Consider the following 72,089-nt stretch of genomic DNA (forward strand, 5'->3'; position numbering starts at 1 on the left):
AGGATAACATTTTTTTCAAAAATTCAAAAAACGATGGGCTATAACCCATGTTTTTTGAAATTTTGAATTTTCTTCAAATCCTCAAAAATGATGAAAAACGGCGTGCTATAGTATGCCGTACGGTAGGGGCTATAGCCCATGTTCAAAAATGATGAAAAATGAGGATAACATTTTTTTCAAAAATTCAAAAAACGATGGGCTATAACCCATGTTTTTTGAAATTTTGAATTTTCTTCAAATCCTCAAAAATGATGAAAAACGGCGTGCTATAGTATGCCGTACAGTAGGGGCTATAGCCCATGTTCAAAAATGATGAAAAATGAGGATAACATTTTTTTCAAAAATTCAAAAAACGATGGGCTATAACCCATGTTTATTGAAATTTTGAATTTTCTTCAAATCCTCAAAAATGATGAAAAACGGCGTGCTATAGTATGACGTACGGTAGGGGCTATAGCCCATGTTCAAAAATGATGAAAAATGAGGATAACATTTTTTCAAAAATTCAAAAAACGATGGGCTATAACCCATGTTTTTTGAAATTTTGAATTTTCTTCAAATCCTCAAAATTGATGAAAAACGGCGTGCTATAGTATGCCGTACGGTAGGGGCTATAGCCCATGTTCAAAAATGTGAATATCTAATAATATCAATTTAAAATGTATTATCCAATACAAATTTCCTTACCATTTTTAATGTTTTAGTTTTGTATTGCTATTTTTATTTGCTAATTGTAGATTGACCTACTTTTTGTTTCTGGCATTCCGCTGCTTGTTATTTTTTATTTTATTTTCATGTGAAGTACTTTGAGTTGCATTTTATGTATGACATGTGCTATATAAATAAAGTTTAATATGTGAAGTACTTTAGTTGTCAAGGATGCAGACAGAGTTGAACCCAGGAGCAAAGTCACAACAAACTAGAGTATAATAATAAAGTATTTAATAAAGAATTACGAGATATCTTACACAGGGGAATGCAGGTAGGAATCAGGCATGAATCAGAATGACATCAAAGTCAACACATGAACAGGCAGGACATCTGTGACACAGGTTATGAACTGACAATGAGTGTTTGTACTGAGTCCAGTTTTATAGTGAGCAGGTTGATTGGAGAAGTGTTCACTGCTGGGCTGATTAGGTAGTTGACAGGTGTGTAAATGGAACTGGGTGTGCTGGAATGGGATATGGGAGGCCAGTGTGGAGACTGAGGGAGAGACAGAATGTGACAGAGTTGCATTTTATGTATGAAATGTGCTATATAAATAAAGTTTACACCACTGACTGTCCCTCCATATAAAATAAAGGCGAAAGTCACAAAAGAAAATTGATCAGTTACAATTCCAGACTATGAAGAATCATTTAATAAAGGAATACTTCCAGATTCAGTTAAAGATTAGCTACAATAATTGTGATATTAAAAGTTAAATGCTCGTCATATGACATAACAGAGAGGAATGGGCCGGACCCTGCGCGCAGGGTCCGGCCCAGTCAGTGGTGTAAACTTTATTTATATAGCACATTTCATACATAAAATGCAACTCTGTCACATTCTGTCTCTCCCTCAGTCTCCACACTGGCCTCCCATATCCCATTCAAGCACACCCAGTTCACCCAGTTCCATTTACACACCTGTCAACTACCTCATCAGCCCAGCAGTGAACACTTCTCCAATCAACCTGCTCACTATAAAACTGGACTCAGTACAAACACTCATTGTCAGTTCATAACCTGTGTCACAGATGTCCTGCCTGTTCATGTGTTGACTTTGATGTCATTCTGATTCATGCCTGATTCTTACCTGCATTCCCCTGTGTAAGATATCTTGTAATGCTTTATTAAATACTTTCTGGAAATTGCGGAATTGCGGAAATTGCGGAAATGGTAATTGCGGAAATTGCGGTATTGCGGAAATTGCGGAATTGCGGAAATGAAAATTTCGGAAATTGCGGAAATGGTGGAAATGGAAACTGCGGAAATGGTAATTGCGGAAATTGCTCTTCACTTATAGCTATCTATTTTCAGGTAGATTGTTTTATTTTACTCAGTCAGCCATATCACTACTCATTTTTTTTTCATGAAAAAGGTCATAGCTGGGTAATCTATTTTCAGGCAAATTGTGTTTATTGTATTTTATTTTACTCGGCCATAACAATTTATTTTCTGTTAACCAACTTGCTGGCTGGCAGGCAGGCAAAGAGCTACTCATGTTATGTTATTATGTTATATTATAACAGCTACTCATGTTATGTGCAATAATTTGTGCAGTTATGGAAACAACTCTTTGTGTTTATGCAAGAAAATGTAACACATTTATTTATTTACATATTGTGTGCATGCACATTGTACTTTGATACATTTTGCGAAAATAAAGCAATTGAAAGAGAGAAGTTATCAAGTATCATTAATGTCGTAATTTTATCTACTGGCCCCTGGCCCCTTGCCATTTTTGTAATGTGGCCCACAGGTAAATCTATTTGAGTATCCCTGCTATAACCCATCGTTTTCCGCAATTTTTCTGCAACACTCCGTAATTTGCTAATGTTTCTCATCCTCCGCAACACTCCGTAATTTGCTAATGTTTCTCATCCTCCGCAACACTCAATTTTTCCGGTAAATACAACACATTGAGCAGGGCACTGCAGGGAGTTGAACCCCGTTCCGGTAAACCAGAAGTACGACACCAGTGCCTTAGCTTTTGTGTATTCAACTATTTGGGTAACATGTGAGCTTTATCCTCTAATTCATGGGCCTGGATTTTTTTTCTTCAAAATTTCAAAAACATGGGCTATAACCCATCGTTTTTTTTGTCAAATCATCAAAAATGATGAAAACCTGGAGCCTGGGTACATTGAGGTACATTAGGCCCGTCACAAGTATTAATAAATTGTTTAAATTACAAAAAATACATGAATTGTGAAAGTAGCAGATCTACGAGATCAAAACAGTTTTGAGCTCCTAGATCTGCTACTTCCACTACTTTCTAACATGGGAGCAATTATGACTATTATCCCAAAAGTATTGCGATTATCACAAATACTTATGTTGTAATTGTGATGGGCCTATGGGTGTGTGTGGGTGTGTGTGTGTGTGTGTGTGTGTGTGTGTGTGTGTGTGGGGGGGGGGGGGGGGTTGTCTGTGTCTGTGTGTGCGAGTGTGTTTGCCGTGTGTGTGTGTTGAATCTGTTTTTGATTGGCCCGACGCGACGTGTAATCTACGAGCATGTTGAATTTGGGGCCCGACGTTGACAACATTAAATCTACGAGCTGGACGACGCTGGATCTACGTCAGTTATAGTGTAGTTCTCCCCGGGGTATGGGTTGAATCTGGGATAATCAGGCATAATGGGCAGGCGGGTCGTGCAGGAACTGGGTTGTGCAGGAACCGGGTCGTACCCAGCGGTCCCTCGTGGGACCCCCGTCCATTGTGCTCTGCTACCCGGCCTCCTGTACCAAGGTCTTTAGTCTAGTTTTCTCTCTTCTCTAGTTTCAGGTTTCAGATTTCATCTCTTCACATCTCTTCAAAGTACCAACTGTTGAATATCTTGTTTCCTTCCCAAGGTTGTTTCCTTCCCGCCAGGTTGGCCAAATGTTTTCCCTATCTTGTACTTTCCTTCCCGCCAGGTTGGCCAAATGTTGTCGTTTCTGTTTGATTAACCTCTTTTCGTAGTACTTTTCAGGTGGCAAACGTTGAATTTGTGTCACTCTTCTAGTGACATAAATTAACAGATATTAATTAGTTGTGGTGGTGTGGATGTTAATGCACGCGTGCGTGCGTGTATGCGTGTGTTTCATTCAATGAAACAATTGACAATTATAAAATAAAAAGGATGCCTGAAGCCCACCCCTGTGTTCCTCTTGCCAGTCCTTGCGGGAATAGCGCCAGCCTTCCTCCGATGGGAGGCTGCCACCCTCATCCTGGCCAGGAAAGCTCAAAAGCATGACTGGCACATCCTGCACAACAACTCCAGCGCCTCCAAGCAGACTCAAGCACCACCACCTCTACTACAAGGCAGCACAAGAGATGCTCAACTCCACCTCTGAGGACATATCCAGTGTGGGAGTCAGCCGGGCCCTCCTGCATGCATCGCTACACCTGGGAACCAGGAGATAGCGCTGTAGGAGGAGATGACTTATCTCGCCAGCAATGGACTACACTGCTTACGAACTGAGGTTGGGCACATCAATGCGGAAGTAGGGCATGCCAGTGCGGTGTCCCTGAGCAGACCGCCGACCATATCAACACCTGCCACTTATACAGACCACCCTCGGAAGCCAGCCTCTTTGACCTGGGACCAGAGATGGCTCCACGACAGAGTTGGAGCTCTGACGTTACGTGAAAGAAGTCATTTCCAGAATGCACTCCCAAGAGATGACCAACAATCTACATGAGCATGGAGAAAAGGTTTCTTTACGGACAAGCCAAGAAAATACCAAGACAACACCTTTCACCACTCACCCTAGGCCAACACGACATAGTGTACATTGACAACTTCACCTATCTTGGAAGTACTTGAGATGTTACTTGAAATGTTACCCCTCAGAACATACGCGACTTTATGGTAATTTTTTGTATAAATGGGACCATCATTTTCCAAAAAGAATATTATGACATTAGAAATGAGACTTTAAACGTAGGTAATGTGGTCCCTGACCCCGATGCATTTACTAATGTAGGATTTGTTAAATTGTTGATTTAAATAAATGTCTTTCCACTGGTTGAGAAACTGTGAAGTGAATGACATGTTGACCGTCCATGTTACCATTTACTGACAAGTTGGAAGTCAAGAAATTCAACAGAAAAATGTAGTTAGAATCTCTGCACCGGATTGTCTGGTTGAGTCATTATTAGGACCATTGGTTGAGAAACAGTGGGATGTATACACATGGGATGCATAGCAAGTGTTACACTTACAAGAGCACTAATCTTAGCCCATATCCCCACCCAAAAAACCCAGTTTTAAGGAAAGACGTCATTCTTTAAATCAAATAATTTTATTCAGATTGTGCAAGTTGGTACATGTTGACAGTGTTCAAACTACTTGCTTGGTTATTTACTATGCAAAAAAAAAAAAAAACTTCAAACAATTTTTACTAGCTTTATATTCTCGTAATAATTTATTAACTCTGAAATAGAACACATCCAGTTACAATACTAATCAGGTAAATGGAACATGGCTTCTGAATTGTCTACAAAGAGAAGAGAGATGTTTATACACAAATATTTATCAGATTTATCATCAATAAAGCCCAACATCAAATAGTATGGATTTTAGATCTGAACATCAGAATTCTATTATTTAGCAATCAGAAGCAACACATTTGACAACTCCTACACTTGGTCCATAATCCAGGATCTTTATGTAGCTGTGACTATGGCAACAGACGCAGTGGTCATTTAAAACTACAGGAAATGACAGCCAAGAGTGAATTAAAAAGGGTAGCTTTGCTCGTCTTCCCACTACAGGAACAGTGCATTTCTTACAGCAGAAAACATGGCAGATGTTACCATCTGTGTGGCATTCCAGAGGGTTGGTGGGTATTTGTTAAGGCAAAATACAGGACTGCCCTAGGTGGTTTGCGTGCGTGACGTTGTCAATTCAGGGCACACATTTGAAACCAAGACACTTGGTCATTGCTGGAAAAAATGGCAGTGATTTACCAGGATACAAAAATATTTCAGATCCTTTTAAATAGGACTCATGCTGTTTTAATATTGGCCACTCACAGCTCACAAATATTATAGCAGAGATTGAAAATTACGATGTAGGAAGCATTAGCGCACGAGGGGGGAAAAAACATCAATAGAGCATTCCACACATGAACATTAAAATGGTTTCACAATGGACAAATACATTTGCTAGGACACCAATAGAACGCATGCAATATTTTCCCCATGACCTCAAGTTCAGATACACACCCCCCTGGCTGCACAATATGGATAGGAATATAGAAGAAAACAAAAGCAAGAGCAAATCAGTCCATTTCTCAAAACGGTAACACTCAAGCACAAAATAAGTCATTTAAAAAAAATGCAAGGTGCACTATATTATGTGCCACACAACAGCCAAATGCTCCTGAAGTCCTGGACTGTAGACATCAGGATGTCCATCTAGGAAAACAGGGAGGGAGGTAACAGGTGAGAAGAGGGAGACAGCCATCTCAACCTTTTTAATGAATTATGAGTTTGTACTGTAGTTGTTTCCGAGCTTATGCAAGTACATTTTAATCACATGAAATATCTGTCCACCTTGTAAAGAGTTTACAAAAACAATGCGTAACATTTCTAAATAACATGGAAATATCTGCAGAAGTTTTTGAAAATCTATGCTTCCTCAAGGCAAGCATCCCGTATGCCTGAGGCAGCCCGTTTTGAGGAATATTGTCCATGTGATTATATAATTTCTTGTTGATATTTCCGGTTACTAAAACAGTAAGCTTTCTCGCAAGCCAGAATGGAGTACTTGAGCACCGAAAATGTGAGTGAACTCTGACACCCTCTGGTGGATAGACATTAAGTAACATAAGGTAACATTTAGTAGTCCACTGCAGATGGCAGGTGTGTGTGTTAGGGCATTCAATTCTAGTGATTTTTACTAGTTGACTAGTTGTTTAACTACCTATTATGTAAAAACAAGTACCAAACAAGGTCGACTAGTTAAGCAATCTTCTGCACTGTCAAATAGGCCAACGTCGATGTGATGTTACCAGACAATTAGTTGACTTTTGGTGAAAGATCCTGCATATATCGGTATTGGTTGATCGGAAATTAGGAGTTGGACACTATCGGAATATCGTCAAAAAAGTTAATTATCATTAGATGCAAGGGTTACCAAAAAATCTTAGCCTATATCCCCACCCAACACAACAGTGGTCCCCAGGTTGATTCTTAGTCAGGTCAGGGTGGTGGTCCCTGGTTCACAATCAGTTGAAAACCTCTGGTTTAAACCATCAGAAAAAATTAACAGAACAACAACAGAACAACAAGCCAAAACGTCATACAGACCTTCATCTTCAGTTAGTCTTTAGAGTTCCTTTGTCTCACATTCGTGTCCTTGCTGTTTGTTGCATTGCTCTTCCTGAAAACACATTTTCATGCAAAGTCCATTATAAAATAAACCAAACGTGCCATTTGAATATGAGTCAAGGTAATGTCTGAGCAGAAGGACTGTACTTACAGAGGAGCAGCTCCTGAGTCGTCATCTGAAAAGTAGCATGGGCAGACAGAAAAGAGTCAATAACAGAATAAACAGAGATGTGGTCTGACTTGTGTTTGTCAAAGTTTGGCGAGAGAAACGCTTGCTTGCCATGAACAATGGTAGCAAATGTTATCAATGTATGACCTCTTCTGCAACATTATTACAACAATACAATGAAAACCCTAACATGAACTCAGAAAGAATGCTTGCTCACACATTGCATTCATAGAAATGTAATGCCAATAATGTTGAACTCTGCCATTTTTTTTTTGTAATGTATTTTTTATTATTATTTGTATGAGGTGTGTCTGACCAAAGATGGATAGTTAGCCATTTTTATATAACGAATTTGTAGAATAACTGAAAATACTAAATTCTTCACTTGACCTGTGTTAGCAGTGCCCATCACCACCATATTCATGCAATACAGGCATTCAAATGACGAGAGAGCATGGAACATTGCAGTGTCAGTGGATCAGTTAAAAACAGCGGACGCCAAAAACAAATGCAGCTAACAGAAAAGCATTCATGTTTGCATGGTGAAAATAGCTATATTTTCTGATAGCAATAAGTGCAATAGTGTTTGTTCATGTATTTTATAAGGGCTAGAGTGATAACTCTACACAGCAAAGATTACTATCAGAATATAGAGCTTTAAACCTTTTACATAAAACTTGTTTTAGTACAAAAAAATACACTATATCTTTCTATAGCCATGATAAATTATATCCCTTTCTTTTAATTTAGAATCTTTCATTAAAACTGATATAACTTACAGTATCATGCAAGTACAAGATGCAAAGGCATGCAGAGTTGCGGACAGAATGCTAGCACCTCCCAACTCTTACATTTTCCACTTTCCATCACTTCAAACATAACATTCGTTATCTCATTAACACGCTCTTTCATTGGCTCCAGCAAAAAGCATAAACGTTTGTCATTTTGAAAACCAATAAGCTTGTAGGATTCATTTTAGTTTGTCAGTCAGTTTGCAAGGCCAGTGAAAGAGTGACCAAGTCGTCACCCATTTCTCTGGGAAGTGGTGACTAACTACGAAAGCAGTGCATTCAGAATCCCATAGCTCTCCCCCCCCCCCCAGCGGTCATTTCAGCTCAACCACTGCAGTCTGACATGCAGTTTTGATCACTTACCAAAAACACAAAAGCAGCAGCGAACAGAGAGGTAAAAGTGTAAATAATAAAAAATAATAATTTCTCACAAATGCTTTTCATAGAGCTTCAATCTACTACTATAATAAAGCAATGACTATAAAAAAGTAAATCAACTATCAAATGTTTTAAAATATTCAGTTATAAAATAAATAACAAAAAGCAGCATTGAAAACATGCAGCTACAGTATATTCTATATGGCATCCATTTAAATGCCACGCCTTTACCAATCAACGCTACCACCTGCCACAGGAGGGCACTCAAGAATCACCACTGAAGACATGTTGATGCTGTCTGACACTCTTTAGCAAACATTTGGACATTAAGCATTATAATTTAAATAGAGGATTGATGTGTTACTTGTAGGCTAGCCTCCTCATATTTAACAGTAAAGACTGATTTATACTTTGTCATAAGACATTGTCAAATGGCAAAAATAAAAGATCTACAGGCTCACAATGAGTCACATCACGATGGCTATTTTCAGCACGCAACAGTAACATTGACATTTTGACAGCGATACAATATGTATCACAATACATGGTTGACGATACGATACATGGGCGATATTGGTTCACTATGGCAATACGATACAATGATTTAAAATCGAACAGTAACTATTCAAAGAAATTAAATCTGTGAGAAACATGTGTATAGTGCAGGACTGCAGGTTAAGGGAAAATGTATGAATATGGACATAAATAAGTAAGTGATTCTCTGGCAAATACATGGACATTAGATTTGATTACATATAGACAAACCTGTACCTTGACATGAACCCAGAATGCACACATTTATATATAGACCAAGTGTAGCGATATTGAATGGAAAAGTAATTAAACCCCTGTTTTAATTGTTTCTTCTTAAAATTGCTAAATACAATGCACAGTACTTAGTATTGATACAATAGATTATTTGCATTGCAAAATGATTCGATACCGATTATTTGAATTGCAAAACGATATAAAGTAAATGTTTCGATATACTTTGATTCTTGAAATTAAAATTGATTTGTCGAAGCAGTTACTATATTGTTACACCCCTCAGTGTTGACCGGTCAAGTCACTGACACACACACAATTTTCATAAAGAAGTAAGAAGAAGCTAAATGTAATGAACAGAGTAGGATACTTCTACTTCATACCATTATTTGACTAATTAAAACTCACCACCGTAGACCCACATCCACTATTGTTATTGCCACAACAAAGGTTTTGTTCCGGACCAATGAATAACTGTCAATAATTGTTTTATTGATTCTACTTTTATTAACTCTCATAAGTCAATTAGACAGACAATTCCCATGCTCATTGCTGTGTATAAATATACTGATCGCAAACATTGCCCACCACTGCAGCTACAACTTCATCCTAATGGGGAAACACTGAGCCAATTAGGCATAATGGTGTGACAGACATGCGTTTAAATAAATCCTTTGAGGCTGCTAGCCCTTCCAATATGTGGCTTTTGAAGATTAAGTTGTATGGCAGCCACGTCTATGGAGTTTAATGTTTGTTTAGGGCACTGAATGATGACATAAGATGCCATGTGGCCAATATAAATACATCTTGTGCCCTTCACAATCATAATCACACAAGTGTGATAATTTTTTTACATTAACGGTCATTGTTTATGGGTTTTTCCCCGATATAAATAAATAAATGTTTTATTGCTATAATAAAGAGACGGGCATGTATGCATGGCATCTACCAGAAACTGCGGACAAAAATAATCTTGAAATATCTGAGGGCTGTTATAATCTAGTGGAAGTGACTCTACGTACCATCGTTGACCTCATCAGGCTTTCTCCTCTTCTCATATATGAAGATGATGGTGACCAGGATGATGACCTCAGCCACAATGCCAAGGAAGGGCCAGAGGGCGGCCAGGCGGCTGCGGACGCGCAGATGGATCCTGTCGGTGTTGACGCCAATCTCATTCATTCCTAAACAGATGTAGTCGCCCAAGTCACTTTCGATCTCCAGGTCCATGATCATCAGAGTTGTCCTATTAGGGGTGCTCTTGATCTCATATTTATCTGGAGTGGTGCCATTGGTGATAGCCTAGGGGTTGTGAACACAGTTTAGTGACAAATGACACATTTAAACAGTGTTGCAAAGCTGTGAAATGTGTGATCTTTTCAAGGATCAGAAAAACGATCACATTCAATTAATTATAATTGATATCATTACTTATAAAATAAGTCAAACTTAATATCAATATTGTGGGCTTGAAAACAGCATACCAGCTGGCTCTCATCCGCCTCCAATTTGAACCAGCTCCAGTCAGTTGGCAGTGGGTACCCATGGCTAACACAGACCAACACAGCCCTGTCGTTCTCATTGCCATGCTCAGCATGCTTGTATGCCTGAACATGGGGGGACGCTACAGGAAGAAATTGCTTTTATTAATATTAAAGACAACATATTCATAACCGCATATATACAAGTCCTTCAAATTGGCTTAAACCCCCATTCAGGACAGGAACCCCTTTTGTTGTTTTTACCCTTCAGGGCAGGACCCCTTTTGGGGTTCTTGTTGCTATGTAAGAATACAGTATAGCAACATAACATTTTTGTAATTTTTGTATAAATATTTGAAGTTTTTCAGAAAACTTAAAGATTTAGAAGGCGTCGGCCTCAGTCCTAAATTAGTTAAGGGAGGATCAGATCAGTCAGTTTGGCAGTGTGGCGTAGGTGTTCAATACACACAAAGTATAAATGGTATATAAGATTACTTACTTTTGACTTCGATTGTCCTCGCAACAGGGTTACCACTGGTCTCAAACACACATTCATACTTTCCGCCAGAACTGGTGGTGATCTTCTTTAAGCTGTAGCAATAATTAAAAAAAAACTTTTAAGTGATTCAAAAACCTCCATGCAATACATCTTGCTCCAAAAATATCATGAGCATACCATCCTTTTTCTAAAAAACATTTTGAAATATCTATAAATAAACTCCAAACACATTATTCCCTAGTGATTTCTAAGTACATACCGGTAGTACAGTCACTATCTAAAAATCTTAAAAGATTAGGCAGCATATCAACAGAAGCCTTATGCAAGAGTAGGAAGCTGCCTGTCCATGCAACAAACATTTAAAGTTGCCAGTGGTAATAACAGTCACACTTTTGTTTCCTCCACACAGCCCTGCATGCTCTTTCTGATGGGGAATTAGGGTCAGAGCAAGTGAGCGGACTACTAGAGGCACTTATCCCTGCTGTCAGGGCTACCGGCAAAGCTGCACGTCTGCACAATCCATCTCTTTGCTAATCAACAGCAGTGAATGCCTGAGTGGAGCCTCTAGCACTGCTTTCTAATGGAGGCAGCCAATTGGAGGGGTACAAGGGACAGAGTGAGAGACAGACCGCAAGTGTAGCAGAGCAAGAAAAGAAGAGTGAAAGGGGAAGCAAGAGGGAGTGAAACAGTGAGAAATGGAAATCCAGCAGTCGTCTATATTGATAATATATTGAGCCATGCAAGAAATATCTGATGTATTACTACAAGTGAAACAGCTACAGTGCCAAGGCATACTGTATGGCTTGGCACGGCATGAGGGCTATATCTCACTACTTACGTGAGAGTTGTGTATGGAGAGGCGTCAGTGGATGCGGAATCGTCAACTACTTTGCCGTTGTACAGCCAATGGGAGCCCTTGATGGACTGGGGCTCAGTGACGGTGATATTGCAGCTGAGCACAGCAGAGGTCTGGTTGGCCACTTCAACTGGATCGGCAATGATGGTCGGCTCTAGTGTGGGGAGGGGAAACGCAATTGTTAATTTTTTCTCAACAAATTAACATTTCTCTAAACTGTATCATCTTTGCAGTGTTCACCACACACCGATACATCTAAACTGATAGAGCATCTATGAATAAGAAATCAGCTGTTGCTTACACCCGTCTACTGGACTCGATTCAATTTACAAGGTTCGAAAGGACATGTCACAATTTGTTACATATACATGCTAAAAAAAAAATATATATATATATATATATATATATATATATATATATATATATATATATATATATATATATAAAAAAGAAAAAGATCACACTAATGGATACACCATTTTCTTCCTGGAAATTACCACGTCACAGGAAGAGAATAAGTCTCCTTACAAAGTATCAAACTAAGAGAACACAGATGCTCAGACATATCAATGATGAATGCTGAAATGGGGTTCTAGCTCTACAGACAGCAGAAGATGAGGAGGAATTGGATCGTGCTGGGAAGTAATTTAGATACTATCTACAGTGAAGTCGTGGGGAAAGGATCTTACAATACAAGCACGTGCAGAAGGGAAGCAACCAGATAGGAGTAGAACATGGTAAAGTATAGATAGGCACATATCTGTAAAAAGATTTAAGTGAATCAGAATAATAAAAGGGCTGGTTTTGTTTGGTCCAGAGGATGAGACTAATTGTAAAAATTATAATACTGGACCTCAAGGCACTAAGATGCCCCATGGCTGGTAATCCATTAAAAATTATTTGCCATCTTCTGTACACAATTTAGTAAGATATTAGCCAAAGGAAAAGTCTAACACAGTATTATATTAGTAACATATTATATTTTTACAGAAAAAGAAGCACCTACCAGAATGAATTATAATAAACTAATCACTCTCTCTCTCACACACACACACACACACACACACACACACACACACACACACACACACACAAGCAGCCAATTGCAGGTTTGTCCTGTAGACCTAGTATTATATCCAAATGCATCTTAAATATTAATGACTGTACATAGTCTTTAATGACAAAAAGGCATCGGATAGTTTTTCAGGTAAAACAGGTCTAGGGGCAGGTCCAGACACAAACCATGACCACGTCTGCTCCCTACTTGGAGTTGTTGTGAGAGTTGGGGGACAGGATATACTGGGTGAGGCAGGGTGGAGAGGGCAGAGGACTGGACCAGGGAGTGCAGGGGTAATAGTAGCCTAGCCTGAAACCTAGCCTAGTTCCAGGAACTTCACTATTGGGACAGAGAATCAACAACCAAAGGGGCTTTGACTGGAGTCTCCTACTGCTTCCTCTGCCACTCACGTTCCATCACAATAATGTTTGCTTGTGACCGGATCCACTTGATTTTGGGCATCTTCTTCAGTTCATTGCGGTCAGGGTCGTTGGATGCACGACACTCATATGTGCCAGTGTCGTTGAGAGTGAGGTTAGTGAGGCAGATAGTACTAGTGGCATGTGCAATGTATGTGGCATTAATTCGCACCCTGTCATCTTGTGCCCCATCAAAGAGGTGGGTGAAGGTTTCATTGTGCTCTTCACCCACTATAGCCCACCACTGCACCTCAGGAAGGGGAGTCCCTATCGCTTCACAATGCAGCTCTACGCGGTCATCAACCCACTTAACCTGGGAACGTGGGGACTTTATAAAGCCAGCTGAGCGGTGTGTTCAGGACCAGCATAATAGGGAAGTTTCCAATTGATTGTAAAGAATGGTTTTGAAACATGAATGTATATGAATTTGAGCATGATGTGTTTAGTGCATGTCAGTTGATTTAATGCGGTGGTTATTTCCACCGCAACAATGAGGTGATGGATGGCAAGCAAATAAAAAGACAAAGAAAAGGAAAAAGGAAACAAGTTAATAGAACACAAATGATATAACAAATGAGTATGCATGTAGAACAGGATGGATGGATTAGAGCAACATATTTGACCCAATTATTTTAAGTAATACTTTGGATTATTCATGGTACTCTAACCCATTGAGATGGTGAATGTGACATGAAATGCATAAAAAAAATCCAATGAGCCAACATCGGAATTAGAAAAGTGTGTAGCACATTAAAAGGCAAAGCAGGTGATACTGAAATGAAAATGTTCAACGAAGATTAGGCCATGAGTCCTGAACATGGCATTTTAGTCTAATGGCCTTTTCTCCGTTAGACGTTGTGTTAACCAAGAACAGTTAGTATCTCTGCCCTAGATTCTAGGGCAATACCCACTCTCTCTTTTATGGCTTTCTGCAGAGGATTAATATAAATAAATACAGAGAAGAACAAGGTTCTCACACTACAGGACAAATCATGCTGACCTGGCTACCCTGTAGTTTCCTCCCCAGCCATTGTCAAACTATCCTAAACCAACACAGAACAAATACTGGACCCTGACTGTCCTGCAAAGTCAAGAAAATAAATCCACCGTAGGATCATGGATCCCATGGATCACTGTTATTATGGCAGGTGCCGTCTATTAGGAGGGGCAGAATCCTTCAGGGACTAAATATTGTTTTGGCCTTCAGTAAAAACAGGCACACCCTTGTTCCTTCATTTTCTAGTTTAGATGCTTTCTTTGTCTAAAATGAGGAAGTGATACATTTGTATGAGAAAGTCAGAGAGTCAGAGCAGTGAACTTGTTTTTGAGCACATGAGCCTCTGTCTCAAAATATCATGTGACCTTTTTTGTGAAATGGCCTCACGGCCATTGCAAAAGGTCACCTTTGGAGTAAATGCTGTATGGAAAGTAAATAAGTAATATATATACTGTAGGTTCTGTCTAGACCCCTTCTAGAGTCATACAAATAAACAATACCAATACTAAAAGCATAACATTACATTATGTGAATATGTCATTTTATCATTAAACGTTCATTTCTAGGAGTATAAAATAATATTGCCATAAATGAATGGTTAATGAACTACTGATTTTGGGGGGGGACAAAGTTCACATCCTTTCTTTGCAAGCTTATACTGACCTATGCTACCATTCTCTTACCAACAACTAGGTTATAACTGTGTAAAAAAAAATGTAGCTTAGAATTAACAGTAGGCCACCATGCAATGCCAATGCACAATCAATATTAAGAACAATATAACAGACGTTGGCAAATAGAGCCCAAGTTTAGCAATAAAAGCTTAATCTTGGTCAAAATAGTTAGTTCATTGTAACCAATGTTGGCTCAATTGCAAAGGAATTCACACACCACTGTAAAAAGATAAAGGGTACACAAAGTATAAAACCATATCTTCTGGGTCCATTTCAATACCCAGGTCAAGGTCCCTTGTTGAACCTTCAAACTGCACTGAATTAATCTTGTTCAACCAGAAGACATCTAGGCCTTACCTGCTTTTCTTCCTGTTTCTTTTACAATAATCCACTTTTCAGACCAAAGCTGTTAGAGAAGCAAAGTTGGAACTCCAGGAAAATCTAATTTTACTCCTGATCTGTAGCTGCCACTACCTAAAAAGGAGAGGGTCCAAAACAGTAGGGACCCAGTGACCAGACCCACAGACCACTTGCAGCAGTGCACTGTGGACCATGAAGACCATGTATTTATCTCACTGTACAATTGTATATAGCACTTTCAAAAGCAGCAGTTGTGGTTCAGTGGATCTAAAAATTAAAATTGGAACTAAATATGGTCTTCAAAGCCATTACCATTCACATACTTCTCTGCAGAATTAATTCTGCGTTGCCGAGGCAATAGAGACCGGGCGGGCAGACTAAAAGGCATGTGACTGATGTTAATACCCACTGTCTCCACAAGTGCTTGTTAATCTAGTACTGCTTAGGATCAAAATGCCAAAGGGGAAATTGTGCACTGTTATTTAGGTCAACTCAAATATTGTTTGGCATTATATATACTTTAGTGTAGACAGGCAGACAGAGCGGGGACTGGAGGTAGAAGTCCTGCTTCCCAAGTCTATTCAAATATTCCAAATTTGCTACGGGTAATGGAAAATAAGACTTAAGTTAACCATGTGCATTTAGCCATTATACTTTGAAATCTCAATTGCACAATGGTGCATACAGAACCAATTAAAATTCCTGAGATAATTCTAAACATGCATCTATACAGAAACAATGAATGTTTGTAAATGACTGTTGTGTAGGCTTACTACCGGTATGTGGGCTGCCACAATTTCTTAAACGCTGCAGGTTCAGAACGTCAACACAGCACATTCTTAAATAGGAAAGAGAGTGGTTTTAACTGGGAGCAATATAATGAGATTAAGGTAATCTGACCTGCCGGGCACCTACAGTACCTATATGCCCTTTCTAGAAACAAAGCAAGCCTGTGCGAGTGTGACAAATGGGGGTTGTTATACTTGTTTGTATGAAAACGTGTTCAGCAGGAAAAACCCTGAATATCTATACCAAGCAGGGCATGACACCAGTCATACCTGAGCCACAAACTTCACTAAATCCCATCATTCTTCAGACTTTACCTAAACGGGGCATTGTCACACAATGGATTGAGGCAACAGATGTCACAATGATGACACTATTAGACATCAGACAAGACAAATAATAATGACTCGCACAAAAATGTTAGGCCTAATAATGATTTAGCACCACGGGACACGACTCGGTTAATAATGGATGGTGTGCTGGAAATTAATATTTAACTTAAGTTAAAAGTGCAGCAAACTGACCCACATCGTCGTGTTTAGGGCATAGTTTACAAGCCCAATCAGTCGCCGACGCTAATAAACCGGATAAATAAATCTGTTTAATGTCAACTGAGGAAGCCCTTTAGGTGTGTTTATTATAACAGTTATAACCATGCTTATAACCACTAGTAGCAACATCTCTGCGTCGCACTCGCATACGATGGCCATATATGTCAGTAAACAACATCTATTTACAACATTACGCATTTTGAATCAAACATCTGATCTCCAACAAATTAGTGATTAGATTGGCATCTCCATTTATCACTCTGTCTCTTCTTGGATAAAAACCAAAACCTGTCTCTACATATTAAAAGGTCGGTCAATAAATCGGTGACCGTTGGAGATGGGCGAAGACCATAGAGACTAGTCAAATGCTGTAAATGGCTAACGGCTAACTAGGCCAGTTTTACGGGAAATTATGGGTTATTAGCTGATACAAATTAGCTGGTTTAGCGGCTTATGTGCTCGCGGCATTTGGAACTTGAACTGTATCGATTCTGTAGTTCTACAATGTGAAAAATTAGGTCATAAATATACTAAATGTAGCGTCTGTAGTCGGTACTGTATCCTAAAAAAAAAAACATGGCTAACATAATAATTCTTACCTGTCTGCGCGTTGGCTCGCCAAACGCACAAGACCAGGGCGGCGATTCCCCAGAGTAGCTTCATGACGAAATACCTTTTCTACGACAGCTAAAAAATAATGTTATTTTGTTTAACTGAAAATAACTAATAAATTCGTCGAGCTCCTCTCCTCACACCGCAGAGCCGCTCCGTGTCCGCCCTCTAGAATTCAGCTCGAGCTCACGACACCAACCGTCACGCGCATCATGTGAACTAGCACGTACACCGTGCGAGCCAGCGTTATGTATTTGGGGCGTGGCCACTTTCTGTCTGTCCCATAGTCCGGAGAGACGGCAACAGTGCCGCAACACAGTGAGCGATTTGTACAATAACCAAGTACATTTAGCCTACTGTACTTAGTGTACTACTACTATAAGTACTAGTATTTCCAATGTGCAGTAGCCTACTTTTCCTTCTACTCCAATATACATCTCAGAGGCAAATGTACTTTTACTCCACTACAATTATTTTACTAGTTAGATTGATTATTACAAAACATACATTAACCACTTTAGGCCATTTGAAAATAGCCAATCTAGCTTGTAGATCTGCAATTTAAAAAATATTTTTAATACATTTGACAACTTTCTGCATATTGAGTACGTATTTTCTACTTTTGGTACTTTGTTATACTTTTTGCTCAAGTATATTTTGAATTCCGAACTTTTAATTGTAACAGAGTATTTACATTGCAGACAGTATTGATACTTTTACAATAAGTAAAAATTGTGAGTAGTCTACTTTCTTCCACCAGACTGTTGATTGGCTAGGCTGGTTGACAGGCAGACAGCTGCTGTCAACATTTCTGTAAATCTCTTCTCTTTTAAGGTTCTGTTAAATCTATTATGATATTCAACAAACATGTTTGTAATTTTGAAAAACACATGAATGATGTAGGCTCAGGGGATGCAACCCCCACAGCACAGCTGTATAGTAAACATGACATTTGTTTCACCGACAACCAACTAACCATTCATCAACGGCAGCACCCCTCCAGGCTATTGGATGGATGCAGTCGCTCCAGGGCTGGCCTGGCCCTCACATTGAACAATGCATGCATGCAACTTATGCAAGAGACACACATGGCTTAAGAACAGCTATTGTAGCAATGATGCAATTGTTCATGAATACAAATATAAATCGTGTTCAAACTAAGAACTTACATTTTCTTTAGCCGGATGTTCGAAAGATTCTCGAGTCAAAATAGCAAGATCAAACACCTTTCTTTACAATTTTGTACGTTAGAGCAATAAACACGAGCACAAAGTGGAGGAAATACACTGCAGGACGCAGATTAACATAGGAAGCAGATTCAAAAACCTCAATGAATAACAATATGGAGGCCCTGGCCCATACCTTTGTATTTTGTATTAAATATACAAAGGGAATAAGGGTCATTTAAGGGACCAGCTCCCAGCCTCCCACAGTAAAAACTACCCTACATCAGATGTTTGACATCACAGTACGTGTCATTGAACTGTACCCTTTCGTTAAAATTTCAATCCCAGTGTTAATTTTTCAGGCAAACAGAAGATAACGTTGAAAGCCTGAAGGATGATTGATTCACAAAATGACTAAGGTGTTGAAGAATTAAGTAAAAGTAAGTCAATCTAAATTGAACAGTTATGGGGAGCTGGGTTACTAAATCAGAACGTTGATACTAAGAAGTGCACCCTTGTTTCTAAAAGGACCTTGTAAGCCGGAAATCTAGTTGCTCTGAAGTCACTTGTAAGGCAAAACAGCTTTGTGCATTGTATTGATATTAATTAGCATCGCACAGCCATGGTTATTAACAGGATTCCAAACATGCAACTGAGACTTACAGTAGCCTAGTATGAACTACATTGCAAAACCATAGATGATTTATCATAAAAGACAATAGTAAAGCTCCGACTTCACCATCACATACTTCCACCTAGTGTCTGATATAGACCATAGCACCACCAAGCATACAAGAGTTGGAACTGGCAGACATCTGCTATACAAATACAAAGTAGTGCCACTACTGGTAAATCAGATTGAAGAGTATTTTAGGGAAGTTCTTCATTCACAAGTTGACTTCCAAATCGACTCAAAATATACACTCTGCAGTGCACAATTAAAGTTAAAACTATTCAAACATTCAGCTTAATTTCAAACTGCATTTTGCTGTTACAATACCAATACCCCCCTCCCCCCAATCCATTTCTTTGCTGTTGTTTAACTAAAAGTTAAAACCCATGAGAACGACTGTATCTTGAGTGGTACCACCCAAATATTTTTATTTTAACATCAGTTCATTGTACGAAGGTCTTTCTTTACATAAACTGACTGCAAATTGGCAACTTTCTTTTTTGTGTAGGTGGGGACTTTTCATTAATGTAAAAGTTAAAAAGCCAATTGCACTGAAACATTGTGATCCTGTACAATATGAAAAGCTAGTGGACAAAATATATTGAAAATCCCTTTATAAGTAATTACCATGAGTATCTAATACCTTATCCAAATAGCTCAAGATCACTGCATTGTTTTCTCATACCAAGTGCAAAACAATAAAATGCATACATAATATAGAACTATTTTAATTCAGGTTGGAGAGCAAAATGCTTCAAATGTCATATCCATCCAAACCCAAGACTGAAATATACACTTAGCCAGTGCACTGTCAGTCATTTTTTTTATCTGTAATTTAGGTGCTACTTGTATAAACTTCAGTAAATTTAACTCAGAGTAAAATTGTAAAAATGGTACACTCAAGAGTTGAGCTAACAGAGAAGTTTGCTGTTTATATACATATAATCTTCACTAGCCAAAGTGTTTCATTTGAAATCATATAACATCGGAGAAAAAAAAAAAGGAAAAAAAAGAAGCAACTACTACATCACGTCATCACATCTTCCACCTTTTGATTCCTTGATTTTCTGTTATTGTGCGAGGTGATTCAGACAATCAGGACATCCTGAGGTTCCAAACTTCCCATCCTTCTCTCTTCATGTCCTCCCAAACAGGAGGACCCATTCAGGATCCCCATCCATCCCGCGAACCAGATTCCCAATGGCTTAAGGAAGCTACAGGAGGGGCAGAAACACATGGATCTTACATAATAATCACTTCACTCCTGAATCTGGCCTGAGCACTCATGGTGAGGGAACAGTTGCTTGCAGCTCCCCAACCCTATGGAGAGGCTGGAGGCCACCACGATGATTCATTGGTAGCCCGGGAGCGATAGAAAGCTCATGGGGTGAGATGCAGGGAATGGTTTTTTTGTTTTGTTTTGTTTTGCCGTTTTCTTTTATGAGTTATCTGCAGAGTTCTCATTGCTAGTGGAACTTGAAGATGGCGGAGTGGATGAAGAGGAAGAGGTAAAGTTCATTCCCGAAAGATCTGGAGGGTTCAATGCCGTGTTCTGCCCACTCAAGCTTTTCCTGCACACTGGACACGTGTCATGCTGTGGGTGGGGGGGAACAGAGCAGTTAAACAAATATAAAGCTCTGATTGTCTTTAATTCTACTTCTATTACATTTGTTGTCATGATGGTAATGAACCACATTAACACTGGTGTCCCTATATTGGACACATCATTAAAGGCAAAAATAAAATAAAAATCATCCCGCTATTTGTCATCCAATGAAGTATATAGTATTTAAGTAGAATATCAACCTGAAAGGAACAATAGATAGCCAAGTTTACCTGTTCCAGCCAGGGAACTATGCAGTCATTGTGAAACATGTGATTGCATGGCAGCTGCCTGACATTTTCTCCAACGCTGTAATCTTCTTTACACACTGGACATTCAAGACCTGAGCCTGAAAAGCACAAATTATGTTACAATGCAAATCGTGTTGCATGGAGAGGCTAACAAACTCAGTCACAAACTTCAATAGGACCAGGGTTGGATTAAATGAATAGATCGCACTACAGATTGTTTTTTTGTGTGTGTGAAAGCAAATGTTAGGGAAATTAGGGAATACATCCATTTGAACTTTGCTAAACCAGTTTTGCTGAAAGAATAGCCACCACAGATCCATGCGTGAGGATAACCTGCAGTGAACCTACATACATACTGTATATATATTTTCATCTGAAATGTTTGAGGTGGTCCAAAACGCCCCCAAGGCTGATACCGATTCAAATTGCAGCACCCACCGTGGTGGTGGTATTGCATTGTACATCAGAGATTGTGTCCCATCATACCCCCCACGGAACATATCTGCTATTGCTGTGTGTGTGTGTGTGTGTGTGTGTGTGTGTGTGTGTGTGTGTGTGTGTGTGTGGTGGATTCACCACCTAAATCACCACACCAGGATGAACTTATTGATCAATAGCCTCAGCTGATTTGCTTCGTACTAAGTACCCAGACATTGGACTTGTAATTATTGGAGATCTTAACCGCCTTGACATCTGTCTGGATAATAAACTTTGCCAGGTGGTTGAGAATAATACCAGAGGCAAAGCCATCCTTGACAAGATTATCACTAATATGAAACCAATGTATTTTATTTGAAACCCGATATTCTCCCTGCCATTCCCTCAAGTGACCACAAATGTGTTCTCTGGAGGCCTAAAGCACAATCATGCTCCCCCCAGTGCATTAAACGGGTAGTACAACCTATAAGGGAGCCTGGTCTGAGTGAGTTTGGTTGGGTGGATCACCACCCATCCATGGCAGGAGGTGACTGAAGCAACCAGCACCAGTGAAAAGACAAATGCTTTTTATAATTTTTCCTGAAATAGATAGAATTTTCCCTATGAAGACTATCCATCAGACAAACCATGGATCACCCCCAACATCAAGCACCTCATTCACCAGAGACAAAAGGCTTTCAAATGTGGAAAATCATGTGCTTTGGCTAGGTTCTACAAAAATAAGGTCCAAAAGGAAATATATGCAGCAAAAGAGCACTTCTACAAGTGGAAGAGAGTTTGGCACAACAATATTAGATCGATGTGCAGCAAAACTCCTAAAAGGAGGCCCGAATTGATGTTCCAAGAATTGACCCCCAGGACGTTGACAATTGCCAACGCAATTAATGCAAAGTTTGTTACGGTGTCCCAGTCATTTGAGCCCCTAGAACGATCAGCTTTACCTTCCTTCCTGCCATCCCTCCCATTGCCCACTATACCAGTGTGGGAAGTTTATAATAAACTGTCCTCCATCAACTGTCATAGATCCCCTGACCCAGACATGATCCCTCCCAAAATATTGAAAGAGTTTGCATGCAAGATCAGTATTCCTCTTTGTGACATCAACAGTTCATTTGATGAAGGGGTCGTTCCTAGACAATGGAAAGAGTCTAATGTTGTCCCTATACCAAAATCGTCCCCATGCAACATAGATGAATTGAGACCGATCTCATTAACAGCTCAATTCTCAAAAATATGTGAACATTTTGCTGGGAACTGGATTCTTAACGACATCACGCCAAAACCTAGACCCCATGCAGTTTGGCAGCCGACAGAACCGTTCCACAACACACAATCTAGTCCGTTTAATGGACTTTGTGTATAGGTCCAGTGATAATATGTGGATGATGTGACCATGGCACAGTCGTGGAAGCCCAAGATTCCCTACACCCTCCAACAGACCCTGAACGGTCTGGACATCTGGGTAAACGAATCAGAGAAAATGCAAAGTAATACATGTAACTGGCATGAGACAGAAACCACACTCTCCATTGACCAAAACATACTAGAAGAGTGCGACTCAGTAAAGGTTCTGGGGGTCACCATTCAAGCCAACTTGAAATGAGACAGCCAGGTAGACCATATGTTGACCTCAGCCAATAGAAAACTCTTTGTTCTATGTCGCCTGAAGAAATTTGGGGTCCAAGACCCTGAATTGGTTTCAATATACACAGGCTACATGCACCCGGTGATGGAATATACAGTCCCAGTCTGGCACAGTTCCTTGACTGCCAGCCAGACTAAAAGTCTGGAAAGAGTCCAAAAACGGGCTTGCAGAATCATTCATGGCCGGAGGTACTCTGGATACACAGGAGCTCTCCGCACCCTCACATCTTCCCATTTGCAGTTTGTAAAAATAACCAAAACCAATTAACCATAATATTCAAAATTACAATACTTACCAACATGTTCTTCTGTGATTTGTACTGTAGGCAGGCTTTTTATTTTATCTCTGTCAGCAGGTGGTGGCCCTGTGTTCTCAAACTGGTTTAATAACTAGTGGAGGCAAAAACAAAATAAATTTCATGTGGATAGCTATAAATATTCTGCCACAATTGCTAAAATATATCAATCTAAATGATTAAAGCAAAATTATTAGGTATATGAGCAGGGTATTCAATTTGGAAATAAACATACCTGTGTTATAATTGCATCTAATCCGTTAGCACCCCAAGCATAATCCATAGGGTTTGAGTGAAGAACTCCCCTTTTGAAAACATATCGTATCAGAACAGAAGCCGACAGAAAATGCACACCATTTTTGTAGATTTTATAAATAGAATATATTTCTTCATCTACTTCCCGTTTCTCTTCCAGCTACTCACCAGGGTCCAACACCAATATTTGGCATTGCAGTAGGTGCAATGATTCCATTCACTAGTTGCTGGATTATTCTATGTAAGAGAAAGATATACAGCAATGATTAAGAAGGAGAGGGACAGTTTTGCCTCAAATTGTATACTTAAGTAAAAGTATCAATACTAGAAACACTGTTACAAGTACCGGTAAATCCATAAGTATTAGCATCAAAATATACTTAAGTACCAACAATAAAAGTACTCATTATGCAGAATGTCTCGTTTCACAAGTTATTATAAACGTACGTACATACATCTATGATTTATGTCAAGTACCCCAACAACTATATGTAAATTGGCCGCAGACCCCCCCATCTGTTGTTTGAGGGACCCCCCAGAAGCAAAGATTTTAGTTAAATACGTTCTCTCTGAAAGACTATATATATATTCAAAGATTTGCGATACATTTTCACGATTTTTCAAAAATAGCTAAAGTATAGCATAATGCTTAAAATACCAAAAAGGGATTCCCATCCTGAAATTAAAGTTTTCAAATAATGGTAGTGTAGTAAAATATATTTGCCTCCAAGATGTAGTGGAGTAGGTATTGTAGTAAAAAATAGAAGTATACCTTAGTCAAAATTGCACTTGAGTACATGCTCCTTACCCCTCTAAAGTGGGCACTCCCTCATGCCTCCCTGGCTGCCGCCTGGCACCATGACGACCCCTGGGCTGCCTGGCGCCATATCGCTGCCGTGATGCCATCTCCCTTTCCCGCCTATTTTCAGCGTCACGGTTGTCCTCTGTCCCCATGCCAGCTCCGAAGTCGAGGCCGTCATCAAAGACGCCGAGGGCAAACTGGCCATAGCCCGAGGGGAATGTAAACAAGTGCTGGTGGTCTACATTCTGAGATACAAAAAGATGAAGACGGATGTTGTAACTGATTGGTAGAAAACAGAACATTGTATCCAGTCTACAATGAACAGATGGCTAAAGCTACAGCATATGTCAATATCAGGTCATAGGTCCCCCCCCGTGGAAGTCTTCGAGAAGATATGATAACATGCTTTGTGTTCGTTTACCAAGACAATAATTCATAAATGTCTTTGTCACACAATTAGAGTGCTTTGTGCAGTATAACCATTATATTGCTTATATAGTATATTAATCTGTGACTAAGACAAGCTAACTTCTGCCACAAGGTCAGAACTTTAAGAGAATAATGATTGGACGGTCAGAGACGTTAAACAAAAAATAATATACACTGCTCGGCTGATATGTGAATGCAAAATAGAAATGTAATGAGGGAAATTCTAATCACATTCGTTCAGCAGGATAGATACAGGGAGATATGTGATTGAAAGATGTCAGTTAAGAATGAGTTTGGAAACCTCAAAAAGCTGCTGGTTCTGGTCTCCACTGGAGATGCTGGACATGGAGCCATTGTCAGCACTAAACAAGAGACAAATACAGTTTGTAACAGTTAACAAAGTTCTGATCTATAATAAGTCACTGCGGTGTCACACAAACCAAAAATAGCAAAACTCAAAGCATTGAGCGCTTGTAGATCTGCTATTTTTGACACACACCACCACCATACTACGGATTATATACAGTATAATATAAAGCATATATTATAGACCTAGGCTATTTCTGAGAATTTCAGCCTAAAAATAGGGATGCCAGAGTAGATTGTCAAATATTAATTTAACTTAGTCATGTAATTTCGTTACTCTTGAGACATTTAATTGACAGAGACTTCACAATGAGATTGTAATGTATGCGACTAATAATATAGACAGTACAGTAACTACACATGGAGAACAAACTTGTTCATATGACTAGGCTTCAGAAAAACACACCTTCGCTCCTCCAGCAGTTCTTCAATGAATCCTGACTCACATCTTGGACAAGTGTAGTCCTGTAAACAGAACACCCCCCATCCAACACATTAGACTTAAGCTAAATATTTAATATTGACAATAATACCAAGTACATCCTGTTCCATAATTTCCCAAATAGTTGGCCAATGATGCACAATATCCAAATAACTTTAGGAAGCCAGTTCCAAGCATACCTTTAATTAATTGCACTGGAGTAATCAGGGCCATAAATATTGTAATGACGATTGACGATATACCAGTATAAGCTGGCTAAAATCAGGAAGTCGCTGCGTCATTACTGGCAAAGTAGGGGAAACTATGGCTGATTCACATTCGTTTTCATTGTGAGGGAAATCTTTACTGTTCGCACAGAGTGACAGATCATTCTAGCCTAGGACTGGCACGTTAATGCTTGCTGAATAGCAAAGCAAGGAAGAATGCACAGTGGTATTGTTGCTGCAGGCTCATTCAGTACAGAACCTACAGTAGGCATTGAAACTACTACAGAAATACATGTAGCAAATGATGCCATATGTTTCACAAATTTAACAAAAGCCACGGTATTCAGTTCACAACCCTACAGGTAACTGTAATATCAACACTATGCCAGTGTAACACTGACATTAAGATGCATTAGACAAGGGTCAAGAGCCTGAGCAGACAGCTTCTAAACACTGAGCTAGTTAGCTAGCTAACTAGGTAGCGTTAGCACACAAGCCACGATAGAATACACTGGATCGATAAATAGGACCTAGTTAACATAAGCTGGCTAACAGTTCGCTACAATACTACAATGGTCTCCTTTCGTACAATGGTCTTGTGCTACTTACGGGGAGACGAGGACTAATCTCTGCTGAACATCTGTGACAGAAGAACCGGCTGGGCCATGGAGGTGCTTCAGCCATCTTTACTAGCTAGTAGACACTGGTGAGGCTGGAGAACGGGGCTACCCCACACAATACACCTACCAAGGATACGTCACTGCACGTCACAACAATCGGAAGTGAATGTAACCTGTATTTTATTGTGCTACTTCGCTGTCCCCTGACAAGGCGGACATTATTACTTGTCCCACGGTAAAGATCACCCGAGATAAACATGCGTGTTTTCAACTAAACATGTGTCGAAGTGACTTCACTGTAGCCAGCCAGTTAAGTATACGTATTGTTTTTTTGTGACACCACCGCTGAATCCTTGGTAACTGACTGTACGCTGGCGAACTACGGGGTCCTGGAAGGGACAGCATTTATCTTAGATAGAGATAAGTTGCGTTTTACCAGAGCCGTCAACGTCAACGTCCGACCGGACCGCGCTTGCCTCAACAACCAGTGAGTCAACCATCAATTCATAATTAAATCAGGTCAGTTATGGGGATTTCTTGCGGCAATGTTGCCTAAGCAGTAAATTGTTAAAGGTAGTGTAAAAGATTTCCCTTAAAATAAGTGTCTGTAAAGGCAAGCTCTATTTTGTGATTGTACTCATTAGCCTAAATATTGTTTGTTCAGTAACAGGAGTCTCTCCAACTTTTTATTAAACAGAAAATGTATTTTCAGGTCGGGATATCAATTTTATCCAATCAGGATAAAGAACGTAGTCAGTAACTCAGTATACAGATTAAACAAGTGGAATTGTCTGTTTAACTGTTTTTTGTTGTTTCATGTTCATTGTTTAACTGTTTTTAGTTTTTTCATGTTTATCACATTTATGTATTTTTTATTATGTATTGTATGTGGAACATTTACATTGCCTGTTATTTTTTTCATTTTATTTAACTGAACTACTCATTATCATTGTCGATAATATTCTGTTGTCATACAAAAAATGCCTAATAAAAACAGTATTAAAAAAAACAAGTGGAATTGTTGACAGTTTGACACAAAGAAATGAGCAAACAAAATTGGAACTGGAACATTATAAAAACTAGAAAAAGTGCCCCTGGGGCGCTGGTCTCCACCAGGACAGGTCAGGTTATTGTGGCCTCCTGAGGATGATCCACAGCCGCGTATGACACCGCCTGGCACCGCAGACTCCATCTCAAGCTTCTGAGGATTCCGGATCGCCATATGGTGAACTTCATCATGGAGATGCTGTCAAACCTCAGCTTCATCCTGTGGACCAGCGATGGTCAGCAAAGCAGGCTGAGAAGATTGAGGAATGGCATCCCCCAGGGCTCTGTCCTTTAATTCCCCAATGTTGTTTATCTACGACCTTCCAGAGAGAACATCAAGGAAGTATGGGTACGCAGATGACCTGGCCATCATGCTACAACAACCGACCTGGTCCTGGAAGATGGTCTTAACCAGGACATGGACATCTTAGCTTCCTACCTCCGTAGGTGGCGCCTGCAGCTCAGCACGCAAGACAGTGTATGCGGCATACCACCTCAACAACAGAGAGGTTAAAAGGGAAATCAATGTGTTCATTGACAACAAGGGCCTTGAGTTCCAACAAGCCCCAAAATACCTTGGGGTGCGCTTGGATAGAACTCTGTCAATCAACCAACACCTTGAAGACGTGAGGGCCAAGGTCACATCAAGGGTCTCACTTATCCAACACCTTGCTGGTACAACCTGGGGAGCTTCCACCAACACATTGCAGATTTCCACCCAAGCCCTGGTCTTCTCTGCAGCTGAATATTGTGCCCCAGTCTGGTGTAGGAGCCCACATGTCAATAAGGTAGATACAGTAACTCTCCGAACCATAACTGGCTGCCTGAAACCCACTCCTGTGTCCTACCTGCCAGTCCTTGCAGGAATTGCCCCGGCTGGCCTCTGACGAGAGGCTGCTACCATCAAGCTAGCAAGGAAAGCCAGGATACACGACTGGCATATCCTGCACAACACTACAGTGGAAATAGAGCCTGCAAACAGACTTGAGTCCCTTACAACAAGGCGACACAAGAGACGCTACATTCCATTCCGGTGGACTTATCCACCAGTGCATGGCTTCCGGCATCCTGGTAGCAGGAGTGGGAATCTGCTGGGCCCTCCCACCTACCATGCTGTCAATAGACCCTGTCACCCTACTGAACCGCCTGCGCACTGGAGTAGGCTGCTTCAAATCAGCAATGAAGAAGTGGGTCTTGACAGTTGACAAACGGTGCAGCATGCGAGTGTGGTGAGCCTGAGTAGTCTGCCGAACACATAATTAACACCTGCCCCCTGTACACTACAGACCACCTTCGGAGGCCGGATTCTTCCTCATGGGACCTGAGACAAGGGCGTGGCTTCTCGATACAGAGTTGGACATTTGAGGATGATGCTCGAAAGAAGAAGGTGGCGCTATAATAGGCCAATGTGAATATGGTGCCATTTCTTCTTACGCCTTTGATGGAATTGGATGATTTGAGGCATTTTGTTCCAAAAATGTGCTATAACAGGCCAATGTGAAAAGGGTGCATGGGATTCATTCCTCAGCCTAGTAGGAAAGTATGTGAAAACGTTCATGATTTGAGGCTTTTTGTTCGAAATGGGCCAATCCTGCAAATTTGGAAGCCAGTTAGCCAATTAGGATGGAATATGAAATATCGGACCGATCCGTCTTGAGAACATGACTATAGAGATACTGTGTAACGATTTTAGAGTATGAATAGAGACGGCACCCGGAGGAAACCCTGAGGCGAAATGGACATAGTGGCCGGATTTGGTATTGCGGCGCTGGCCCAAACACATGAATGCGCTGGTCCGTTGACTAACTTGACTATCATTGTGCATGTTCATGATGACACGTGAACGCTGCTGTTTCATACGTTGTTAAAGTCTGTTTCGCACTACCCGGAAGGAGGAGTGAAATCGCCTCATGCGCTTTTGAGCAACTTAATGCAAGTGGATGGGAGGAGAAATCCGGTGCCGTCTCTATTCATATATACTCTAAAGTAATGATGTGCTGAATTAAAAAGAAAAGTTTTACAAAAGTCAGCCTCTTGGTGGTGCTATATAAAGGCAGATGCGAAAAATGCAGGGCAAAGGTTTTTCCTTGGCCTCTAGGGAGTGTGCTGTGTGCATTCAACATTTCACACAGATCGGTGCAGTTATAGGTAAAAAAGTGAAAATCTGTGTCATGGTGGCGCTATAACAGGCTGTCCTGGAAAATTTGGGGCAGAGGTTCGTCGTTGGCATCCAGGGAGTGTGTGTGAAATGTTTGGCATTGACCGGGTTAACGGTGCCGGAGATTAGCTGGTAACGGACAGACGGACGGACACACGGACTGAGGGCAAAACATACTCTCTCCCCATGCCTTCGGCCTGGTGGTCGGTGGAGACAATTAAGCTCATAAATAGCTACACTCTTCTGTTTTCCTGGAATTGTGTCACCTACCTGAAAATGTATTTTCTGTTTATTAAAGAGCTGGAGGAGAGACAGGGAGACCCCTGTTACTGAACAAACACTCTATGGCAATGGTTACTATCAGAATATAGTGATTTAACCTAATCGTATTATATATCGTAAAATTGTATTTTGTTAAAACAAAATACAATTTGTTTTAACCAAAAAATATCACACATAATGACACTAATAATGAGAATACATAATGGAACTGTAAAGTGTATAGACACAGTTAGACACTGTTTATGGGTTAATACGTTATATGATGGGCAAAAAGTTAACCTTTTTAGTTTAAGGATAAAACTCTGTGCCTAATTGGTTTTCCGAATTTGAAGTCAATGACCCGCACTAGCCTTTTATTATCCAGGCTTTTATTTTCTTTAGCATTCGGCAAAAAAAATGTAAATGACCCATGCACTCATGAAACATTTTTATTAGGAAGAAAACCCAGACTGGATGCGAGGAACCGGATGCAGATCCAGATCTTCAAATAGTAAAATCAACAGGAAGTTAGCATTTTTATAAAAAACAAAACAAAAAACAGCATGAGTTTTGGTGATGCTGTCTGTTTAGGTAGCCTACTAAAAGAGTGACTTTGAGAGCTGTTTCAGCACAATTTAAAGTCAATGAGGAGCATATTTTGAATGATCAATTTCTAATCACTGTAGCAATTATTATTTATTTCGTTTCCACATTTGGAGTTACATCATGGCAAGGTAACTACACAAGTTCACAACCCAAACCTCTACAAAAGTGGTCTTACCCTTTAATTGTTGCTTTATACAATGTTGCCACATGGTGGCGCTTTTGTGCATCAAGTGTTGTTGCATTTGAGGTGCAGGACAGAGGACAGTCATGACTCATGATGAAGAGTCTGTTTTCATAAAAGACTTCCAGAACCTTGACCACCGCAGAGTAAAAATGGGAGGATGACAGAGAAGATCTTATTGCATTGCTTTTACAGTATATAAGCATACTTTAGGGTTTTAAAGGTATATCATGTCAATATGGTTTTGAGGAGCAATGCCTCAAGCCACAGATGGATTTTATTGTTCCTAGCTTTTCATGGAATATAAACTTTTAATACTGAATCGCAATTGCTGTTTCAGATGTAAGAATGAATATGTCAACGGTTATATATTTCTTGTTGCATTGACATCCACAATGCCTCATTGTCCAGAGGTGGTCTTGAAGATTTCAACAAGGACTATCATTTAAGAGGCAGAGTTGAAGTGATTGATTGAATACTAGCTAAAGCCATCGACCGGTCTGTTTTTTTTTGTAGTAGTAAAGAGTACATTTCCTTTGATATTTCACTTTCTCTCAGGTAACTTTAATCTTATCTCCAGAGGGCCGTAGCATTGCTGATTTACGTGTGGCTAACTGACTATGTCAGATTTGTATGCAGGGGTATTGAGTTTACTGGGCTACCTTGAGAAATATCTCTAGTGCTTGGCACCACATGTTGAAAATAAGTAGGAGTTCCCATCTGATTGTCTTACAGCCAATCACAGCTCTCAAGCAGTCTGGCCTGATTTGATGTATAATTTCATGCCTCAGAGTCTGAAACTCTGAACAGAATCGCCAGACTGTTAACACAGACATCTGTAACATAACCAAGCTCTATGGACAGAATGCTTGTGTTTTATAGGCACATTTATTTTCAGAGACATTTCATATAATGAATGCAAGTTGTAACCTGGATAAGCAGATTTCAAATCATCCAAAATCATCACAAAAGTAATGCATACAATCTGTTTTGACTTTTATTATTATATTATAATATTATATGGTTGCAAAATAATTGATAAAAACTGTAACAGTGCAGAAACTCTTACATTTTCAAACATTGTTTATATATTAATATACTCTAGATATTTAATGAGATTAGATCTCTTATTACTTATATCTAGTTACGCCCTAATGTCCTCTCACACCAGTGTTGTAAATTTACTCAAGTACTTAAGTAGCCTGGCTCCAGCCCTGAATCGCTAGCCACGCATTAAAATGAAAATTCAGGCTGAGTGTCAGTGTCAGGCTAGTACTTTAAGTACACTTTTGTGTACTTTGATATTTTTACTTTACTGGAGGAGTATTTCCAATTTTCAGTAGATTTGGATTATTATTACAAAACATACAATAACCACTTCAGCCCTACAGTATTTCAGCAATTTGAAAATAGCAGATCTACAAGCTCACAATGCGTCACATCATCGTGTTGCATTGTGAGCTTGTAGATCAGCTATTTTCAAAAGATAATTTTAGACATTTGAAAACTTTGAAAAAGCATAATGAGCACTTTTACTTTTGGTACTTTTAAGCACATTTTGATACCAATGCTTTTGTACTTTTACTCAAGTAAATTCCAAATTCCGGACTGTTACTTGTAACAGAGTATTTCTACATTGCAGCATTGATACTTTTACTTCAGTAAAACATGCGAATACTTTTTCGACCACTGCCTCGCACGGTCGCACCACATTGTTATGTCTGATCTGGCCGTGTGGGAGCAGGATAGACACGTCAGTCCCATGGGCTGAGATTAGAGAGTGTCTGATAGCGATGAGGTTTGCTATGTCTGCTTGGCTGAGGTAAGCTATTGTCCCCCTGCTGCACTGCACCCAGTGTGTCACCGCCGTCACAGACTCACAGTCCAATGTTCATTGTTGCAATCCAATCTGTGGAGTGAGTGAGTGACTGTGGGGCACAGAGGGTCAGAGAGAGGTCGTATTAGTTGCAGAAAACAACTCGGCCATAATCAGTACCTTTTCTACAGTCTACATGATGCTCTTCAGATTAGAACTACGTAGGACTCAGGAGTTCGAATGTATGGACAAGAAACAACTCACCAAAGAGGTTTTTTTAAGTGCATTATTTACTGGCAGTGTATGACACCACACACATTATTATGAAAGTAAGGAGTGGCAAGCTCTATAGAAAATAAATATGAATAATATGCAAAACCAAGGAATTATATCACGCCTATAGTTATCACACCTCATGGGTGGCAGCAGCCAGTAGGCATTACAGTGTCGCTGCCGAGGTGTTGCAGATAGGCTGCAATGGTCTGTTGCTGCCTCTGTCACCCCGTAGAGCTGTTCCAGACACTCCAGCAGGGAATGCCCTGCACAGTTCCGCTGGGCCCCAAGATCACACACACAGACGCACGCACGCAGCACACGCACGCACACACGCACGCACACACACAAAAACAAACGGCAATAACAGCCGCCTGCTGGAACTTCCTGGGCCTCTTAGTCATGCGTCACTTGTTTTCAGTCCCACCCATTGATGTTGCTCTCTCCCTCGAGGCACACTCACTGTCTCTAGTCTCACTATAGTCTCTTGCAAGTGCTGAGCATCACACACAAACGCACACACGTGCGCCCACGTGTGTGTGTGCACACACACACACACACACACACACACACACACACACACACACACACACACACACAAACACACACAAACACACACACGCACACACACTCACTTGAGCACACACACACACACATTATGCACGCATTTACAGTAATGTCCATGAAGTGAGAGCCAGAAAGCTGTAAAGATCTACATTAGTGGTGGAAAGAGCAGATGTAAAACCTCACCAACACATTAAGAAATATATACTGCAATTTGAGACACAGTAGGCACACTCAAGATTGCGGCTGGTGTTGCAAACAGCACCATTTCTTCTCAACTTGTGTTTTTCAATGATTTTGTCCTGTCCGCAGACTTTTTCCACTCTGTGGTGAGCTTTGCTGTGTCACAGACAAAGACAATAGCATGTTTGTTTTGGAGTAGGCTATTAGTTCATACAATGGCATCGTGAAGCAGCGAAAAAATATAAATGTTTCTACATCAACATAACTAGCTTCTAAAGTCTATAGTGCTCTTTGTCATAATATTAAGGGTTGTGGTAACTCAATGCTTATTTTGTTTCTGGGCACATGAAGTCTTGATTTTATTGTATTTCATGGTGTTCTATTGTAACCACCAGGGTTCTGCAGCTGACTGCCACACTGTTTGATCTGCACTGACTTAGTTTAGGTACAGCATGTGCTCATAAATATTTGGTAGACAGCGAACTGGTCAGGCAAACAACATTTTAACATTATATTGGGGAAAGCATTTTTGTCTTCTTCTTCTTTTTTGTTGTTGTCTCTCTCCAATATTTGCTTCATCAAGTTTTCACTCCACATCACCTCCTTCACCTCCTTCTTGGAAAACGGTGACTGCCAAATGGTACAGTTTAATTCCTATCGAGGCTACGTGCAGCATTTATTACTGCAGAAGTTTTAACTGGGCTCTGTTAAGAGTAAGACAATAAAAACAACACAAGTGGTAGCCAATGCCAACAGCTCTATTGATGTCTCATAGATGTTGGGGAAGATATACTATACTTTTACTGGCATGTACGTATGTGCTTGTGAGTGGGTGTGCATGCATGCCTGTGTTGTGTGTGTTCACGTCTTGCTTCATGGCTTGCCTCTGTGCTGAACAGAAAGCTAATGACACCACACAACGAGTCCCCTAATTTCACTGACAATCAGTCTGTTTACTTGAGCACTGCAGTGTTATAGGGAAATAGGTACCATATGAGCCACAAAGGTCTTTAGGGTTATATTGTCCCCAGGTGCCAAACAGAGAAACTCTAGTTACTGGCGAGTTGGATAATTGTGTCCTAATGGTAATTATAGCTGCTGCTGCTGCTACTGAGACTTTAAATTGTAATGAAATCAAAATCAAGGCAGTGTTGTTGAATGTTCCCATTCTCATCTTTGCTGGATATTTCTGCTTGTCAAACTGCATTGCAGGACAGCTTTCAGGGAACTGAACCAACTTTCCGTGATAAACAAACAGGTATTTGGGCTCTTTGTTGGGCCAACACTTATAAAAAAGAGAAAAAGAAAGGTTTTCATCGTGCAAGGGCCACCTGAAATTTGATGGGAAATTGTGGTCATAGCATGGTATGTTCCCAGGCCTCAAATTGCAGAGGTGAATACTGAATCCTAATTGTCACATTTCATTGTCACTTTCACGCTATGGGAGTCTCATTATTTTAGCATGCACTGACACCAGACTTAATTTTGTGACCATGTCATTACAGTTTACGTGGTCGGTTAGCATATTTGTCCCATACTTGGCTCAGCACGGAATTGTTACTTCACTCGATCCTGCAATTGTGTTTCAGCCACAAAGTGTGTGCGACATATCATTGTCAATCAACAAAAAATACCCTTTTCCTGTTGAAAATATGTCATTTTGTATAGTCTTACTATAAGAAGGTAAGTAAATATTATGTCAAATGTCTTTCATCATGTCAAATATTTAACATAGGCCTATTTCCAAACACTTACTGAACATTATGTTGTATTCATGTGCACTGTGACATGCTGCTTCTAGGCATACTGCACTGTAAAGACCACACGCAGAATGCCTGGACCAGAAAAGATCTGGTCCCAGAAGACACAAGCAGGAAATCAAATAATTCTACAGGCTTAATTAGGGACAATTAGAGCTTGGTATAACTCCCCAAATCTACTGATTTCTTCTCACGATGGTATACCTCTAGTAACACTACTTTTAATGTCCAGTGAGTATGGTTGCAAAAGGTTGTTTTCCAGTGGTGGGGGGGTTACAGAATTTACAGTACAATACTTACAGTATGTCGTTTTGAGGTATACTTCCATTTTTACATTTCAGATGAAGATTTGATACAATGGATAGGGCCTACACTGTAGGCCCTACAGCAATACATGTTTAAACTAGCTCCCTAGGAACACTTGACTTAACTATAATAAACTTCTATTCTATTCTATTTATAGTGACTCATAGGAATAGACTATGTCAGTGGTTCCCAAACCTTTTCATGTCAAGGACCCCCAAATTGACACCAATGAGCATGCGGACCCCCATTTGGAAAATATATGCCAGGGAGAAGATTTTTACGGCTCTAGCAGTGATTCTCAACCAGTTTAATTTCAAAGACCCCCAGTTTGACATGCATTAGTCTACGGACCCCCATTTAATGTAATTTCTATCTCTGGGACCCCCGATTTATATAGAGGGTATGTGCGTGACATCATCATCAAACCAGGAAGTTATTCGGGAACGCCTACTGAGTGCCAAAGAATTACGTTCTGGCCTTGATAGCTCATACATCCAAACAGAAAAGTCGTTAAACAACGTTAAACTCACTTTGCCACTCGATTTGCCATTCACTTTATGCATTTGCATACCCGCTATTGTAACGGGTCCATTTGGTTCCATTTGTACACTCTCAGAGTTACAGACCCATAGGGGTCCATTTGGTTCCAAACTATCATTTAGCTGTGTAACCCCTGGAACTCCCTCAAGGACGTTCGCGAGACCCGAAACCCTGATGACCTTGGGATACATCACTGAGGATACGTCCCAGGTGCATCCATGCGATGTATTTTCGTTGTGAATAAAGTAGTTCAAACAAGCTCCACCTTCAGCAGCTACAACAGTAGCATGCTGCTTAGTGCTTACACACCGATGCCTCAATATTAATACATCTAATCTAGCCTACTAGACACTCTAGAATACAGTGTTTGTCCAGTAACAGGGGTCTCACTGTCTCTCCAGCTCTTCAGTAACCAGAAAATGTATTTTCAAATCTGGATACTAATCAATCACAATCCATTTATCCAATCAGGAGAGATAACTCATAGACTACAAGAAGTGGAACACTATAATTGAAGCTGATGAATCTGAATACTTTATTTTGAAGTGAGGCAACCCACCTAAGCATGTATATTTTGTTTAGTAAAGACCTGTTGAGACAGGGAGACCCCTGCTACTGAAAAAGCTCTGTAGCCCTGATTACTATCAGAAACAGCTTTAACTATTTATTTGATAATTAAACATATTACACAATCAGTCAGAGGGAACAAACTGTACTTTTGCATAATACTTTAAGTAGATTTTGCTGCTCATACTTTTTTCATGCAGGATTTTTTTTTGCAATGGAATTAGTGTTTTGGTAGTTTTACTTAAGTTAAAGATCTGTGTATTTCTTCCACCTCTGTTGTTTTCAAGATCAATGTCCTCAGCAACAGAAAGAGCTTTAGAAGTTTAGTTTTTTTTTCTGTAGTAGCATACTGTATTTATATGACCTAATTGAGCTGATCTTAATATTTGCAGCAGTGGTTCTCAACCTTTCTGAATCAGGGCCCACTTGAATCGGCTGCTGCGCTAAAACACATTTAGCATGTGGCCCTTGCAAAAAAACTTGAAAACTACAAAAAAACTACAAATTGGGGGTCCTGTGACGCGCCATCTTGAACCGGAAGTATGACCCGCATCCTGTCCGTATTAGCATGCAACACGCTAATATGCTAAGCGGAGCAACGCGCGAGGATTTTATTGGCATCCTCATTTCACCAAATCTAAAGATCGTGGCCATTATGGGACTCGCGACTATCGTTTTTCAACCTTTTGTTTTCTCTCGTCCGTTCCAAGATGGATGCCGTTTCAGGTGATACACGTCGTATCCAAGAGGCCTGCCGTAAACGCACGGTGTATTTACGACATTGATGGGCAACGGAATTTATTATAAAACGTATGGATACGTGTTTCCCGGTAAATGTGTTAAGTGGTCGAATGGTTGAGGGCTGCATGCATTTACAGAGCATGTTTATTTGAATGGTCATTGGTCAATGAATCAATCGATTGTGTTCCCGGTGGACCGTTGAAACTATCATAGCATATTATTATCTTTGTCATAATGAAAACCTTTTTTTCCAATGTTTTAAAGAAAAGATACCATGTCATTGTTTCTACATTTTTTATTATCATTGAAATGTTGTGTTTTCCCAATTATGTGGCGTCCCGCTTGTAATACCCTCATGGCCCACCAGTGGCACCGGCCCACAGGTTGAGAATCACTGATTTATAGGTTCTTGTGTCAGATTTATACCATCAGGGGTTAATGGTTAATGCACTGTAGGGGAGATTTAACATGACTGAAAGACAAGTCATGAAATTAAATTAGTACACGGGAAATAACGTCTGAGGCAGATATGTTCTGATGTAAGTGATAGCTCTGATATCTATTACTTTCAGCTGTGTGGGACGGGTCTGTTTATGGTCTAGTGGCGTGATCCAATGAGTGGGTGGTCTCTCGGGCACTGCACAGAGCCTGGTTTCATCACAGCATCGACGCAAAGCTAACTGTTGGCTGTCATCTTACTGGAAGTAGTAAGGCGGTGCAGAGGAAATGATACACCATGTGGATGTTATGGACGAAAGGAAGTTCTGTGTTGAGAAATAAGCATTACGTGTCAGAAGAAAATGAGCAAACAGCTCTGAAATGTTGTGTGTATAACATAACATAACCCATAACATAATAAGGATATAAACAACTCGGCCAGTGATTGCGGTGCCATGTGTGTGTATCTGCCCCTGTGGCTACAACAGGTGGCCTCCAGGAACCAAACAGATATAGGTGTACGATCCATCAGTGTTACACATCAGACATGACCCCACCTACGCACTGACCCACACACACCACATGTGCTGCAGTCCCATTCCACCCATTCAGGATGCAGAGATTGTAATGTAGAGGGTGGTGTGCGTAACAAAATACAGTATCTGAGGTCGTATTCTCAGTGTATTATTACTCAGTAGTATAGCCTTGAAATGGCTCATCCACGTACCCTGTGGTTATGCCACTGCCCCCATTGTGTGACAAGAGTAGCATCATATCCTAGGTGAGTCAGAGGGATGTGTCGTAATGATATACAGTTTACAAGGATTAGGTTGTTCCTGTTGAAGGTATTACAAAGTCACGATGACTGCAGTGACCGGGTAATTGGATTCAGATGGACAACATATCTGATACAACTATTTCTTCCACAGACTTAGAATGTGTGAAAATTGTTGAGCAAACCAATACAGTCTGGTATTCTCTGAAATATCTATGTGTCTTCAGTGTCCTTCATTATGAGTATGACCAACACTGACCAGCACTTATAATACTTTACTGACTGAACTACACAGGCAAGGTACTCTGCTATGTAGATGCCTCCTCCACACATAGGCTAATGCATCAAATAAACACAGGTAGACAGACATTTACAGAGATCTCCAAAAGGGACACAGACAGACAAGTGCAACGGCCCCGGCCCCCCACTATATGACTCAGAACTCAAGATCAGGGGTTTTCCAGAACCTCAAGGAACCCTGACCCCACTTTGAGAACCACTGCTCTAGATGTGAGGGCCACGTAGTAATGAACCATTATAAAGGTGTAGTATATTAGCAGTGCATGCAGCCCAGCATAGTGTGAGAAACAGAGCCTAATTTATACACTACTGTAAAAGAAACAAACAGCTTTGTTAGCTTGTAGTATTTAAATGAATGGATGGACCTAATTTGACCTAAACAAAAATCAACGTCAATGTCATGTGCTTCACGACAAGATGAAAAAATAGAAATACAAAAATATTTGTATGCTGCTGGTGCTTAGAACTGTAGTGTCAACGTGACATTCTTCACTTCATTTGGAGATCTCAGAGAATGCAAAAAAAAGAAAGAGAAACATAAATGTAAGGAATTTTGTGTGGCAGGCCAAACAACAGCCCCTGTTATTTTCCTTGTTTGCAAAAAACAAAACATCTAATTCCATTCCCAATGTAATAAAAGGGTGCTGGATAAGAATGTAAACATCTCTGTAAACCTGAACCAGATGCGGCTGAATGGCACATTGCAGGAGAGAGAGAGAGAGAGAGAGAGGGGGGTGGGGGGGTGTGAGGTACTTTATACAGAAAAGTGAGTCAGTAAGGCCCCTTCTTTTATTCATCCCCAAAGTGTCTTCACCATCCATCCTTCAACTTCTAGGTACCTCACCCATGCAGAACAGAGCTATCCCTCTGGAAAAGGGGGCAGAAAAACTGCTCAGCCTGGCTTTGATTCTCTGCTACCTCCCAAGAGAGACCTTGTCAGGGAGGAGGCCCTACCCTACCATGTCACGCACAGGCTGGCTGGATGGCTCAAGAAATATAATGTATCTGACACTAGTGCCCGCATGACCTGTGGCAGTGCCTAACCGTAACCTCATGTGGGTTAAACTTTACTTTTCATAGTTATATTATTCCATAACAATTTTCATGTTTCAAATTTATATTGATTTTGGACACATGGGTAAGATACTAAGTACTGTCACTGTGACACCATCTTCAGCAAGAAATGTGATTTTTCAATGAATTAGACATTAAAAGAAGAGACATTAATGGCAAACATTATACTTTATGTTGAGTTCAAATGGCAGTACAAAAATACAAAAATAAGTTGATGCATTTATCATTCAAACTTTACAGTAGGTACACAGTTACACAAAACTTCTATTTACAGGAGAATCTTTTGTGTTGTGCTGAGAATTTCACAAAGAAATATTTGGTAATACACCAAGTAGGCTATTGAAAGCAATTGATCAGCCTAAGTTTTGAGTTTAAAAAAATTCTGATCTCTGACTGTTGAAAATCTGCCATTTTTACTAAAATTCCAATGGGCAGCAGTGTCAACAATGAACAAATACATTCATCTACGTTGGCGGCGCAGTCAGGTGAGCGGAATTGGCCTAATTCAAGGTCCATTCCCAGACAAATGTGATTTGGCTTTCAATTAAATGATGCAAATCAGTTTTGTCTGTCTAGTAAGTTCTTTAAAAAGCACAATAAATTCAAAGGAACCAAAAAAAACAACAACATTGGAATGAACTTGTATGACCCACCGATTTACGGACTAAAGCCAAGGCATCAACAGTGGAGGTATTGTGGAGGGCTTGGTGTTGAACCAACACAAAATAAAACTCCTAGAGAAATAACTAAACTCTTAATTTTAGTGGTCAGCGGGTGGCTTAGAGTTTTGATTAGGGTCCAGCGTAAACATGTGGAGAGGGAGGAGAGAGAGGAGATACTGTATGGTTTTGTTTGGACTGAGCTCCCTCCCTCACCTCCAAACAAAGGGTGAAATCCAGACAGCACAAGCTGCAGTTGTCCTGTTTTTGGTTGTGGCGAATTAGAAACACATTGGCAGGCTACAATATAAAGTGGTATTGCATTTCCAAACAAATTAAAGTCGCTCTCCATACAGCTTTAAGGGGAAATAGTTTGTCAGTGTGTGTGTGTGTGTGTGTGTGTGTGTGTGTGTGTGTGTGTGTGTGTGTGTGTGTGTGTGTGTGTGTGTGTGTGTGTGTGTGTGTGTGTGTGTGTGTGTGTGTGTGTGTGCGTGCGTGCGTGTGTGTGTGTGTGTGTGTGTGTGTGTGTGTGTGTGTGTGTGTGTGTGTGTGTGTGTGTGTGTGTGTGTGTGTGTGTGTGTGTGTGTGTGTGTGTGTGTGTGTGTGTGTGTGTGTGTGTGTGTGTGTGTGCGTGTGGGTGTGGGTGTGGGTGTGTGTGTTGTTGTTGGAACGGAGTTGTGGGTGTGTGGTGTACATGAGCTGGGAGGTAACAGTAAACAAATGTAAAAAGTTGTACAAATGAACAAATGCCAGTGACCATTAGTACTTACACAATAAACACAATAACATAATAAATACATATTTGCATCAGCTGTTCTAGGAATATATTTGTATACAAGATAAAACCATAAATAGAGCTTAATACCCTCTCCAATAAATACTAGTGGTATTCTATTTACATTATGCACACACATCGTTGTCGAGTGGAATCCTCATATGTCCAAAACTGTAAATTTTCAGGATTCAAATTCGGGAAAAGAAAAATAGCTGCGCTTTGAGGTTGTATCTGCTATTTTTGATATTTTTGTGTGACACTTTATGATCAGGTGGGAAATTCATTTAAAAAATAAAGTTAAAATATGGAGATAAAAGGTTTCTGCCCGACAAATTTCTCTCTCAAGATTTATGTCTTCATCTACCCCTGGTTCCACATCCCCACTCCCTATCAATCTACATGCATCAACAAAACAATGTTTGGTTTCCCTTTCTTGGAAGGAGCAAGAAATGCCAAAGAAAATCTTCCAACAAGGTCTCCCAAGTCAAATGTATTGTCATTTTATGTACACAGGATAGGAGTGAGTGATAGTTCAATAAGAGGTCATCATTTGAAGCTAGAGGAGTGTCATGGAAATTAACTTGTTGATCGACCTACATTATCAAAGGTAAAGGAGGATTCTTTAGTACTACAATGCAACAAGTCCATTTAGACAGCATTTTCCTCACTGCCTTCAAAATCCTGAGATTTCCTCGGAGGATCTGTGGGCGAGAAAGAAAAAGGAGGTGGGGAGAGAGTGGAGAGAGAGAAAGAGAGAGGATATTACCATAAGGTCCTGCGAGAGACTTACTCACAAAATAGTGGATTATTATGGTCCTGACAGTATATAAATCAGTGTTAATTTTGACAGCGCATTTTGAGGTTGTTCTAGTCATAATCTTTTGAATAACATTTCTCATATTTTAGTCATCTAAAATGTTTAGTCATCTAAAATGTGTCAGTCTAGTTTTAGTTGACAAAAATGTGTTTTGACATCAAAATGCCTGATTTTACATGCTGGAAAGAAAAGCGTTGTGAGCTTGTAGATCTGCTATTTTCAGAGCGCAACCAACCAAACATTTTATTTACTTTTTGTTAGTGAAAAAGGGTATAGTCAACAAACATTTTGAGTGAGTGAGTGAGTGAGTGAGTGAGTGAGTGAGAAAGTGAGTGAGTGAGACAAACTTACAAACAGAGATGGCACACACGCATGCATGTAGAGAGATCATGTGACAGTTTGACAGAGAAAGGGGAACTCTTACTGTTGCAGTGACCATAGTGACGGACTCCTATGGACCGACCCAGGAAGCAGGTGGCCCGACGGAGATGGCAGGCACTCGGGTAAGTGATGTTGTCGTTGCCACAGATGGGCTGCTCAGAGGCCATGGGTATCGGGCAGGGGGTTGTGCGACACATCACGCAGTGGGCGCTGTTGGTCTGGTCCGTCACACAGGTGTGAGTACCCGGACACACGACATTGGAGCATGACTCTGAGGGGGTGCAAGAACCAAATTTAGGCCGCCTGTCCGTGATCACGCAATGTGTTCAAATGTTTGTAATGGATCAGAAAAGGCTTGGCTGGCGTGGACATGGGATTAATGTTACTTCGGTGATCATTTTTAAGCGGAGAAGTACTTACAGTACGTACACCTACTGTACGTATATATTTCAAAACTTGCTTACTTTTGCACTCTCCCTGGTACATGACCTCCAGGTCAGGATGTCCCATGCAACGGGCCATCAGCATAGCGCACTCATCCTTATACGACCTCCCATCACTGCCGCATACAGCGTGCTTCCGGGAGATGTGGGAGCAGTCAGGGGAACATACACACTGAGGCCTTCCGGTCTTCATCTTGCAAACCTTCCCTGGGCTGCATTTCACACCCTCACAAGTCTCTAAAAAAAGCACACACAAAAAAGGGAGGGAGGAATTCTCAGATTTAGATGTGCTCTATGTGGTGTCTTTTTTCTTTTTACAGTTATGCCGTGTATAATAACAAGTCCGCAGACATCAGGTGATCTAATCTGCAGACATTTTCTAATTAAACCAAGCATGAAAGTGAGGGGATCCCCCCACCCCTATCCCCCCCCCCACCCCCATGCCATAACATTTTTTTACTCTGCACAATATTTACAATAATCATATCTCTTTATTGACGGTCACACACGGGAATGTCTCGCTGGGGCGGAATGTGAGGTTGCAGTGTTTTCATAACAATGAGATCCATCTGTGCTGCTGCACCCAGACTGGGTTAAGCCCCTGTGGAGGGATGGAGGGGCTCCGCTATAGCAGACAGAGTTCAAAGAGCTGTCAGGGAAGTTTACAGGCTGAGAGATGGGTCTTAAATGAGGAAGCCCAGGCTCCACTAACACCCCATAACGTCAAATCTCAGGAGGAACTGTAATCCTATACACAGTGCAGAGACAACATGACACCTCGTGCAGGCCTCTTCCCAGGACCTTTTCTGAGCCTGTTATGGGGGACACTGCTCAGCCTTCTCAGCACTGAGCCTCTGGGATCCCGCACAAAAGCAGGAACATTTTTCATAGCAACACATAGTCTGGAGTCTTTCTCACACGGGTATTAGTGCCCTTCTTATTGAATAATCAGTGGTGTGGTATAAGAGTTGGGATTCCTTCTATTAACATGTGAATTCAAAGATGAGTGTCATACACAGCACTAAAGTCAGTGTCCAGGAATGCTGTGAATCAATCTTGAGGAGTGAAAACCTCAAGGATCCTAACTGGAAGTCGTTTTATCAGCCCATATGCCATGATATTATTCCAGACATTAATTTATCTGCCTTTTCTTGACATTAGGCCATTAAGCATCTGGTGACGTTCATGATGCCAACATACTTTCCCGCAGAATGCCAGATGATCAGGACAGTGTTACACAATAGGTTAGACCCAGATGCATTTTGGCTGGCATTTTTAACGGAAACATCTCTCTATTGTAATTTCTAACTACGACTGATAGAAACCTGATTGCAAAGGGATTCGATTCACTTAACTTCAGAGGAATTATAGCTAGTAGCTTGCTAAACGGATTCTTTAAATTAAAATTCCGTGGGATAAAGCAAGGTGCTATTAAATCCAAGTAGGACAGGCTATCATAAAGTAAGGCTGTCAATGAGATTGTTTAGAGGCTTTATAAACAAAGGCGGCAAAACTCCAGGTCGGATGAGGCCATTGGCAACGTCTGAAGGAAAATGTCATGTCCTTGCAGTGTCTGGCGTTATCAGGAGCTTTGTGTGTGTTTTATTCACTGCTGTAAATGGCAAACTGCTAAATAATGATGATGATGATTAAGCTGGCATCAGTCAACTCCTGTAAACAAGTGTAACAATAGTGGCTACGACTGGGCTTCAGTGTCAAGTTCATTCATATTGTAGCATTTTAGTGCTGAGCTTTGTTATCAAGTGAACCGAGCATATTATGTATGAGTATACTGTAATTCAATTAGCCCTATTAATATAAATATAAATATGCATACATGCAGATTATTATGTCTTGTTTCTTTTCAGTAACCTGACAAGACCATGAATACATCCCACAGTTCAACTTCAAACCAACCCGGGGTTGGTAGTAGTATATTATTCATTGACCGGGGTCCCCTGTGGCTCCAAACTTGCTCTTCTCCTTTTTTACTTAATGAGATTGTAGTTCTGCTATTTTCGCCAAAGGTTTGCCACAGAATAGGGACTGTAGGGTTCGTTTGTGCGTTAGATCTGCCCGTAGCTGGGATTTTGTAACATAAAAGCATAATTCACAATTTGGCCTGTGATCACATGAACAAGTGCTCCCTATGAAAACAGAATTTATCTCTGGCTGAACCTGAATGAACCTTGATGAAATTCCAACAGAGGAAACTTTTCGGGACAGCTGGAGGGAGTTAGATGGAACGTCTGGCCTAGATCCATGCCTGCATTTTGTTAAAAAGCTTCACAGGGAACTCACTGTATAAATACCTTACTTTGGAAATGGCTTGGTTGAAATAAGTAACTCTTCAGATAGAGACATTGTGTAAAGCAGTGTTTTTTAAAATTAGGTCCGCCTGAGGACCTAGAGTATAGGGCCCTGGCTAATCAAGGACACCAGGTGAGCAGTACTGCTAGACCTCAGCCACACAGGAAATGAAAATCACTGGTTTAAAAGATGTTTGGCATTTGAAGATATGTCTACATTTTTACAATAACAACACTTAACATGCATAGCATGTATACAACAGAACACATGACCTGGTGATTAGTTATTATTAGAAATGTGTAACACGTTGGTTGGCGTACCCTGAAGATCACTACTGACAACTGTGATGAATGCTGACTGAAACTAACTATAAACAAACTATTGTGCACTGTGAGTGCACGCACACACACACGCGCGCACACACACACACACACACACACACACACACACACACACACACACACACACACGCACGCACACACACACACACACACACACACACACACACACACACACAGATAGATAGACAGAAATTCTGTGTGCTTCATAGTTTATGCCTATGCTTTTGTTTTGTATCAATTCTCTGCAGTTACTGAATCAAGGTAAAGCCCATTCTGACTCAAGAGTACGTGGACAACATTATCAGTTCTTCACTAACAGGTGGTGGTTGTGGGAGTTGCAGTGGGATGAATCATGTGTTTGTGTACAGTACCTTTACAGGGTTTGCAGGAGACGATTCCCAGGAAGCCCAGCAGGCTGACCTCATTCATTGGCAGACTGGTGTTGGACCAGGCCGTGTCCAGACGGCCTCCAGCACAGCACTCCTCTCTGGTCACTCCCCTCATCAACACCATGTCACACCTTTGATCTTGGCTTTGCTGCAGCCAGCACATCCCAGCTGAACAGAACCACAATAAACACACATGTGATAAGGCAACGTTATATTAAAAATATTTAAGCGGTAATAAAAGCAGTAATGTTAACCTACTCATTATGACCAAACCTTGAGATAAATAAACCATTTTATCGGTTGAAATTATATACTTTATTTCAACTGTCTGTAAAAAGCCTTTTGACTTCCACATTGTTTCATGTATTCTATCAGTCAGCAGAAAGGTATGGACCTGCAGTGACCTTTTACAAGTACATTCACTATTATTACCAGTATATATTCAACATACTGAGCATCATATTGAGCATGCGTGCTATAAGTACATTAGGCTAGACTATATTTAAGTTGAAATTGAATTATCTTGCATAATGTACATGCTGTAGTTTAAGTTGACTCATCAATATGGAAGAGGGTTTATTTCATCATCCAATTTAAAGTAAAAACTAAACTTAACAAAAAGTAGATTAAAAAGAGCACTCACCATCGTTCCATCCAATTTGACACAAAGTAATAATTACACCCAGAAAAGTGGTGAAGAAGCTCATAGTGTTGTCACACAAATAAAAGGACTAGCACAAAAACAAAACAAAATAGCTTTTCGAAAAACTTTTCTTGGCACGTGATGTGATTCTGACAACGGGAAGGATCACCCTATCTTCTCTGGAGGTAGTTCTCCCTTACGTGAATGAATGTGTTGTGGACAAGTGATGTCGCTCCCTCTATATAAATATTTGGCCCAGATGGAATTATGCTGCTGGGATGGGCGATGCTCTCAGCCAATAATAAGGCAGGGCAGGACACAGTTTGAGTCTGACTCAATTTCCAGAGTCAGGAAATTATCCATCCCCTCCAGCTTTAGACTAGACGCAGGGCACTTATACAGTATTGCCTCGCAAAACATGCTCACATCATATTAGACTAATTAATTCATGGAAAACATCCAAGGTGTGGGAGTAGACTTTGTTTAGGTTGTTGTTTTTTCACTCACATCTGTTTCCATGAATTTGGACAAGTAAATCATAAAATCACTGCTGCTTAACACAAAGGATTGGTGGACAACAAAATCCCTGGGTAAAGCCATTTTGATAGTGACTTGACCCAGTACATACTGTACATGTGGTGAATCATTCATATATGTAAGCATAATTCCTGTGATACGATGACCATCAACTACTTTATCAGAGACTGACATCTGTGCACAATGATACGAGATACATGTTCTATTCCTATCCATTCTGTTCTTGTCCTTGTCTCATACCTTCTGGTCACGTAATGTACCCTATATTCTCCATGTTTGTATTAAACCTCAGAACTTGTTGTGTGATATTGCCTGGTGTCATCTTGTTCTGTGCGGTGCGGTGCGCTCGTAGGGGACCACATGGTTGGTCAACCAGTGGTGGACAAAAAAGTATCAGCTTCAGTACAGGTCAAAGTATACTCCTGGTCAAATATTACTACAAGTGAAAGTCAAATGTGTACTTGAGTTGAAGTATTGGAGTCCTTTTTATTATTATTATTATAATAATAATAATTATTATTATTATTAAAATAATGTTGACAACAATGTGGTCTTATTCCATCATCATTTGATAGGGCCAAAAGCCAGCCTGCAGGTCACTTATTAATTTTATGGTCACATCTTTCTGTGTTTCTGCCTGGTAAACCGAAGTTCTCATACTCTTCGTGCGTGGCGTTGTCTGTGGTTTTCTGTACTCCTTAAAACTTAAAAGCACATTGTTCCTGATCCATCCACTGTCTCTTTAAAGTTATTCTGTGTGGTTCGGCAAAGAAAAGTGGAGGAATAATAATTGCAATGCAAATGAACTCATTTGTAATTTCATTGCAAATATTAAAAAAAATACCTTTTGTAATGCAGTAGAAGACCAACACCAAGTCTAGACAGTCTTTGTATTGTTAATGAGGATGAAGCCTCTTTGCAGAATGGGTTTTTTCTTCAAAAAATGTTCCAGTAATGTTTTTTTTATTTTCTTTTGCTGCACTTTTTCTCTTGCACAGAGAAAATATACCATTGACTTTTGTTTCAGAAAGCTAGACATCCATCCCAAGACAATACTGTGTTGGATAATCTAATTACAGAAGATAAGGATGATCAGAAAAATGACAGATACCAATCCAAATTAATTAAAATAATCTAATAAAATCTTGTTTTTGTTAGATTAAGCCTTTGATTTGCTTGAACTTTGACCACGCCTAGAATTGCACTAAAGCAAGGTATTTGAGTAACTATATATGTTCAGTTACTCATCAGTCCAAAGTACAAATCATGTAGTTAAATGTACACTGGGTATTGTGCACTTCACCAAGAACCATACAACCCACACAATAATCTTTAGTCGGTTGATCAAACACAGAAGGAAAAGCCCACCAAGTGAGCATAAAGAAATTTAAACCATCAGTGTCAGTGGGTAACAGCAGGTGACTGGCCGTCATAACGCTTAGAGGTGGTCCACGGCTCAGTTTGTGCCAGACATCAATGAACTGAGGGGGATAATGTGCGTAATAATTCATGTGTACTACAGTGGTCTCTCTGAAGGTTTCAAAGCTCCATCATCCCATTTCTTGGGTTGTCCGAGGAAAGGGCTGGAGACCGTCATGGGATTTGTTCAGTCAAGATACATTTTGTTTCATTCATTGGCACAGCCTAGGCGTGTATTTTTGTAATATTATCCTGTTAATTTCTCCACAAAATGGCTCTCTGGGATTGTGACAGGTTTACATAAAGCATGATCACATTTGACTCTCACAATCAGATAAACTTTAACAACAGCATCAACTCTACTGTTTTTCTTCTGCCTGCACTCATTCACCTCCCCTCCCTGTGGCGTATATGCTGTAAGCCAAAGTAATGTCAGTCTCCCCATCTGCCTGTCACCATGTTTTTATGCTGTCCCTTTGATCGTAGCGTTAAATGAAAGTAGCATATGCTGTTGTAGCTGTGTCTTCAAGAATGATGTTGCCTTCTGTTGCATGGAGCAGTGGAGGATCCCCAGGGTACCAAAGGAATGCTGCCTGACCCAGGAGGAGAGGAAAGGAGAAGAGAGAGAAGTGAGCGGTGACTGTGGGTGGCCCTGCCTCTTCACTGGGTCTCTGCAGATCCACTCAGCTCCTCACATGGTTTGGATCATCACTGCCAAGCCATACAAATGAATTCAGCATGGTGGGGAATTTGGAGCGCATACACTTATGTATGATCTTTATTATAGATTACTTTGCCCGGTCTCCAGACATGTAAGACCCTTTCAAGTGGGGGAACTCTGTGTGACACTGCAGCATGATGGAACACGAAGACTCTACTGGGTGACATCTGAAATGGAGTGCCCCCCTTTCATGGGGCAGGTGTGTGGAGCTCTTTGGTCATATCAGAAAATAAATAAAATGAAAAAATAACATTGAACGGTACTGCCATCTAGTGACAAAGGTTGACATGGCATGGTGAAAATGTAGGATTGCAGTGTTCGTCACATTTATTTTATGATGTATCGTTCCCTATAATCACAGCACTTTAAGCAGCATGCCACAGTCTATTTAACTAGTATAGTGGCCAGGGATAAGGGGGGATTTGAGAAGGGGCACAGACTATATAGTTTTAGGTGTGAAATCCACTTTCAATGCAAGAAACTTAAACTAAACGCATCGTACCCTTAAAAAATCATACAAATGATGCACAGGTTGTTTACCACAGTGGTTCTCAGAGTGGATTCTAGGGACTCTCTGAATATGTATGCCTTTAGGCAGGGGGGGCTAAATTGACCCTTACAAGTCTACTCTGACATTATAGTACTTCCATTTGTATACTGTCAGAGTTAAGGGGAGACGGGGAAATTTTAAAATTTGAGAACCATGGCAAATAGACAGTATTTGGCCAATTGGCCCATAGAGTTAGATTTTGTACAAAGTTATAAATAAGGGCCTAACATTTAATTATCCTAAATACCACAATGCCTTGCGGTCTAGTCAGATTTGCATGCGGCGGAAGCCAGCATGGCGTTACGGCGTATGTAAACACTTTGGAGGCTTGCTCGCTTTACAGCTAATGCTAGCTGCGTTTGGTAAGATCTACTAACGGCGCTGTCTTCTGACAAGCTTTACTTTAAATAAGTCTTACGGACAAAAGGTAACATTTTTACTAGTTTAAATAACGACCATTTACATGTAGGTTTGTGGACTGTAAATATATGCGTAGTTGTCACGGGTTGAGTCGGATTAATCATAGCTAACCTAAGTTAGCCAGATAGGTTCGGGAATCGGCCCGGGATACAGACAGGTCATAGCTAGCTAGCTATAGCTATAGTGTTGGTCTTTGAAGTTATCTAGTATTTAATTTAACCTAAACTAAAAAATGAGTGAACAAAATTGCTGTAAGGTAATTTAACACCGTTTAATGTAATACTGCTGCAGTGCATGGTGGCCGGCGCAATGTCAGTACAGGTAGTTAAGGCTGTCAGTTGACAGTTATATGACAACCAATTACTTCATACAGTAGCCTGCCCTACAACACCGATGTGTTGTGACAGTATGCAGGTATACCTGGAACGTAATTGTTTGCAGAGATGGTCTTTTAACTTTTAGATCACGTTGCTGAATATTTACAATTACCTACCGGCTTTACCCCGCATGTGTTGGCGACAGGCCTGTCATTATTATTATATAATCGCCTATTCTATTCCCAATTATTTGAGATAATCGCAATTATTTAGCATACTCGTTTCCATGTTGAAAAATGTTAATCTTTACAAAAAATACGTGATCTAAAAGCTTGTATATCAGCTACTTACGCTATTTAAAAAATTGTATAAAATTATAGTAGAGTCTTTGCAAGTTATTTGTCATATCAGCCGTAGAAGCAGTAGAAGGATATGGATCAGATCTAATATCAGCCTAGGTGTAATTTTGTATTATACGAAGCCTAAAAGGCAAATGCCAATTGCACAATTGCATCGTTAATCACAATTATTTGTATGACAATTCATTGTCAGCTTTGTAATCTTGACAGCCATAGCGTTGAGTGAAAGAACTTAGTGCTAGCATTACTGAGGGAACATGTCTTTGAAGGAAAGAATAGAGACCACAACACTGGTAATGATTCTAACTCCACTCCAGCTACATTCAACGTTTCCATCACTAGGATCTTCTTCCTGAAGAAGATCCTAGTGATCGAAACGTTGAATCTTAATAAACCAGTGGAGCTGAGTATCGTTACCACCAGTGTTGCGGACTCTATTCTTTCCTCCTGTATTGCCGTTTGTCTAGCACCTGGGCTAGAGTGGATGTGCATGTACTATCACCTTTAACATGTCTTTCAATCTACAGGAGGACCCCGGTAAATTGATCGACAAAGAAGATATTGTCCACACCTGTCCCTGACACAATGCGCTATCCACGTGGGATCTGTGCAGCTATCTTCTAAAAACCTAGTACACATTCAAAGTAAAGGGCAGAAGGATCCCAGCGGTATTACATCAAATTTCACAAGTCAAGAAGAACAATGCAGACTTCATGTCACCGGGAATCCCCAGTCTTACAAGGATATGGTTGACACGTGAAGAAAGCTCACTTCGTATTGTCTGAGGTCTCTCAAACAGATCCACACAGTGTTCAGTGTCATAGTTCAGTTGACTGGTTAATCTTAATTTCTTGCACATTATCGATCAAATTTTAATTTCTGCTTACTAGTGTTCTTGCGAGCCTTTCACACAGTAAATCGGGCTCTCTGAGACCGAGTCAACTGTCACTGTAAAAGCCATTTGTGTCTGAGAACTTAGGCCTACATCAGGCACGGTGCAGCAATGAGTGCAGAGGACCTCCCTCATATGGGTTACCTAGCAAACCAACTGTTGGGCATGGACACCTTCATCCACAGAATAGACTCTGCTGAGGTCATCTACCAACCTAGGAGGAAGCGGGCCAAGCTGATAGGGAAGTACCTGATGGGAGACCTGTTGGGCGAGGGATCCTATGGCAAAGTGAAAGAGATGCTGGATTCTGAAACGCTCTGCAGGAGAGCTGTGAAGATCCTTAAGAAGAAGAAGCTCAGGCGGATACCCAATGGAGAGGCAAATGTCAAAAAGTATGTAGCTGTACTTTTGTTACGTACTGATACATTACCAAGCTAGGGGTTGTTGTTTTTGATGTACTATCGTCCTTAAAAAGTTGCTAACCTGTTGGGGTAGACATGACACTTTTATGTATTGTTTTCCAGGGAGATCCAACTGCTACAAAGGTTGCGGCACAAAAATGTGATTCAACTGGTGGATGTTTTGTACAACGAGGAGAAACAGAAGATATATCCTTTTTAATGCTGATACAGAGACTGTATTAGTCAGTCACCAACTTATCTGTAGGTTTAACTGCCAGTTATTCACATTAAAGAGCAGGCGGAAACCAGTCTCGTACTAGCCTGAGCTAACGTGTTAAGTTTCTGGTCTATAGGGGTGGGGTTTTAGCGGCTGAGATTTGCGCACGCCCTGATTGGATCTCACCGATCTGTTCGTCAGCCCTGGCCACTCCTCTCCCACCTAGTGAATCGCTACGTCACATAATTTGGAGCGACACCCACCCGGAAGCGTTGACTCCCACTTTTAGACCAAGGCAGCCAATGCGTTCCTCCAGGCTTTCATTTTTTGCGCAGACGAAATGAAAGCCTGGGTATCGAGGCTCGTACATACTGCAGTAATATCATAGCTCTAGTTGTAGTTCATGAAAATGTCCAGCGGAGGGTAGTGTCTACCTGTTAAATGGGAAAAGGAAAGCTCAACATAATGGGCTTGTTGCAAATCCCCTCACTTCATGAAACTCATTAGCCTTTGTGTCTGACATTAGCCTAAACAGACCTTGAGCTGGTCAGCTGCCCACCACATACTATTTTAGATGCTTCTTTCTGTCATATGTTCAACACCCTGAGAATCAGCAGCTGACATTTCAGAGGCGACTATATACGGTAGTCATACGGTAGTTATGAACTCTAGCCTACATGATTTTACTGCTGTTGCTGAGTCACATTTAATTGAGTTAATGGATTCAGTCCTGTCTGACAGATTCAACCAGATTAACTTGGTAATTGAATTTCTGTATCATGGTGTTCTGTGTGATTTCTATAGTGTGATCCACAGCTCTTTTTCCTCTTATCTTGTCAATATCGTAAGTATAGTACCAGTACACTTGCTATGATGGTTACTATCTGTGTTATTTAGATTAAACAAAAGCAGTATAAAATACATTGAGGCTGTGTCAATCAGTCTGGAAGTAGTAAAGGAAATGCAGTCTTTGTAACCTTGGTGCAAAACGTTATTTATCACGAATCAACATTTCAATCTGACCGCCATCTTCAGGGCATTAGGAAAGTCTCCACATTATTTGCACAAAAGAGTGTTTGTTTGGTCTATAGTAATTCTGTTCAAAAGTGGTTTTACTCACAACATTGGTAACATTTAATCTGTCCAGAAGAAAGCCACACACAGACTTTAATCTACAAGCAAGAATATCAAGGAGACATTTCTCTCATTCTCTCTGTATATGTCATTTCTTGGCTCTCTCCAACTCCCTCCTTTCTCTCCCTATACCCACCCACAGTCTTGTCGGAAGTCACTGTGGTGTTGCGTATGTCGGCCAACTAAACTGGTCTCGGCAGTGGTAATTGCCCTGCCTGCCCCAGCCTGGCTGACGGCAGCTGCATCATCTATCCACTCAATTTATTTTCCTGCGTTACTGATTGAACCGGCAATGAGGGCAGGACAAGTGACGTAGACCGTCCATCGCAGCCCCTCCATAACAACTTTCTTTCTCCTTCAACCCCTCCTTCCGTGGGTGTTTCATGTCGATCATGTGCCCCTCCGGCCCATAATTAATGGGGCTGTTTAATGTAGGTGCACGTCGCTGCTCTGACACTGCTCTCTCTCTCCCTCCCCCTTACTCCCTTGTTCCATCGCTCTTTACCATTCCTCCTCGCCTATCTCTCTCTCTCCCTTACTCCCTTGTTCCATCGCTCTTTACCATTCCTCCTTGCCTATCTCTCTCTCCCTTACTCCCTTGTTCCATCGCTCTTTACCATTCCTCCTCGCCTATCTCTCTCTCCCTTACTCCCTTGTTCCATCGCTCTTTACCATTCCTCCTCGCCTATCTCTCTCTCTCCCTTACTCCCTTGTTCCATCGCTCTTTACCATTCCTCCTCGCCTATCTCTCTCTCTCCCTTACTCCCTTGTTCCATCGCTCTTTACCATTCCTCCTCGCCTATCTCTCTCTCTCCCTTACTCCCTTGTTCCATCGCTCTTTACCATTCCTCCTCGCCTATCTATCTCTCAACCTTACTCCCTTGTTCTCTTGCTCTTTTCCATTCCTCCTCGCTTCACATTTCTCTCTCTTCCCTCCTCTTCGCTCCCTCCCTCTCCAGTGTGAGAGATGGACACTGGCAAAGTCGTGACTAAGGGACTCCCTATGTCATAGTGACTGTCATTATTATTCCTGCCTGTGTGCTAGTGTGCCTTTCTCCACACCTCCCCGGTGGTAGGAAATATATTGGTCTCATGCTCCCACATTCATAAAGCTTTCTAACTGATGGGCTGATGCATATCTCACTCTGTTCTGTGACTGTATAGGCTCCCAGTCTCTCCAAGCTCCAGACAGGTGTAAAACATATATGTATTCAACTACACAATATATCTATCAGAGGTTGTTGAATCAGTGAGTGGGTTGTTGAGTCTATAATTGACATTTGCAGGCTTGTCTGAAGAAGCAGCGTGCTGGATTATTTTCAAGATGCCTGTTCAATCAATGTTGTTTGTAGAGTTTTATTGATCAGACTATTTGGTCAGCCATGTATTGATCAGCAAAGCCTGCTTTGCCAGTCAATACATGGCTGACCAAAATATTGTTATGTCTACAGTTATTGTCTAAAGTAAATATATATTTTTAATGCTTCTCAAACATCTTTTAAAACTATGATTGTGATATGGAACAGAGCGACGCGAATACTGTGCTTAGTGTATCTTAATAGCATCTTAATTGCTCATTTCCTTAACTGTGTTACGTATATGGTGATGGAGTATTGTGTCTGTGGGATGCAGGAAATGCTTGATAGTGTCCCTGAGAAAAGGTTTCCAATTTATCAATCTCATGGGTAATTTATTTGCTACTACCACAATAATGGCCATCAAATATCTGTTGAGCTTAAATCGGCTGCTCTAGTATAGCTGTCTTTCTGGTCTGTTTAGTTACTTCTGCCAGTTGCTGGATGGTTTGGAGTATTTGCATGGCCAGGGCATCGTTCACAAAGACATCAAACCGGGGAATCTGCTGATTACCACAGAGGGGGCTCTCAAAATCTCTGATCTGGGTGTTGCAGAGGTCAGTCATATTAAGAGTCAGACACTATTAATATTGTTATTTGAATTGCTTTTTTGTTGGAATTATTAGTGTTGATAAGCATGATCAAAACTCACTTTGACTTACTGAAAATAGTGTGAACAGCATGAAGCTTGATCTTTATGCGGGAATTAATGTTGACGTGTACTACCATGTTTCCCTCCAGGCGTTGGAGCCATTTGCAGAAGATGACACATGTAGGACAAGCCAGGGCTCTCCAGCCTTCCAACCCCCAGAGATAGCCAATGGCTTGGACTCTTTCTCAGGGTTCAAGGTTGACATCTGGTCAGCTGGTGTCACACTGTAAGGCCATAATGTATTCGAAGTTTTTGGGCACTGGCATATACTGAATAATGGATGAGTGAGTCCTAATGACCCAGTGACTATATCCTGCTTTCTCTTTTAGATTCAACATCACGACAAGTCTTTACCCGTTTGAAGGTGATAACATTTACAAGCTCTTTGAGAACATTGGGAAAGGGGAGTGCAGCATCCCAGAGGAGTGCCACCCTCTCCTCTCAAGCCTACTCAGTGGTAAGAGTCCCACTTAACCACATTAACCTTGGTGTCCCTATTTTTGGCATGGCATTATAGGCAAGAATCCTCAAAAATAGCCTGGGTCTATTAGCTCAGGGGTTCTCAACGTTTTTGGCTTGGGACCCCCGGAAATGCTTTGGCCATGTCTCGCGACCCCGCCCTGCTCCTGTTCCCCACCCCCAATACAAACTTGACTGCAAAAATAACCTTAATAATATAGAAAATATATCGTAAATGAATACTGAAGTTTATGCATGTACTATGTGTATTATGTTATGTAAACTCTTAATTTCCATTTCCCAGCCATTCAGTTGAAAAAAAAAAATTATCTCGACTCTCGTGCTAAACCGTTTGGGAACCACGGCACTGGGTTACACACAACATGTCTGTTCGCTTGTCCTTGCATCACACCAAAATTGACAATGGCTTACTTTTGACTGTTCCAGGAATGCTGGAGTATGACCCTGCAAAGAGGTTCTCAATACAACACATCAGACAGCATAAGTAAGTCATCCTGTTCCATCTTGTCAGTGACGCCACTGCTGCAACTTATTGCTACAGTTCAGATGCTGGTTCAACTTATCTTCCACAACAAGTTCCACACATGCCAAGGAGAGAGAGTGCTCCAAAAATTAAGTGCAAATTAAATTTCAGATGAAATTGCTCTCACTACAGCGCCATAAGTGATGGTCACATCGTGTGTGAGGCACACAATTAGCGTAATGTGTTTGAGGAAACAAGCTTTCCTTGTGTGCAACATTTTGCATGGAGCCTCACTCTTTTTGGTTTGTCTTCGTATTGACGCCACCATGCCCTCTGTGGACAGCATTATTATTGTTTTTATTATTATAAAAACAGGAAAGCATCCGTGTCATTTTGCATTGGATATTCAAAAATGTCAGATATACAAGCTCAAAGAGCATCACTTTATTCAGCGCTGCGAGCTTGTACATCTGCTGTTTTTGAAGATTTATTAAACATTTAACATGTGGGAACTACTGGTTTAGAAGGAATTTGTAAAATAAAATCTTAATGTGTTAAATGGAGCAAGTTGCAGTTTTCATTGGTAAAGTAAAGGCTCATTCATAGTCTGGATTTTCGGTGGTGAGGTGACCACCGAACTACAACATGACGTCACAAGCCGCGGTGAAGAGCAAACCACCGCCCCAGCCCTTCTCTCTGTTTTTACTCAACGTTACGCTCAACGTTATTTCAGCTCCGGTGGTCACCGACTCACCGACTGGTCACCTCACCACCGAAAATCCAGACTATGAATGAGCCTTATGCCTTGCCTATCCATGGAGCCCATAGTGCAGGAGCCTATCTCCTGTTTCTGTAGCTTGAGGCAGCTTGATGTACAAGTACACTCCCTGGACATGACGCTAGTATGTCGCAGGGACTTAACCCCAATCCAACCCTTGATGCTGAATGCCAAGCAGGGAGGCATTGGGTCCCATCTTTCTTTGGTATGACCCGGCCGGGGATCCCAGTCAGGCCACTGACTGGTCAGTCTTCATTGGTCCTCAGGTGGAATAGAGCAGACGTAGAATACGCACATCGACAGGCTGGGTGCTGGGCTAAAAGAAACTTCATGTAGATAGGATGGAGCCCGCACACCACAGGTAAAGGTAAGACGTTCTTTATTTAAATGCTGACAATGACTAGGGCCATTAAATCGAATGAACACTTGTTCAAAATCTGGCACCACTGGTCACAGAAGGCTGGGTTCTCTCTGCCAATTGTCGGCACTAGTTTTATTCTGAGGCATTTTGGAATGTATTTCTTCCGTAAATGATCACTGGCAGAGAGAACCCAGCCTTCTGTGACCAGTGGTGCCAGATTTTGAACAAGTGTTCATTCGATTTAATGGCCCTAGTCATTGTCAGCATTTAAATAAAGAACGTCTTACCTTTACCTGTGGTGTGCGGGCTCCATCCTATCTACCTCAGGTGGAATACACATAACCTGAAAGAGAATATGGCCCTTTAATTACCGTACATCTGAACAATGTTCAGAAGCAGTTTTCATCATCAGCGAACGGCAAGAGGTGACTTGTGCCTGATTTATACCTGGTTGCACGCCGTGTCACGCTCCAAAAACAACCGATCTACAAGCTCGCAACCCGTCATGCTGCGATCCATTGTGATACAGTGTGTAGATCTGATATTTCTAGTGAGCGTTGAATGGCCTAGCTGCTGCTAGGCAGCCGTGTATCCCATTAAATTGTTGTTCACTTTGTCCGAGTGTTAGTGAAATGTGTAAAAATGGAAAGAAAAAACTAGGAAAAGCAAAGTACGGTAAATGTTAAAATCGTCTCCTGCAGATGACTTGTCTGCCTCTCTTTGAACTAGCCCTTTCAAGACTCTTGACTACACAAGCACTGATGCTCTTGCCAGTGCTGGCTACAGTTGCCATGGCAACAAATGACTGAAGCGTATCTATGTGCTGGTGTTGTAAAAGACAAAAGGAAAGCGAGGGAGCAGGAGGAGGGAATGTCGTGATTCTGTTCCACACTACGGCTTTATAATCATCATTTTCATTCACTGTTTTCAGTGTGAAATTGCCTCTTATTAGAAATGATGCAAAGTGGCAGTTTGTACACACACTCAGGTTGTTATTGGTTGCTGGCAATTCCTAGCATTAATAATGTGCCTCTTCTTGCTTTTCCCTTCCACCCCCAACACACACACGCACGCACGCACGCACGCATGAGCCTTCTTTTGCCTACCTCTCGAGTGTGCTCATCGACTCCAACTATGAATCATTCCAGAATCAAACCTGTCTGTCATATGTGGTAGCTTTCTATTTACATGATGCCTCAGCCAGAATAAGCAACAGTGGGGGAGGAAATGGTACATGGGGAAAAAAAGAGACTGTTGTATAAATATTTAAACAAGCAAAAGGGCAGATGGGTCTTGAGGATTAATTACTATGCTGAGTGTAAATATGAACATTGACTGCGACTAACAATGGGCTAGAGGGGGATGCCGTTTTAATGTGATAATGTTCAAGTGAATAAACCAGAATGATGCGATTCCAAGAAATGTCAATAACCACAGAAATCATTTTCTATGCTCCGCTCATGGCCATTCATTCTATTTGGTTTGTGTAATTCATCCTTTTTGTGATGTAATTGTTCATTATTTGTATGCAACTAACTGGAGTGTGGAGGTACCACAGCGATGATTACCCTGTTACCCTGTTGTACATGACAATCCTGAGTGTTAATTTAACTCTTGAGAGAGTAACAACTGTAGCCAAATGGACCATTACGCCCATATGGGTACATAACTTTGTGAAATTTGTAAAACTGTGTAAATTCACATTCTGGATTGTACAGTCTAAACACTCAGCAGGCCATTTAATGTGGGCAGGGATTGCGTCCACCCGAAAAACATTTTCAGTCTTGCGCATATTGGACCTGAATGTTAAAATGAAAAACGGAAAAAAGCATACAATACATGTAAGAATGCAATCCCACATTGGTCAATTTGTGCATACACATACTCCCACTCATCACACACTCCACTCTCACCGTCCACACTTGTGCCCACGGACACACACAAACTACTTCACACAATAAGGTTAAACACACACACACACACACACCACACACATTGTTAACCAACTGCAATGACTACCTACTTCGTGCCCCTGTGTCGCTCACGACTCTGGAGTTATGAAACAAAAGGCCAAGGTTACATTACTCACATCTCTCTCAAAAAGAATGCAGCACGCTACACAAAGCGGGTTGGAGGAGAATTTACTTTTTTTGTCAATTGGAAGGCCATGTGATGTGGCCATTTTTCGCCTTTGAAAATAGCATACCGTATTAACGGAAGAAAAGGCACCTACTGAGAACGTGGATTGCTGCAGTGAAATTTTCATACAGTGAATACAAGCTTGTGTTTTTTTGGTGTGTATTGTGTAATGTCCAAGTTGTATCTATCTCTAATTGAGGCGAAGAAATAATAATAATGGATGTTAATGCAGCATACTCCAACCAAACATGAACTTTTATGTCAGCTAGTATATGTCTATAAGAATCGTAAGAACTTTGGCAGTGTAGTTTTTATTTTTTGACGAACTAGCCAAACATAATTGTTAGCCAAACATCATGTGTGATTGTTAAGACTCATGTGCTCGTGATTTTTATTTTGGAGTATATATATATGTGTGTGTGTGTGTGTGTGTGTGTGTATATATATATATATATATATATATATATATATATTTTTTTTTTTTTGTAGATATCACAAGTCGTTCAATAATCGATTCAACTGATTGACTGCAGCCCTATTAATGTGTTTCAGCTGGGTGAGGAAGAGGCACCCAGCCACGGAGCCTCCTGTGCCCCTCCCCCCCAGCGCTGACTGCAGGGACCCCTGGCGCAGCATGACAGTGGTCCCCTACCTGGAACACCTGCATGGTTATGGGGAAGTGGATGAAGAGGAGGATGAGGAAGATGAGCTTTTCTATGGTGACAATGACGTCATGTACTCGCATGGCTTCACTCCCACAGGTTAGTGTGATGGCCAAAGCCAAGGGATCATCATTTCAAAAGATGGATATAAACCATGCGTTTTGCATAAATCGTCATCATGGTGGCGCTATAACCGGCAGATGTGGAGAGATGCAGGGGAAATGTTTTTCCATGGCCTCTAGGGAGTGCGCATACAAAGTTGTACACAGATCAATGCAGTTATAGGTAAAAACAGGAATTGCCCTGTTATTGCGCCACCGTGAGGCTGATTTGGATGGAAGATGGGAAATGGTGCAGATCCGTGTTGATAATAATAATAATAACTTTATTTATATAGCACATTTTCATACATAAAATGCAACTCAAAGTGCTTCACATAAAAATAAAATAAAAATAACAAGCAGCGGAATGCCGGAAACAAAAGTAGGTCAATCATTACAATACACAGTATATACAATTAGCAAATAAAAATAGCAATACAAAACTAGAACATTAAAAATGGTAAGGAAATTTGTACCAGAACACAAGATAAAACTAAACAAATGCCAAGTTGAAAAAATAAGTTTTCAGCTTGCTCTTAAAAACATCAAGGGAGGTCGCCCTTTTAAGGTGCAGTGGTAGGGTGTTCCACAACTTGGGGCCATAGACCCAGAAAGCGGCCTCACCGGTGTTCTTGTGTTCACATGACTATGGACATAGTGTATACCAAATTGTGTGATGTATGGATAAAATGTGTACGAGTAATCTACAGAAATGTGTTTTGCCAAAATCTGCCTCATGGTGGCGTTCTAACAAGCCGTTGTGGAATAATTGGGGCAGAGGTTCGTTGTTGGCACACACACACACACACACAGTGCGAAACATACTCTCCCCCCATGCCTTCGGCCTGGTGGAGACAAATATGTTGGATGCGTCTGATATTGTTGCACTTATGACCTTTTTTTTTAAATAATGTTGTCTAGACACAGTTGTTGCCATGTGGTAACCAATATCTTTCATCAGAAGAGTGCTAATTAAGTCTCGCTTCATGCATTCCCTCCATTTCAAAACTTTTCTTTTCAGCTGTCACACACACACTGCCTCTCCCCCTCCCACAGTCCCTTTAGTCTTTCTTTTTTGCACTTTTCCTCTAGCTCCTTCTCCCTCCCTTCCACTCTTTTAATAACATTGGTAATCTTAAAGCCAGACACTTTTGTCCTTGCCAACCAAGAGAGGTGCTCTTTTTGTGGGAAAACACTGATTTCTCTAGTGTCTAGCCATTTGTCCTGACAGGGCTGGGCAGTAGATGGGCTAATGGCAGACTAGGTTATAGTCTGGGGCTAATGTGCTATGCTAATGTGTTTTTCTGTCTTTGGGGTCTGCTTAGTACAGTTTCTTTGTCTGTATGATCTGACCTAGCTGTTGGATAAAGGACAGACAGCATATTATCTGCAGGGGAGGAGAGCTTTATTTTGGTGCATGATAAATGGTTTTTGCCTTAAAGCATTCTTTTTAAAAGCTCTAAACAATGAGAAGTGTAAAAGTTTTACACTTTTCATTGTTTATGCATGTCATGTCATTGTATTGTATGTTTCTGTCCAGGGTGTCCCTGATGAGTTAATTTTCTCTGCCATGACGTCCTTTCTTATTAGTAATTACCTCGTCAAACTTTGTTTTGGCAAGTATGCCGCAGGCTTAGAAATTTACTTATCAGTACGAAGTATCTTTGAAAGCTGGTTTCCTTCTACCTCTATCATTTGTATGCCCTTTCATTGCAATTAGTCGGCACTCATTTCTTCCAGTTTTTGCTTTCAAATTGTCCAGGGGGCTAGATTCAGTTAAGGGTCCAAAGTGTCTTTAAAACACTGATGATCACTGGAGTGCGGGAACTCAATGCAATGAGCATTCATGACCTTTTCTTTTATTATAAAACCTTTCTCTTCCATGCGATCGACACTGGACGTCCTCTGCAATTATGAAATTCCATTTATTTCCCCCATCTTTCCCTCATAATTGCGATGACGACGTGGTGAGTCAGAGGAGGTGACATAAGGACATGCTACAATGTACTGTAACAGGCCCTCGGAAACCACTCTCAATCAGCCTCCTATCATTGACTTTCCATTCAACTTACGGAAATGGTCCCTTTATTCTGCCTTATTACACATCAGTCCTGCAGGCCAGATCTGTCCTTTGTGGTCGCTGGGGAAATTATGTATATTTATTAGTCTTATGTCGAGGTTTACTATGTTAGTCTTTCGATAGGAACATTTACTGTATCTGTTTCCTACTGTAGAATTTTATGAGCTGGCCTTGATTGTGACTATGTGTCCCAATTAAATCAGGAGGAGCATCACTCTTCTTTTCCTGTTTGTTGATTTCCCCGCCCCCAGTATGCCAGGCATAATTTTCCTTTGCCAATTCATTGTAGCTTGAGTATGCTGGGACCGGAATTCTCCGTATGTGTGGCAGGAAATTAGATTCCATCCCCTTCCATCCAAAGTGAAGGCAACCTATTTTCACCTAATTCCATTCAGCTGTGTTTACAGTGTCGCATAGTTGACGTCTGTTCGAGACTCTGTTATGATTGGATTATTTCCGTTACTGTCCTACGATGTTCATTGACGTCTGTCTGCATTTGATTATTCCTGTTACTTGCGGGCCTGTCATGTTCATCTCCCAGTCACTAGAGCCAGGGCGGGGCCATAATGGTTAACAACGGTCACCACCAGTGCATTTGGGCTGCAGCTTGGTACAAAATTGTCTATTAAATCTACCAGGAACTTTGACCGACAACCAGCCTCCATTTGAAGGTCCCATTCTATTCTGAAAATGCATTTCCAAGGTACAAAAGAGAAACTGACCAAGATAATAAAATGTGCAGTAATAATCCACAGTTCAGTTTGAAACAACATTATAGAAAATGCTGTAAAGTGCAAACGCATCCAAAATCTGTTTTAGGGTGCATTTATTCTTACTGGATTACTAATGAGGTTTTAGTTGTGTGCAGGGAGGCTGGACTTTGTACCCTATAAAGCTGTTGCCTATCAAGAGTATTAGAATTGAGCCCACGCAGAGCCTGTTTTGCTTCAATTCAACCCACTACAGTGAAAAGGCAGCCATAGGTTTTTAACTGCAGTGCTGGGGGGGGGGGGGGGGGGGGGTTTATGTGTGTGTGTGAACCCTTAAGTGTGCGTGCCCACACAATGGCCTCTGCAACCCTTCTCGCAATGATTCCCGGAAATGTGCACGTTCTCCCTGTTAGCCGTCGCTCACTAGTAGCCCAAATCGGCCATTAGAGGAGAGCGAGTCTTTAGGTTGCCATAGCAACTGGGTGAGTCATTCTGCTGCAGTCAGTTTAGTCACACCCGCACCGACTGTATGTTTCCCTTTCTCCATCTTGTGTCTCTGCCCTCCCACACATCCAACCTCCCCCCTCTTTCGTCTCACCTTAACCCACCATCTTTTCTCATTTGCTTTCATTCTTTTCCCTTTTAGTTTGCACCTAACATGGTCAGATCTGGAGCTACTGTATGTGACTGACAGGGGTTCCATATGATATCCTAGCTGTACATATGATCCACAATTATGGTGGGGGTTAGGGCTCTGTGTATTTGGGTTGGGGGTGGATTACACATTTCTGTGCATGTGTTTGCTCATCCATGCCATGTAGGATTGATAGGTGGATGCTAGTGATAAGGGTGAGCGGAATGTCACTGCTCTCGCTTTGATTACTTATTTATGGCTCAGGCTAATGAGTAAACCCACCACTGACAGCACACTACTGAAGCAAGCGGGAGTCGATACAAGAGCGCTGCCTATTTGTGCAAATTAGGTTATTTTAAATTTCCTATTTAGTATGATTGGAATTTGTAAACGTATACAGCTTCTAGTACACAATTCCTCCAAACGCTTTTGTCAGCAAACATGAATGTAACCATGAAAATGTTGCAACCCCAAAATCACACTTGTGTGATGTGAGGGGTGCTTGGTAATGACTAATGTTTGTTTAAAGTGCTCTAAACAAACATTATACCATAGTTATACTATTATATCTAGAGAGCAACAGGCCCACCCCCCGCTATTCACTTCAATGGAAGTCTGGGGGGGGGGGGGGGGGGGCTTGGTTGAGACTTCTGTGCAATGTTTTAGAGTATGGGGTCAGACTCGCATTGGCTTAGGCGGTGTTTCAGAGTATGGGGTCAGACTCGAGCAGCCAATCATGACTAGGTTGTGCCAAAGTCCCCTTTGCCAACAGCAGTGATCATTAGCCAGGTTTCACCTGGCAAAAAGACCCCAAGGCGTCCCCACATGTCCTGGGCCCTCTATGGGTGTAATTATAAAGACGTGTGGAGACAGAAGTCTTGAGCACTTACTTAATGGTTAAGGTTTCTATGCCTTATGACGTACTTCTGAAAGCCAGTAGTTATAAGGGCTAGCGCCCCTCAAAGTGTTTAAAGTGCTACTGTACATACAGTAATATGACCAAAGCTCATCTCACCAACTTTGTGCATTATGCATTTAGAAATGTTGGCCCCCTTTCAGAAGTAAATCAGCTTAAAATGTTGTGTCGCTTTTGTGTTGTGGTTGTTAGCTTTACTATTTAAAGCAGCTGATAATATCTCCTCGTACTTTGACCTGTACGCAATAATCTTAGCTACTTATGACCTACTGTGTTTATACAGTACTTTGTCATATGACAAATAGCGGTTTGGAAAGAAATTGGTACATTCTCGTCTATAATGACATGCCCAAAAGAGGACACCAGGTTGACGGTTACATTTCTGTCTGCCGCCACCAGACGGATCATAAATGACTCAAGACTTGTTGACTTCAATTATAAAATCTAAGTTAAATATAAAAAACCCAGCTAATGTAAAGAGTACATAATACTTGGCACTGATATGTCCAACAGTTTGCGACATAACCTCTGGGACCATGTTGTACAAAATGATCTTGATCCATCATTTCAAACTCTTGTGTATTAGATTTTAAAAAGCTGCCCTCAACTCTCTCACGCATCATCCTTTCTGCCTCTCTTCTCCACCCTCTCTTTTGTGAACAAGTCAACAAGCAGAATGTGAAATTGGATATAGATCCTGATCATCCAAGACTACTCTATTTCAGTGCATCTAACTTAATTTGGTGAAATTAAACGGCAAGGATTACTCTTGTCCTTGCCCCCTCCCCCCCCAAGTTCAGGTTCTAAAACCCTTTCATATGTATTGCTTTTTTAATTAGATTAACTGGTTCCTAATCCAGTTCGATCTCCTTGGTAGTATTGATTCATTAATTAATTATTGTTAATTGAAAGTCTGGAGACACAGCGGCTGGACTGTGGCCTGTAATCTACCCCGGTGCTGACCCTGGTTTCTGTGATGTCATACCTCAGGACGGCTGCAGGAGGGTGGGCTAGACAACAACAACCACCATGGTCTTCTGGGGGCCGGCCTGGCACTGAGGGGCCTGTGTGTGAACGGCACCGACGGAGAGAAGGAGATGGAGAGCCTCTCCGCCTACAGGCCCAGGCCACGGTCCGAGCGCCTCTCCAGCTCCTCCTCCAACCCCTCCCGGACAGGAGTGTCCACTTACAGCCGCATCCGCAGGCTCTCCACCTGCAAGCAGCAATGACCACCCCAAGGCCTCAGAGCACACACACTGGACAGGTGAGGTGAAGTTGCAAAATGCACACCTGCATACACATACAACCACATAACATTGATCCCATCAGAAAGGGAAAGGGGGTATTTCAAAGGTACTTAACACTGTCAAATTCAACTGGCACAAATAGTTGCTGTTCGGTCACGCCTAGTGGGAGCTGAAAGCTTGGCGAGGACGAGGTAGGAAGGCAGCACGAAGAACTTCTAAGTTGTAATGAAACGCACATCATCAATTAAAATACCATAACAAGCTAGGGAGTAAACAACGTGTTGTGTCCTACACTGTAAAATCCTCACAATGTATTTATTTTAATAATTTGAGACTCCAAAGTTAAAATGGCACTGAGGATTTTACAGTGTAAACGACAGCAATGGCCAGCTGGCGCGCCAGGTTCCGTTTTATGTCTAATTGCGAAACGGAACCATGGAGAGTTGTGCTCGGCCCTCAGGGACGTACGTATGAGCTAGGAGGGGGAGGGTGGGTGGAGGCGCGCAGAGTAGAACGAGCTGGATGACGCAGCTGGGGCGTGTGTGGGGGGGGGGGGGGGGGGAGCGCTGCTGGTGGAGTGGCGGCGGCCACACGACGGGCTAGAGTGGAATCCTCCTGCACTCTATACAGGAGGGAGGAGGAGGAGGAGAGAGGGAGTGTGGGTGGGTGGGTGGGTGGGTGGAGTACGTGGGAGGAAGATGCTGCATAATCAGCTTTCCAGGGTTTTCTCCCATACTTTTTTCTTTTTTTTAAATCGTTCTCTCTCTCTCTGTTTCTCTTATTCTCCTGGGCTTCTGTTTTACTTTTTGTATCCACGTTGCAGTGACCCATTGACTGTGTCTGTCTCTCGTTCAATATATGGCTCTTCCTCAGTTCATACATCTGTATCGGTCTTGCCGTTCGGCCCTTCCTTCTGTCTTCTATTCTGCCCCTCTGATCATCTCTGTCTGTCCCTCTCCTTCTCTGTCTCCTGTATCTCTGTATGACTCATTCACAAGTGTAGCTTCTTGTGAGGTTTGAAAGAGTGGGACATCATATCGTGATGTCTGGCTCTCTCCCTCTATGTTCACCTGGCATTAACATACAGACACTGCTTGTCTGACGAGGAGAAACCGTCAATGTTACGCAGTACTGACACGATGATTTTACTTCCCTATTAAGCAGCAAGTCGATCTACATTATATAAGTCGATTTGTCATACGTTTACATGGCTGGTTATTTTAAACTACCAAGCCGTATAATTGAATAGGAAACCATTTGATCGCCACAGTCCTCCGTTTACGTTCACAGCATTGTTATGCCAGAGGTTGTGCAGTTCACTCAGTAGAGCTCCTGTTGAGCATAGTGCATCATTTCGTACTTATCCGCTGCTGCCATCACATTGAATTAGCTACAGATAATAGGTGGAAAATGGAATAGCTGTCCAATAGTGAGCGAAAGGGAGTGAGTCACCGGTGTCTCCCACACATTTTAACGGTGCCTGGAGCCTCTCCGCTAAAGGGGGTTAGTGGATGCGGGGGAGGGAGGAGGGCAGCACATGGATGGAGGCGGAGGAGCATGGGGTGGGGTGCGGTGGGGAGGGGAGGTTTCGGTATTCCTCCTCTACATCATCTCAGAGACATCCCCCAGTGCTGCGCTCCTCTCAGTCAGTTCATGTTTGAAGGTGAAACTGAGAGACTCGGAGAGAATGTATTAATTCATAATATGCATGTGTTACGTGTTCACAGTTGTAGCCCTTAAATTGAGGAAAGATCTACACCCCGTATATGGATGGATTGTGTGTTTTTCTGCATGTTTTTATACAGTATGTGTGCATGTGCGTTAAGTAATGGCACACCATCCCCCCATTTGTGGTTTCCAGACGGAGGATGACTAATAGTCTGGCTGTGAGGAGACTAAAGTAGACCGTGTTTTCTAAGGCAGACATTTTAAATTGGCACAGCAAACTCCTCACCTTGACAGCCAGGGCATCTCACAAATATAGAGAAAGGGAAATCCCTGGATCCATCTCTAGGCGATGGTTATGACATACACAGGATTCAGAAAGAAAAGCTGCGATTGCTTAACATTATCCAGTAAGTAATGGTAAACTTCTCCTGACCTGTACCACAGACCATAACATGCTCTGGGATTCACCTGCAACTGTGTGTTGTTTCTTGACATTTTACAACCCAAATACAAACCATCCAATTAGTCCTTCAACTGTGATTTTTACAAAGCTGTAGAACGCTGAATGAAAGGCTTTGTGTTTTATATCCTGTTGTGTCTCATATAGGTTGGAGTGTTAACGGTGTATTTTATATCCTGTTGTGTCCCATACAGGTTGGAGTGTTAACGGTGTCTTTCTGTTGTGTCCCATACAGGTTGGAGTGTTAACGGTGTCTTTCTGTTGGCGTGGAGGAAGCAAGTGTTTTTTTGAGACATCGCACACACAATGACATGCTGCGTTGCACAGACGAGAGCAGCACCACCACACTACTACTTCACATAGGGAAACCCTGTACAAACGCCATGCTGCTTTCATGACTGACTGACTGATCCAACTCTCTGGTTGCCCGTCTTGGCTGGTTGATAATGAAGAGCGTGATGACGGCAAACGGTGCCAAGGATGAAGACGACGCCGTGTGAAGCACGAGGGAGAGGAGGAGCAGTGGTGTGAAACTGTGCGTACTGTAGCCATCCTCTATACTTTAAGCAAAGCTCAACTGCAGATTCCCCAAAGACCCCGCCCACATCTCCCCCCTCCTCTCTCCCCTCCCCTCACTGAATGAATGTAGCTAGTTTTAGAATTCAACGCGGTTAACTCAGCAGTTACTCCCGTTTTTAAAGCGCACATTGTGATGTTGTTTTGAAGTGATTGAATGGAATGAAATGTCGGGGCTGTTTGAAATCAGTGTTGTATAATTATTGCAGTGAATGAATAAATGGCATGATGAAGTGATGTGCACTGAGACAGAGAACTCGTAGTACTACAAGCATTATCCATTGTGTCTGAGGTTGGGTTTATATTTGCCTCTCTCTGTTTGAATTGTTTCTGCTTGGTGGTTCTCTCCCACGTTGTTTTTAAATTATATTTATATATAAAATGCACTCCCAACCAGCAACAGTACAGTATGTGTGCCTTGTGTCATTTCCTTCTGTTGAAACTGTTTAAAGTCTCAGTCAGTGGCCAAGTACATCAATTACATTTGTGTGTTAACATTGGAATTCAGAGTACAGCTGAACCACTCATCCCAGGAAATGAATAAATTAAACATATTATATCCGTCACCAATATGTCATGAATCAGAACCTATTTTATTGGACAAGTGTGGTTACACAATCAGATTAGCCAAGGGATGGAAAAGAAAAATATATATATTAATATTGAAGGAAAATAGGAAAGATGTTATTTTTGTCACTTGAACTCATCTGGTTCAGTATGAGGGTTCTCTAGATTGGATTCTAACATCTAGAGCAGTGTTTCTCAAAGTGGATATAGGTACCCCCAGGGTTCCAAATGGACCATTACAGGTCTGTAACTCTTGAGCGTGAGTCTCTGGGTCCTTGACATTTCAAGGTTTGATTACCACTGAGCCCTTATTTTCCCTGTCCAAGGGCTTGGCATTCCTTTCTGGCATCAGCAGTCATGGCTGTGGGCTCACTGTATGTTGCCTGTCTGCCTTTTCTGGTGGCCACACTGGGCTTCCTTGCTTCATGGAATCCTTCCTACCAGGTGTATCTGCCCCAAGTCAAGTGCCAGTTGGTTGGTCTTGTAGCTGGTATTTCCTCCCAATCACTTCACCTGGTCACCCTGGTTTGCCAATGCAAGGAATTGCACTCGGTCGGTTCTGTCGAGGTTTTCGAGATGAAACCACTAATGAAATTAAAATTCTAATGACTACTGGACTACAGAGTAACCTTATGTAAGGGCCTTGAATGCACTGAAATGTTTTTGGTAGATTTCTTTGGGTCTTATTTTGTCTTATCTATATTTGTTTCTGATTTCTTTGCATGTCATTTACATTAAGAGCGGGATGTGATTCAAGGTGCTCTGCACATGCTGTAGTCTCCTCAGCATCATGCTTGTTTCCCAGTGACTTTGATGTATTATTCTTATTGGTGGGTTGGCTTGGCGGTAACCCAGATTTTGATAAGATGATCTAAGCTCCTGCTGTGCCAAGCTTGATCATGTGCAGGCAAGAGCCCTGTGGGCAGAGCCAGGCTCCATATTGGCTCAGGAGGACAATGGACAGTCTAAACTAAGTTTTCATTTCCATTCGTTCCTCCACAAAGAGACGAGGAGGTGTTCGTTAGCATCCTGCTGTGCTGTGAGAGATGATTTGGGTTATACGTCCTGGGAAAAATAGAAGTGCTTGGTGAGATTAATAAACATTTGAAGCATTTGAAGTAATTTTCAATTAATTTTTTTGTTTTTGTAACTGGGTTGTCTTGTTATACCATTCATCCATCCATCTTCAACTGCTTATCCGGAATCGGGTCGTGGGGGTAACAGTTCCAACTGACATTTTCAGACTTCCCTTTCTCGAGCATAATCTGCTCAGCTCGGCTCTCTTTTTGTCACAACAGTGCAGTACAGTGACTGCAACACTGCTCCTGCTGCTTCGTTTCTGATCTCGTGCGTCAGGAATGGCAAACAAAAATAAGTTTTACTCTTTTGTACCCATACACAAGATGTAACAAAGTACAACCTTGACCATGACCATCCTCTCATCCACTCGTGAACAAGTCCTTGACATACATAAACTCCTTCACCTGTCACAAAGTCTGGTTCGAATCCCTACCCGGAGTGCACAATCTGGTGCTTTCCTTTCCTGCTGAGAACCAGATTTGGAGATGCCGATCCTCATACCATTTTTACATTCAAATTTTAATGAACATTCCGAATTTTGTATTGCAATTTGCATCTGTTCCTGATCCTTCTACATTTACATTATAATTCTTTATGCCAGTGTTCCACTTCCTGACAATTCATTTAGCATCCTAATCACAGTGGTCATGGTTAATTTGTGTAGCGCCTGCTGTGACGAACTGTCAGCATCTGTCAGGAGCGAGCAATGTGGTATTATTGTTGCATTCTAACTAGCAATTGATTATTTTGTTCTATTCTAAGATGCAATGGGCGTCCTGTCCAATTCAGATGCCCCTGTACCTGCTCACACTTTGAACCTGGCGTCCCTTGGGCTACAATCCAAACCTTTCAAAAAGTAGTAAAAATAGTAGTTCTACAAACTCAAAAAGCACTGTAATGAGTTGTTTTAATTTTTGAAATGGAGATTAAGTGGTTCACTGAAATTAGAAAGTATGAATCGGTTAGAGTAAGCATAGCTGAGAAAGTAAACTTCTGACCATATGATTTACTCCTTTGGTGCATTTGGAGCTGGTTATGGTGGAGATAAGGTGAAAAAAGAAAATCCAACAGACTACTGAGACTCGCCATCAGAGACATCCTCTTTCCCATGATTTTAAGCCAGAAACTTGAAATGAGGCGCAGTAGAACCATCTATGTTTCATCCATTTATTCACGGATTGGATAACAACCCCAAAATAACATGTCATACAATTTGGTCCCTCAAGGCTCAATG

At 41.2% G+C, this 72,089-nt stretch overlaps 5 protein-coding genes across 9 annotated transcripts in view; 1 reads left to right on the forward strand and 4 right to left on the reverse strand.

Annotated features, from left to right (window-relative positions):
- Positions 1-4,974: 4,974 nt before the first annotated feature.
- bsg (basigin) lies at positions 4,975-17,625 on the reverse strand. Its single transcript, XM_080770718.1, has 8 exons — positions 17,408-17,625; positions 11,947-12,118; positions 11,109-11,200; positions 10,613-10,752; positions 10,151-10,430; positions 7,177-7,201; positions 7,005-7,077; positions 4,975-6,110 (listed from the first exon to the last, which is right to left on the reverse strand). The coding sequence occupies exons 1-7, from the start codon at positions 17,469-17,471 to the stop codon at positions 7,017-7,019; spliced, it is 834 nt and encodes a 277-aa protein (XP_080626844.1). The 5' UTR covers positions 17,472-17,625; the 3' UTR covers positions 4,975-6,110; positions 7,005-7,016.
- A 1,540-nt stretch (positions 17,626-19,165) lies between these two features.
- Positions 19,166-26,725, reverse strand: rnf126 (ring finger protein 126). The gene is made up of 9 exons (XM_080770162.1): positions 26,601-26,725; positions 25,750-25,808; positions 25,279-25,339; positions 24,555-24,793; positions 23,915-23,983; positions 23,727-23,796; positions 23,492-23,585; positions 21,096-21,211; positions 19,166-20,853 (listed from the first exon to the last, which is right to left on the reverse strand). Exons 1-9 carry the CDS (start codon positions 26,673-26,675, stop codon positions 20,698-20,700), a joined length of 939 nt encoding a protein of 312 aa, XP_080626288.1. The 5' UTR covers positions 26,676-26,725; the 3' UTR covers positions 19,166-20,697.
- Positions 26,726-40,354: 13,629 nt separating this feature from the next.
- On the reverse strand, positions 40,355-47,166 carry fstl3 (follistatin-like 3 (secreted glycoprotein)). The gene is made up of 5 exons (XM_080769563.1): positions 46,960-47,166; positions 46,299-46,484; positions 43,298-43,513; positions 42,877-43,104; positions 40,355-42,336 (listed from the first exon to the last, which is right to left on the reverse strand). Exons 1-5 carry the CDS (start codon positions 47,021-47,023, stop codon positions 42,284-42,286), a joined length of 747 nt encoding a protein of 248 aa, XP_080625689.1. The 5' UTR covers positions 47,024-47,166; the 3' UTR covers positions 40,355-42,283.
- Positions 47,167-50,415: 3,249 nt separating this feature from the next.
- On the forward strand, positions 50,416-70,893 carry LOC308319999 (serine/threonine-protein kinase STK11-like). Of its 5 annotated transcripts, none has more exons than XM_080770283.1 (11): positions 50,416-50,548; positions 51,810-52,566; positions 52,699-52,782; positions 55,522-55,611; positions 55,706-55,838; positions 56,023-56,159; positions 56,263-56,390; positions 56,840-56,897; positions 60,707-60,915; positions 66,248-66,526; positions 68,868-70,893. In XM_080770283.1, exons 2-10 carry the CDS (start codon positions 52,286-52,288, stop codon positions 66,484-66,486), a joined length of 1,359 nt encoding a protein of 452 aa, XP_080626409.1. In that variant the 5' UTR covers positions 50,416-50,548; positions 51,810-52,285; the 3' UTR covers positions 66,487-66,526; positions 68,868-70,893. The 5 variants fall into 5 exon arrangements, with proteins under 5 accessions (XP_080626409.1, XP_080626405.1, XP_080626407.1 ...); XM_080770279.1 differs by having other exon boundaries at positions 66,248-66,521; XM_080770281.1 differs by lacking the exon at positions 68,868-70,893 and adding an exon at positions 68,827-68,852 and having other exon boundaries at positions 66,248-66,521.
- Positions 70,894-72,008: 1,115 nt separating this feature from the next.
- The window catches only part of cbarpb (CACN subunit beta associated regulatory protein b), a 26,589-nt gene continuing 26,508 nt past the window's right edge, over positions 72,009-72,089 (reverse strand). Inside the window, exon 11 of the mRNA XM_080770117.1 lies at positions 72,009-72,089. This exon is cut by the window's right edge and continues 4,537 nt beyond it. The gene's annotated coding sequence lies outside the window, so the exon portion shown is untranslated.

Source organism: Protomyctophum bolini, assembly GCF_963924005.1.
Source record: "Protomyctophum bolini genome assembly, chromosome: 8".
Lineage (NCBI taxonomy): Eukaryota > Metazoa > Chordata > Actinopteri > Myctophiformes > Myctophidae > Protomyctophum > Protomyctophum bolini.

Bases quoted from the DNA above. Each gene is read 5' to 3' on its own strand.
- bsg (XM_080770718.1), bottom strand. From the start codon at position 17,471: ATGAAGCTACTCTGGGGAATCGCCGCCCTGGTCTTGTGCGTTTGGCGA. The intron at 10,753-11,108 runs GTAAGTAATCTT...TTCTTCCTGTAG, and splicing joins GAGGACAATCGAAGTCAAAA to CGTCCCCCCATGTTCAGGCA. The intron at 7,202-10,150 runs GTACGTAGAGTC...GCTACTTTTCAG, and splicing joins GCCTGATGAGGTCAACGATG to ATGACGACTCAGGAGCTGCT.
- rnf126 (XM_080770162.1), bottom strand. From the start codon at position 26,675: ATGGCTGAAGCACCTCCATGGCCCAGCCGGTTCTTCTGTCACAGATGT. The intron at 24,794-25,278 runs GTTTCCAAACTC...TTTGTATCTCAG, and splicing joins AGAACCAGCAGCTTTTTGAG to AATGTAGACCACCAGCACTT. The intron at 21,212-23,491 runs GTAAGTATTGTA...TGTGCTTTTCAG, and splicing joins AATCACAGAAGAACATGTTG to GCTCAGGTCTTGAATGTCCA.
- fstl3 (XM_080769563.1), bottom strand. From the start codon at position 47,023: ATGAGCTTCTTCACCACTTTTCTGGGTGTAATTATTACTTTGTGTCAA. The intron at 46,485-46,959 runs GTGAGTGCTCTT...GGTTCTGTTCAG, and splicing joins TCAAATTGGATGGAACGATG to CTGGGATGTGCTGGCTGCAG. The intron at 43,105-43,297 runs GTAAGCAAGTTT...GCACCCCCTCAG, and splicing joins GTACCAGGGAGAGTGCAAAA to AGTCATGCTCCAATGTCGTG.
- LOC308319999 (XM_080770283.1), top strand. From the start codon at position 52,286: ATGAGTGCAGAGGACCTCCCTCATATGGGTTACCTAGCAAACCAACTG. The intron at 52,783-55,521 runs ATATCCTTTTTA...TAACTGTGTTAC, and splicing joins AACGAGGAGAAACAGAAGAT to GTATATGGTGATGGAGTATT. The intron at 56,160-56,262 runs GTAAGGCCATAA...TTTCTCTTTTAG, and splicing joins TGGTCAGCTGGTGTCACACT to ATTCAACATCACGACAAGTC.